This window comes from Marmota marmota, unplaced genomic scaffold, assembly GCF_001458135.2.
Source record: "Marmota marmota marmota unplaced genomic scaffold, marMar, whole genome shotgun sequence".
In the NCBI taxonomy this organism is placed as follows: domain Eukaryota; kingdom Metazoa; phylum Chordata; class Mammalia; order Rodentia; family Sciuridae; genus Marmota; species Marmota marmota.
Window position 1 is genome coordinate 6,219,452 of NW_025999869.1, and position 63,731 is coordinate 6,283,182.

At 40.6% G+C, this 63,731-nt stretch overlaps 1 protein-coding gene and 1 non-coding gene across 3 annotated transcripts; one reads left to right on the forward strand and one right to left on the reverse strand.

Moving 5' to 3' along the window:
- The first annotated feature begins 30,492 nt into the window (after positions 1–30,492).
- On the forward strand, positions 30,493–56,990 carry Pank3 (pantothenate kinase 3). 2 transcript variants are annotated; one of them, XM_048815819.1, is made up of 7 exons: positions 30,493–30,555; positions 40,970–41,322; positions 42,197–42,450; positions 44,701–44,877; positions 47,372–47,495; positions 49,692–49,817; positions 50,630–56,990. In XM_048815819.1, the coding sequence occupies exons 1-7, from the start codon at positions 30,510–30,512 to the stop codon at positions 50,678–50,680; spliced, it is 1,131 nt and encodes a 376-aa protein (XP_048671776.1). In that variant the 5' UTR covers positions 30,493–30,509; the 3' UTR covers positions 50,681–56,990. The 2 variants fall into 2 exon arrangements, with proteins under 2 accessions (XP_048671776.1, XP_015348125.1); XM_015492639.2 differs by lacking the exon at positions 30,493–30,555 and adding an exon at positions 30,709–30,964.
- Trnas-uga lies at positions 38,142–38,214 on the reverse strand. Its single transcript has one exon. It is a non-coding gene; the product is annotated as a tRNA-Ser (tRNA).
- Positions 56,991–63,731: the final 6,741 nt, after the last annotated feature.

A 63,731-nucleotide genomic window follows, 5' to 3' on the forward strand; every position in this document is an offset into this window, starting at 1 on the left:
TCCCTCTCCCCCTCCCTCTCCCTGGTTGCCACATCCTGAGCTGCCCTTCCTCTGCTGAGTTCCCCCACCATGATGTTCTGCCTCATCCCAGGCCAGTGGCTATGGGGTCAGCAGACCAAGGACGGAACCTCGGAAACCATGAGACAAAATAAACTTTTCTTCCTCTAACTTCCTCTAAGTTGTACTTGTCAGGTCTTTTGGTAACAGATGTCAAAGCTGACTAAAACAGAGAGCAGCACCATTTAAAAAAGAAAAAGAAAAAAAAAAGCCAAAAGGGTGAACAATGAGCATTTGACAAAGCAGGTCTGATGGTCCAGAAGAGACCATTCAAAATAAGTCCACCAAATATCTTCAAAGACATCAAAGAGGACTGCAGTTTATAAAACTATTCAAGTGTAAGCATCTAGACTGAAAAACAATAAGCAATATTGGGTTAAGGGAAATACGTATGAAAATACATATATTTGAAAAACATCCTGGTAATAAAAAGAGAACTCAGGAGTCTGATTGAATAGTGGAATGAGTAAATCTGAAGAATGAATGAAGGGATGGGGGCTCACATCAGGATAATCACCCAGAGAATGTGGGGAAGAGATTAAAGAGTGATGGAAAAAGAAAGAGAAGTTAAGAGATATGGAGAGTTGCCAGCATTTAGAATTTTTAAAAATCCTAGAAGGGTATAAAATAAATATAGGTAACAAACTATTTGAAGAAACAGTAACCAAAAATTTCTTCAAGATGAGAAAAAAAATGAAAGACTTTAGGTCAAAAGACTTTCTAGAGTCATAAAACAGGTAAAATTAATCCATTTTTACTCATATTTTCATTATATTTCAAATTATCAAAAACAAAAAGAAAATGCAAATGCTTTCAGAGAGAAAGAGGAGGTCACCTGTCAAAATCAGACAATGGAGGTTAGACAAACACTTCTTCAAGTGTTTTATATACATGATGGACATTTCTATAGTTTCCAACTTGTTGCTATTACAAAGAGAGACAGTATTTTCATGTTATAAAGGAAAATAACATCAAATCTAGAATTTTAATCTGCTTTTAAAGCCTTGGTTTTATCATGTGAAGATCTCCCTTAAAGAATACTTTTGTGGGTAAAATTCTAGCAAAAAGAGAAATAACTTCAAAGGAACACAGAAAGTCATATGGAAACAAAAACTGGTAAGTAGCACAACAAAGCATAGTGTTTTCTAAAATAATCTGGACAAAGAACTTTCACTTCCAGGTAAGATGTAGGAGGTTGGAACAGGCCAACCTTGACCCTGACAGTAACCATTAAGACCTGTTACAAAAATTGCATTTGAAAGATGTCAGAGTTGCTGTGGAGGCAGGATGGTCTGAAAATCCCAGAAAGGAGGGAAGAGTTCAGAGAACTCTCAGATTGGCAGCTGGTACTGTCCCCTGGGGCATTTGACAAATCTCATCATGGCCTGAGGATTACAACTTGACCTAGGCAGACAGGCACTAATGGGGGAAAGAGAAACCATCAAAGCTTTCTGCTATTGCACAGGGTGGGAGTGAAAACATTAGGAAACTGAGAAGGGTTAGACACACTGATTTTTCTCAGTAGACATTTGCTGATAATGCAGGACACCAAAGAGCTGAACTGGAAGAGTTTCAGAGTCAAAGTCTAATGCAGACATTAGGCCATAAAACAATGTCTTTTTGGTGTGCAGAAATTTATTAAAACTAGTAAGATGTTGAATCTTTCAGTTTATGAACATCCGTCCAGCTGTTTTTCAAAGATTAATCCCAATAAATGTAGCAGGACTGAAATCATAAAAAGAATGCTCTCAAGCACAAAGGAATTAAATTAGAAACCAATAGCGTAAAGTAATGTAGGAATTCCTCAAATGTCTAGAAATTAAATGACATGTTTTAAAATAGCCTATGGGTCAAAGAAATTATAAGAGAAATCAGACAACATTTTGCACTTAAACAAAAACAAAAAAAGAGACAAGAACGTGGCTAAAGCAGTGCTGAGAGGGAAATGTATATCTTTAAATTACTGTATCAATAAAAAGAAAGACCTCAAATAATAGCCTTTGAAATAGCCTTTTCTCAACTCTTTGAAAATATGTTGGAGACATCATGTCCTTTACTCCACAATACTTTAGAGTGCTTTTCTTAAGAACTAGAGCATGCTCTTACATAATCAAGTACAATGGTCAAAAAGAAGCCATTTAACACCAATATCACACTACTTATTAGCTAATCTGCAGTCTACGTTTAAATTTTATCAATTGTCCTAAAAATATCGTTTTTGTCCTAAACACGCCTTTTAAAAATGTTCAGGGTTTTCATTATAGAGGTCTTTCATCTTTTTCACTAGATTGATTCCCAAATATATATTTTTTGAGGCTATTGTAAATGGGATAGTTTTCCTAATTTTGCTTTCAGTAGATTCATGTACAGGAATGCAATTGATTTATGGGTGTTGATTTTATACTCTGTTCCTTTCCTGAATTCATTTATAAGTTCCAGAAGTTTTCTGGTATAATTTTTTGGGTCTTCCAAATATAGAAGCATGTTGTTGGCAAATAGGGATTGATTTCTTCTTTTCCTATTCATGTATACCATTTTAATTTCTTTCTTCTGTCTAATTGCTCTGGCTAGAGTGTCAAGGACATGTTGAATAAAAGTGGTGAAAGAGGGCATCCTTGTCTTGTTTCAGTTTTTAGAGGGAATGCTTTCAATTTTTCTCCATTTAGAATGGTATTGGCCTTGGGTTTAGCATAGGTAGCTTTTATAATGTTGAGGTATGTTCCTACTATCCCTAGTTTTTGTAGTGTTTTGAACATGAAGTGGTGCTGTATTTTGTCAAATGTTTTTTCTGTATCTATTGAGATAATCATATGATTCTTGTCTTTAAGTCTATTATGTTATGAAGTACAATTATTGATTTCCATGTTGAACCAACCTTGCGTTCTTGGGATGAACCCCACTTGATCGTGGTGCACTATCTTTTTAAATGTTTTTTGCGTGCAATTTGCCAGAATTTTACTGAGAATTTTTGTGTCTATGTTCATCAGGGATATTGGTCTGAAGTTTTCTTTCCTTAATGTGTTTTTGTCTGGTTTTAGTATCAGGGTGATACTAGCCTCGTAGAATTATTTTGGAAGGGTTCCCTCCTTTTCTATTTTATGGAATAATTTGAGGAGTATTGTTGTTAATTCTTCTTTGAATGTCTTGTAGAACTTGGCTGAGAATCTGTCTGGTTCTGGGCTTTTCTTGACAGGATTTTGATGGCATATTCTATTTCATTGCTTGAAATTGATCTGTTTAAATTGTGTATGTCCTCCTGATTCAGTTTGGGTAGGTCATATATCTCTATAAATTTGTCAATGTCTTCAAGATTTTCTACTTTATTGGAGAATAAATTGTCAAAATAGTTTCTGATTATTGTCTGTATTTCAGTAGGGTCTGTCATTATAGAAATTGAAGAAAACCTTAGAAGAGGGTCTGGAGATATAGCTCAGTTGGTACAGTGCTTGCCTCACATGCACAAGGCCCTGGGTTCAATCCCCAGCACAACAAAAGAGAAGAAAAAAAAAAGAAGATGGGAAGATCTCCCATGATCTTGGATAGGCAGAATTAACATTGTCAAAATGGCCATACTACCAAAAGTGCTATAGAGATTTAATGCAATTCCTGTTAAAATCCCAAATACATTCTTCATAGAAATAGAAAAAGCAATCATGAAATTCATTTGGAAAAATAAGAGACCCAGAATAGCCAAAGCAAACCTTAGCAAGAAAAAAGGCCGCAGTGAAGCAGGATACTTCATAATACCAGACCCAAAATTATACTACAAGCTATAGTAACAAAAACAGTGTGGTACTGGTGCCAAAACAAACACGTAGACCAATGGTACAGAATGGAATGGTACAGAATGGAAGACACAGAGACACACCCACATAAATGCAGTTATCTCATCTAGACAAAGGCACTAAAACAGATAGCCTCTTCAACAAATGGAATCAATATGTAGAGAAATCGATATATAGAAAAATGAAATTGCACCCTTATCTCTCACCCTGCACAAAACTCAACTCAAAGTGAATCAAAGACTTAAGCACTAGAATGGAGACCCTGTGCCTAATAGAAGAAAAGTAGACCCAATCCTACATCATGTTGGCTCAGGAACTAACTTCCTAACAAGACTCCTAAAGCACAAGAAGTAAAATTAAGAATCAATAAATGAAATGGATTCAAACTAAAAAGCTTCTTCACAGCAAAGGAAATAATCAAGAACATGAGAAGACAGCCTACAGAATGGGAGAAAATCTTCACCATGTGCACCTCAGATAGAGCATTAATCTTCAGGATATATAAAGAACTCAAAAACTTAACACCAAATGAACAAATAACCCAATCAATAAATGGGCCAAGGAACTAACAGACACTTCACAGAAGAAGAAATACAATTAATCAACAAATATATGGAAAAAGGTCCAACATCTCTAGAAATTAGAGAAATGCAAATTAAAACTACACTGAGATTTCATCTCACTCCAGTCAGAATGGCAAATCAAGAATACAAGCAACAATCAATGTTGGCAAGGATGTGGCGGGGGGAGGTACAATCATATATTGCTGGTGGGATTGAGAAGTAGTGCAACCACTCTAGAAAGTTCTATGGAGATCCTCAGAAAACTTGGAATGGAACCAACATTCGATCCAGTTATCCCACTCTTTAGTTTATAACCAAAGGACTCAAAATCAGCATACTACAGTAACACAGCCACAGCAATGTTTATAGTTTCTCAATTCACGATAGCTAAACTATGGACCAACCTAGATGCCCTTCAACAGATGAATGGATAAAGAAAATGTACTATATATACAGAATGGAAAATCACTCAGTCCTAAAGAAGAGTGAAATTATGGCATTTTCTGGTAAATGAATGGAACTGGAGAATATCATGCTAAGTGAAATAAGCCAATCCCCCCAAAAAACAAAGGCTGAATGTTTTCTCTGTATGTGTTGCTCATCATATTGGTGGGGGGGGGGGATCAAAGGAGAATAGAAGTACTTTGGATTAGACAAAGAGGAGTGAAGGTAAGGGAGGAGAAATGGGAATAGGAAAGACAGTAGAATGAATTGGGCATTACTATCCTATATGCATATATGATTACACAACCAGTGTAATTCTACAAAACGTACAACCAGAAGAATGAGAACTTACACTCAATTTAAGTTTAATATGTCAAAATCCATTCTACTATCATGTATAACTAATAAGAACAAATTAAAAAATGTCCAGGGTTACATATTACATTTAGTTACTGTGTCTCTTTAGTCTCCTTTAATCAATTTTTCACTGTCTTTATGCAGACCAATTATTTTGTGGAATGTCCCTTGAATTTCCCTGTGTTTATCTCATGTGTCTTTGTGGCTGGATTGAAGTTGTGCCTTTTGGGCAAGAGTAACATAACATGCTTCCATATGGGCCCCTTTGGGGGGGCTCATGATGTCATTTGACTGGTACTGATCACTTGGCTCAGGTGGCATCTGCAAGATTTTTCCAATTAAGATAGTATTTTAGTAAACCACATAAACATATATTCATTCACCAATCTTTCAATTCAGGGTCAACTGGGTCTAACTGGGTCTTCAAGCCATTTCTAAGTCATTTCCTGTGCTGCATTAAGATTGTTTTGTTGTTTGTTGCTTTTTTAATTCTGGTACTATGGGTTGAAACCAGGGTTTCTCTACCACTGAGCTACATCCCCAACCCTTATTTTTTATTTTGATACAGGGTCTCACTAAGTTGCCCAGGCTGGCCTTAAACTTTTGATCCCCTTGCCTCAGCCTCCTAAGTCACTGGGATTACAGGCATGTGCCACACATCCAGTGTTTAAGATTTTCAATTACAATATATTTAAAGAAATACAAGAATTTGAATACACTTTCAAAACAATCTGTTGAATTATTTCAGAAATTTTTATTTTCTCAATGTTCTACCTAAGCAATCTGCTTTTTATCAACTTTTCCCCAAAGTTTCCAACTTTGTTTTCATGATAACTTGCTTTTCATACTCATATTCATTGGTAGATATAACTTTTAACTGATTTATATAATTCCTTATAATAGGTGCAACTAACTGCTATTAGTAAACAGAACTTAATTGATAAGAACTAAAGCTGTGGGGACTCCTACTAGGCATGAGTGTTTAGGATGCTGTGGGCATTTGATTTAGTCAGCTCTTTTGCCGCTGCGAATGAAAGATCTGACCCGCACAACTGTAGAGGAGGAAAAGTTAATATGGGGGCTCACAGAGAGGTCTCAATCCATAGACTGCAGGCTCCATTCCTCGGGGCTCAAGGTGAGGCAGGACATCATGGCAGAAGTGTGTGGCAGAGGGAAGCAGCTCACATGATGATCAGGAAGCGGAGACTCCACTCTCCAGATACAAAATATATACCCCAAAGATATGCCCCCAGTGCCCACCTCCTCCAGCCTCACCCCACAACTTCAGTTACTGCTTGGCTAATCCCTGTCAGGGGTTAATTCACTAAATGGGTTAAGACTATAACCCAATCGTTTCTCCTCTGAACCTTTTTGCATTGTCTCACATGTGAGCTTTTGGGGGATGCCTCACATCCTAACCACAACAGCATTAGTCAACATATTTTTTTTAATAGAATAGAAGGTATAGGTTAGTCTATCAAGGACATTACATAGAGGTCACTTAACAGTTTTTGCTGTAAATTAAGTTTAGAATTGAAGGACATGAGTTTTCAGAATAAAAACCCCTCCAAAACAGATTTCAAAGACTCATCACTGAGAAATATCACTTTATTAGGTAAAGAGAAAAATCCTTAAAGAACCCGGACGGGGAAAAAAATCCATGTGCAAAGCAGAGAGAATCATAATTGTATCTGATTTTCAACTGGCTTCAAAATCTGATGGAAAATTCTTTTCAATCAAGATGTTTATGCATAGCCAAGCTAACAATCAAGTGTGAGGGAAGCTGAGCCACACACTCAGCTAGGCGAGTATCCTGACCAGTCTTGCATGAAGAACAAACAAGGAATACAAAAACACAGCAGGAAGACTCCAGATCCAAGACATGTAGGGTCGACCCAGGCTGTGGCAAGGCATCCACTGTCCTGAGTGGGGAAGGAAGATGCAGGGAAGAAAGAGAGGTCTCCAAGGTGAAGGGGGAAAAATAGATGGAATTGATTATCTGACGTCTTTGGACATTTAGAAATATTTTCAATAGGCATTTGACAGCTGTGTAGGAACACCGGGTATAAAGAGCAATATGTCCCTCAAAAACTAAGTAAATGGCAAAAATTGAAGCAACTTATTAACTAGGAATGAGCACCTCTCTTAAAAAGAGAGAGAAAGGGACCATCGTGCACCCTTGACTGAACAAAGGACAATATATAATTAAGAGTCACGAAATCCCTAGCCACTGACTAAGTAAAAACTGATGTGGAATTAGAACGTAAGCTTCATGAGAGCCGAGACCTGACCCCATCCTGCTCAATCCCAGTATCTTTTTTCTTTTAATTTGAGCCCAGCATTCCAATAGCATAGTGTGTGTGTTTCAGATCTCCAACAGGAAAAGAACTCCGGGGTCATCCCGAGAGCTAATGGAAGCAGCCTGCCATTCTCCGGGGCATCACATCTATATGAGAACATGTCACTCCTATAGACTGTCCCCGACATCTATCTCCTCCTGTGGCACCCAGCCTGGTCACTTTGCACTCAAACTAAATAAATATTTCTCTGCCCATTAAAAGTAACTCAGGAGGCTGAAGGGGCAGCTCAGAGTTGAACTTGTGCTTAGCATGTGCAAGGCACTGGGTTCAAGCCCCAGCACCAAAAGTAAATAATAAAGTGATAACTCTTAGGAACAATTTGAAAGATGGCTTCAGATTATTCCTTGTAAGAGAATTGAATCTCCTGGGTACACCCCCTTTTCCTACAGGTGTTTCCTGGAGTGAAGTCTCTCAGGATAGAATGGGTTTCTGTGCCTGACCTGGGGCTCTGCTCTCTGTGGATTTTTATTCTAATACCAGCACCTCTTACCAACTAGTGATCTTGGAAGCTTCCTCCTCTGTGACTCACTTTCTTCATCTGTAAAACAGGGACAATAATATCACCCTCATCGGGTTACTAAGAAGATCACAAGAATCACAGCAAGTCAAGTTGGGTGCTCAGCCCTGGGTGTGGGGAAGGGTGTGAGCTGTATCCTCCTCCCTCTCACTGACAGGGAGACCAAGGGTTAAGAAAGCAGCCAGGGCTGGGTGTAGCTAGGTGGAAGAGCACATGCCTAGCATGCATGAAACATAAAAACAAGGAAAAAAAAAAAAGCAGCCACTCCAAAGGGTTGATGGCGTTTCCTCTGTTGAAACAGCAGCTCTGAGCGTTCCCTCTTTGCTATTTGATCCTGCATGTTTCTGTTCCACTGAACACTTAGCTCCTTGGAATGCAGGAGTGTTCTAAAGTGAACATGTAATTAATGCTTCCGCCCTCTGTGTCCCACCTTCCTATCGTTGAGAAATTTTAAAAGGCTAATTGCCAGCTTGGACTTCAAGCCACAAGTGAGACAACAAAGGCGTAGGCTAAATATTATGTTGTAAAATGAGAAGAAAGAGCACTGGCATTCCCTGGGTGCCAACTGGGAGCCCTAATGTGGGCTAGATGTTTTTTAATTAAAGTTCTGCAGTGCAGGTATATGACTCCTCCTTGGCAGAGGAGGACAGCTGGGCTCAGAGAGGCAAAGTAAGTTGCCCAGAGTCACAGAGCTAGGAAACAAAGGCAAAAATTACGCCAACTCTCTCAGACTTCAAAGTCCTGGCTTCTTCTACTCTCTCATGCCACCTCCAGAATATCTACTGCCCCCCAACTCACATCCCCTAGATGCTTAGGATGACACTAAGTCTATTCCATGTATGCTCATTTAATCCTCAGATCAACCCTAGGGTGTAAATTCAGATGTATCCCCATTTAACAGAGCACGGCTCAGAGAAGTTCTCACTTCCCAAGGTCCCACTGCCATCAAGAGCCATTGCTGGGATGCCACCCCAGGTCTGCCTGATTCCAAAGAAAGGCTCTGAACCAGCACCTGTTCCTCCCATCAGCCCTGCCTCCTGGCACAGCCTGGGCAGCAGATCAGTTCTGTACCCTGAGTTCTTCAGGCTTCGCCGCCAAGGCTCCTTAACTAGGTCAATAGTTGCTAATGCTCGGTGAAGGCTCCAGGAATCCAGAGACACAACTCCCTGGTGTCCCTGTCGTCCAATAATAGGACCCCGCAGGGTAAATCTGTCTCCATGGTCACATGTGCCCAGGCCTCTTCGCCCCCATGCCAACAGCCACAGTGACATGGCATCCAATGAATTAAAATGACTTCAAGCCTGAAATCGTTTGGGTTTTTTTCCAGATAAATTGGGCCCGAGGCCAGGCCTCTTCTGGGAGCCTCCCTCCCAAGAGGCTTGGATCTCCTTTCCCCTGAGGCAGACCTCTCAGAAGGAAGAACTGCCCAGCCCTGGCCCCATGCTAGGAAGGAGGCCAGTGACTGACGGTGAACTTGCAGGTGCACTTGCCCTCATGGGGCCCTCCTCTGGGTTCCATTTGTGTTCCAGAGCATCCCAGTAAGATGGGGCTCAAACTAGACTTCTGCTGAGAGCACTTTCTCACTTGGACTTTTGCAGCCCTGTCTTGCTGTCTTCATTCCCCGCCTCTTTTGTTCCCTCAACAAACAAACAAACAAAAAACCTCACTGGAACAACAATCCCCATCTCAAGCTCCACCTGTGGGCAACTAACACAGATGTGGGCACCAGGAGCGGCCTTGGGAAATGAGCTCCGCTGACCTGCAGCTCCTGACAAGACAGCAGCAAGCGCCACGGCAAGAGGGGACATAGTCTGTGTGTGCGGCAGCAGCGCAACTGCTCTGGTACACAGGATGGGGGAAGCTGGCGGGGAGGTGAGCTCTCCCAGTGTCTCTGGTGTTTGGAAAGTGGGGAAACCATGACCCATAGACAGTGGAGCTGGGTGGCTCTTTGCTAAGCACCACTGATTCGTTTGGAGGGTTGCGGGGCTGAAGACAGACGGCAAGAGCAGCAGAACTTCAAAGGATGCCAAATATCAGCTAGGCACACATCTCTTTACCCCAAACACAAGGCTCCGACAGGGAGAGGAGCCCTGAGTCTAGGAAGGAGTTATCTAAGAGATAAACGTGAGAATCTTGAATACCCAGACTCCTGAACTCTGCAGGACTGCAGAAGTGTCCTGTTCCCACCATCAGAAGATAAGGCCCCCACTCCGCCATCTTGCTGGACACTATGCAGTGGCTTCAGGCAAGGCTGGCACCTCATAAAGCAACACTTGCCCACCCTGGGGAATGTCCCTACCTCTTCTCCTGGCCACCACACTGAGAACCCAGTTGAGAAAAGTCTCAGCATGGAGCCATTCAGAAGTACTGGGCCTGCTGTGGAAATAAAAGGATTACACGCCACACCAGGCCAACATGCCAAGCCCATGCTGAGGAATGCCTGCGGAGGCTTCTGGGTGTGACAGATCATGGGAGCCAAGGATAAACAGGTAAGGCAGACTTTGTGCACATGGAGGGACTCTCTCCAGCGTCACGGGATTTAATACCAGGAATGGTCCTAATATGCTGGTGGAATGATTCTTGATAGAAAGAGAAAGGGCCCCAAATGAGCAATGCAGAGCTCCCAGGGCTACCCTGCAAGCTGGAGGGAAGGAGGGAAGGCTCAGAGACATGGGCGTGCCAGCGTGTAAAACAGGAAGCCACCAGTTGACCATGTCCCTAGGGGAGTTGGAGGGCCCTCCATTTACCAAGTAGACAAGAAATGTATGGGTGAGGGGAAGTCGGTAGCATGAGAAGTTAGGGTGGGGGCGGTATTCAGCAGGGGATAGTTACAGAACTGGGCTCTCTAGAAGAATTGGGTGATAAAATTCCAAACCAGCAAAGACCAATATAAAAGCACTTAACCATAGGGCTGGGGATGTAGCTCAGTTGTGCAGTGCTTGCCCTCTATGCACGGGCCCTGGGTTTGCCCCAGTTTAAAACCAAAAACAAAATACTTAACCATAGGAAACAAGATGGTTGAGGACTGGGGATGTAGCTCACTAGCAGAGCACACACTTAGCATATGTGAGGCCCTGGGTTCCATCCGCAGCCTGCAAAGAAAGAAAGAAAAAGATATCATTCTTTGTGGACTGTGATATCTAGGCCGATGACTCATAGAACACAGTAAACTTAGCAGCAAATAAGAAAGACAGCCAACAAAGGTACAGCTTACTAAACAGAATCAATCAAAAGAGATTAAGAATGGATGAGCAGCTGGGTGCAGGGCTGCATACCTGTAACCCAGCGGCTCTGGAGGATGAAGCAGGAGGATCATGAATTCAAAGCCAGCCTCAGCCCTAGCAACTCAGTGAGACCCTATCTCTAAATAAAATACAAAATAGGGCTGGAGATGTGACTCAATGGCTGAGTGCCCCTGAGTTCAATACCTGGTACTAAAAAAAAAAAAAAAAAAAAAAAAATGGATGAGCAGAAGAATGAGGCTGGCTTTCCAAAGAAAAATCAAAATCCTTGGTTCAGTTCCCAGATCTGAGTGAATTCCTATAGGTACAGCTTATCAATTGAAGGACAAACTGAGTCTCCATGAGGAAGAATTCTGCAAACCCACAATATGTGATCATGATTTTCCCAAGGAACCAGGGCCATTAACCTGGATAGCCACCTTCAAGGGAATGGGGATATCCAGGTGTACATGTTAGGATCAGGGTCCAATCTGAGGACAGGACCAGACAGACACAAAGTGCCACCATGATCCTTTCACAATAGGACCAGAAGTCATGTGATAATTGAGGTCTTCACCTCATATCTGTCCCATTCTAGCTCTCCTGGACCTGTGAACTCCAAGAAGGGGTTCACCTTTTGCTCCCGCAGTGCCTCGGCCAGCACAGTGGCATATGGATTCATAGACTTTCTGATATACTGACACGAGACCTTGAATAATGTTGCTTCACAACAAGACTGTGTGGGCCTCACGTGTGCTAGGTGAGTGCTTACCCCTGAGCTACACTCCCAACCTGCATAAGAGGAGGCTCTTAAGGCAGGATCACCACTGCACAACGAGAGCAGGGAGGAGCAGATTGGCACTTAGATGCTCCACTACCCTGTGTATGGCCAAGCCGTGATGTGGCTGCGAGCAGACCTGCGCAGCAACACAGCCCGAGGGTGGCATGGTCCAGGAGCTTCCTCCCAACAGGAAAGCCACCAGATGAGCAGATGTGCCGGCTGGAGGAGTGGTGGAGGGGGAAAGCCATGCGTACCAGGATGCCTGGAGTGAGGGCTGTGATGTGTCCCTCTCACCCTTCTCTTCATGGTTCATGAGGGCAGTCGGGGCTGGGCAGGTATGCTCAGTGCAGGACATGATGGTGGCTGGCCTGCCCCTGGTAGGCAGCACAAGGACCCCGGAGAAGCTGCACCTGCAGGAAGGAAACGTGATGTGAGAAGCAAGTGGATTGGAACTGACGTGGCCTGCAGCAGTGTCTCCCGGTATCCCACCCAGACACCCTTCCTGGGCCTGAGTACTTACTCTGTATCAGTTGACACCTAGTCACCGCCCCCTTTCCTGGAGATTTGACCTCAGCCAATGGGGAGCCACTCTCTAAGAAAGCTGCAGCCCACACGTGCCACCTGCAGAGCGCACAGTGGGACTGCGGTGGGAGAGGCCAGCACCTTTCCTGGAGGTGAGACCAGCACCATGACGGACCTCGTGCCAGCTTCCCTATGGGACCGGACCAAAGCTTCCCCAGGCAAGACAGTGCTCTGTCCTAGCCGTTTCTCCCTGCTGTACCACCTCGTACCCCTCCCTCAGCAGGATTTAGGAGCACAGGCAATAAGGTCACATGGGGCCAGGTGCTCAGAGGTGTGGGGCTGGGGTGTGGGGCTCTCCATTTGATTTCCCCCTAAAAAACTTTTTTTGTTTTTGTGTTTGATTTGTTTTTGTTTTTGTTTTTTAGATAGGATCTCACTACATTGCCCAGGCTGGCCTCAAACTCCTGGGCTCAAACCTACTTCAGTCTCTCTAGCTGGGACTGCAGGTACACATCCCTGTACCCAGGGACATCTTTTTTAAAAAAACTGGGGATTGAACCCAGGGGCACTTAACCGCTGAGCCACATCCCCAGCCCTTTTTATATTTTATTTAGAGACAGCATCTTGCTGAGTTGCTTAGGGCCTCTCTCAATTGCTAAGGCTGGCTTTGAACTCATGATCCTCCTTCTTCAGCCTCCCAAGCCGCTGTGATTACAGGTGTGAGCCACTGTGCCAGACCCCACCTCGAAATGTAAATACTTTTATCTTTGAATCTGTGTAGGGACATTCAATATAAATTATGGTAAGATGGTAGAGATGTGTAGAAGCTCAGCCTCAGCTCACAGGAGATGCCACCTCCCACCACCTCCCCACTTTCTCTGCCCCCTGACACCCCATATTCTGCCCAGCCTGTCCCTCCCTGCCCTGTTCAGTGACCGCAGTCCTCCACCCTGCAGAGGCCTGCATGAAGAACAAGGTAGTTGGGGCTGGGCAGGTGTGCTCAGTGCAGGACATGATGGTGGCTGGCCTGCCCCTGGCAGGCAGCACAAGGGCTCATTTGGCAGGCACCTTGGGGACAGGCCTTTCCCCTACCCACAATCCAGGTGCCTAGTGACTGGGCACAGGGGTTGCAGTAACCCTAGGGCTGCCTTCCTATGGGCTGGAGCAGCTGGTCGGCAAGGAGGGGGGTCACCTGCTGCCTGTGCTCAGCCGGACTCTGCATGCTGGGCGTTTAGCATTTCCTCCCGCCCAGGGGACCCGCCCTTCCAACCATCTGCTGCCTGGCTTGTGTCCATCTCTCTTGGCTAGCTGGAGTCACCTTCTGGGGACAAGACACAAAAATGCAAATTGTGTGATTTTGGTAAATCCACATCCGAGTTAAACGCTTTAATATTTGCATTTAAAACTGGCGTGGCACAAGATCAAGATGAACAGTGAAATTCACACCAATAATTTAAAATTAAAATTTTCTTTTATTTAGAAGTACATTAAATAGCAAATAAACACCATGGCAACTTGAGAGAGAGACTGTGGAAGGAAGAAAAAGATCTTATATCTTAGTATCTTTAACAGTACCTTTTTCCTCCTTTTTTTTTTTTTAAGAGTTCAGCTTTCTTTAAACACATTACAAAAGAGGTTTAATCAAAAAAAAAAAAAAAAAAAAAACCAAAGCCCAGGTCATCACCAGACTCTCTGGATTCTTCTTTCTTTGTCCCCCCTTTCTCCTCAGCTGGGCAGCAGAGGGGCGGGGCGGGGTCTGGCCTCCTGCAGGTGCAGAGCTGCTGGGGTGGGTCCGCTGGACCTCCCCATTGCAGACGGGGCTCCCCACGTGGACACTGGCCAGGTCTTTTTTTTTTTTTTTTTTCAAATAAGTCAAGTCAGAAAGGGTCAACATTCACATGAGTGCTCTAAGGAGGACATTGATCCTACTCCCCATGATGGCCACCTCGTGTCCTGCGAGAGGAGGGTCTTTCCTCTCTTCTTGAACGTGGAGCCTCTCATTTTCCTTTTACTCTGGACCCCACATGTTATGTAGCTAGTCCTCTAAACACCCCTTCTTCTGAGAACACTGCCCCATAAATCCCCTGGACATGAGGCTCCATCTCAGACTCTGCCTTAGGGAACCCTAACCAGGTCCAACTTAGCAAGGAAAGGACACACTACAATTTCCAAAGGAAAAGTCACTGAAGCAGCAAGGAACAGGGCATTGAGTCCTCCCAACCTGGGCGGGGTCCAGGTCCTCTTCCTCCCAGCTCCCCCTGAGCTCCCCCTGAAGCCGGCTGTCGGGAGGACTCTCTCGGGCGCTTCCTTCTCTGGCGCCACCATCCATCAGGGCTTGAGTGGATGTTGAGCACCTCAGAACATCAGCTCGTTGCTGGGCACGACCTGCCGGTCAGGCAGGAGCCTCCTGGGTGTCATTTTCTGTGGATTAAGGAAAGAGGTTTACTTCATTCATGGCTCAGAAAACTGGGAAGTCCAAAAACATGGCACCAGCATCTGGTGAGGGCCTCTTGCTGCTCCACCTCACAGTGGGAAACAGAAGGGCAGGAGAGAGCCTGCAGAAGGGGGCACCAGGAGCTGCCTTGCTCTGTAACATCTGTCTCAAGGTAACTAACCCACCCCACGAGAAAAGCATTTATCTCTCTTAAAGAAGTAAGTGCCTCTTAAAGGCCACACCTCCCAACACCACCACATTGGCACCCAGATTTTGCATGAGTTTTTGAGGGGACAAACCAGATGCAAGCCACAGCATCGTGTCTTATGGCCAATCCACAGGTCAACGCTAAGCATAGGTATGAGGATCCCCCTGTCACAGAGAGGACACTCAGACTCATTGGGGTGAAGTCACTTGCTTACAGTCACTCATCTAGAAAGGGACAGTTCAGGATTAGACTCTATGGCCTTTGCTTTTAATCACCAGACCATCTGTCCTCTCCCTACCCTAGGCAGGCACCAGAACTAGAGGGGAGCCCAAGACACATTTCTCCCCAAGGCTTCTCTTATTAGTGAAATGTTGGCTTATTTGCACAGAGCCCAGCCTCAGTGATATTTTCAAATATTTCACATTCAACCAGAAACTTCCAAAATAGAAAAAGAGCTCAAAGTCAGTCCAAACTTGCCTTCTCCCTAGAGCTACAACATTTCTGTCTGGGTGCGTCCAGCTTCCCCCAGACAGCTCTAGCGATGGGCTCTCTTTCCCAGACTAGGAATTCTCACCTCTTCCCTCCAGCAATTACTATTGGAAGTCATCTCCCTAGCATCTCCTCCTCTCTCTGGACTATTTTGCCTTCCGGGAGCTCACCTAACCAGACAAGACAGGCTGCCTGGTGAAGCCCCTCCAGACAGGAGATCTTTCTCAGACCTAATACCCCTAGACCCCTGGGAGGTCCTGAAAGAGCACAGCCTGAGACCCCATCCCATCCTGGCTGCCTGTTCCACTTACTCTACTTTCAAAAGGGCAGACCTATGCCTGTCTGTCCTCTCTTGATTCCTGGTGTCAAAAACTAAAATCAAAGTGAATAAAGGAAAAAAAAAAAAAACTGGGAATAGGTTAAATTGGACCAAGTAACTGCAAACTAGATGGAATTACTCAGGTATTATGAGTGTAGGTCTCTAATTTATTTGGTCTTGCTTTGATCTTATTGGTGCCTCTCCAAAGTAAGCTTCTTCTAAAGGCACAAAGCAAAAGGCAGCTTACATCCTCTGAACTTAGCCTGACTAGGGGGAAAAAAAAAAGAGACCACTACAAGCATCAAAATTGAGCCCTATTGGCCCACCTTTAGCTCACATCACAATCCCCGAACCAATCACCATAGTCAGGGCTGGTTCCATGCTTACCAGGACCTAGGAACAGGAATTGTGAGCAGAAGGTTGTCATATGAGTCCATTTTTCACTACTACCCCAAAATACCTGAGGCAAGCTACTTTACAAAGAAAAGAGGTTCTTTAGGGGCTCACAGTTATGGAGGTACGTACGAAGGCCTCAAGTGATGACAGCCTTCTTATTGGCAGAGTCCAGAGGTGATGGAGAACATCACATGGAAAGAGATGAAGAACATGCGTGGTATGTGTCTACATCTGTGTGTGCTGGTCTCACTCGCTCTTCTTATAAAGCAACCAGGATCCAATCATAGGGCTCCACCCTAATGACCTTATGTAATTCTAATCACCTCCCAGACACCCCACAATAACACCATAATCGGATTAGATTTCTACCCTCTTAATACCATTAACATATGACTCTAGGATTAAACTCCTGCATGAGTTTGAGGACAAACCACACTCAAACCATAACAGTTGGTTTCACAAAGAAAAAAAAAAAAGTTACTTTTCCAAGAAGTGAGAATGGATATTGGGCCAGCAAAACCCACAGACGCCTTCCAATACTCACAGCCAAGAGCACTGCGCCACGCAGTCTGCCAAGCCCAGGGATTCTGAGACTAATTCTTTTTGCTCTGCCCAGAGGAGGTGGTTTGGGGGGCTCCAGTGGTAACTGGGAGTGACTTGGAGTTAAATTCAAATTTTTATGATTTCACTTTTCTGTACCTAACCCACTCACAGTGACCTGGCGTACCTCCTATTGAAGCCAGAGCAGAGTGCAGCCCAAGAAGACTAACACAGGGTGTGTTCTAGGAAAAGGGACAACCACACAAAGGCCCGGAGGAGCTCAGTGTTGAGGAATAACAAGAAGGCTAGCAGGTGAAAAGGGCTGGAGACCCCATGGGGCAAATAGAAGGGCCCAGGTGAGATCATTAGCACCACCACAAGATTTAAAGCCAGAATTGAGTGGATTCAGGGCCCTCTGCCTGCATCCCAGCTTCTCAGGAGGCTGAGGCAGGAGGATCGTTTGAGACCAGAAATTCGAGGCCAGTCTGGACAACATAGCAAGACCCCATCTCAAAAACTAAACAATTAACTTTTTCTCATTCTTAGATAAAGTGAAAATAAAGGTCCTTTTAGGGCTGGGGTCGTGCCTCAGTGGTAGAGTACTCGCCTAACACATGTTAGATTCTCAGCACCACATAAAAGATAAATAAATAAAGGTATTGGGTCCAACTGCAACTAAAAATAAATAAATATTTTGAAAAAAAAGGTCTTTTTAGAGAAGTAAGATATTTTCGTATTTCTGTAACACCATCTAAGGACAAATCATGTTCTTGCTATGCCAACTCAGGTTCTGTCAAGTGAGATTGCCACCCCTCTTTGTGCCACAGTGTGCCAAATTCTGGAGCGGCCTCTGGAGACTGGACTCCTTCCTCCCCCTCAGGCAATGGCTAGCACCACACAGTAAAGTGCTATTGAAACCTAGACCTTCGGCCCACAGCCAGGCCTGGGTGGAAGGGGCTGGGGAAACGTGTTTCTGCACTATCAGATCTAGCCAAGCCTGTTGGTTCTGAATCCAGGGTGGGTCAGTCAACTTGGTCTGCTAAAATCACTGGAGATAATTAAAAGGGCAGGGCTGAACTTTGCTTCCAGAAGGAAGGAGGGAGGGAGCTGTACAGATTTTCCTTCCTGCAATGCCAGCATTAAACATTGGCATTAGTATCTTTTCTCTTTATGGCATCTAGTTTGGAGGTAAAAACCCAGTGGGAGTCAAATGAACTGGAAGTGTAGCAGTGGGCGCTGGGGACTACAGGTTGGGACACAAATTCCAAGCAGTGTTCTGCAACCATCCCACCACCCAGGGTCCATTTCACAATATGGAGAAACATTTTTTTTTGTCAAAACTGGGGTGGGGGAGGGCAGTGCTGCTGCCATCTGGTGGGTGAAATACCCTTCCCCTGCATCAGATGGCCCCTCCTGACAAAGAACAGTCCAGCCCAAATGCCAATCCTGATTTAAGAAAACAGGAACAAGAAAAACTCAAATATTTAAGAGCATTTCATGTGCCATATGATCTTCACATACACATACACATACGTATGTCACGTCATATCTTGTTGTCACACCAACTCCATACAGTGTATTGCCCAGACGAGAAAATGGATTCCCCAATGAAGTGGGGATTTCAACAAGCTAGTGACTGAGAGGAGGAATTCGGATTTGGCTCTGGGTTACTCTCATAGACCGTCAGCTCCATGAGGACAGGGACCTTGTGGATCTTGTTGAACTCACAAGTCCAGGGCCTAGCAGCAATTAGTGCCTAACAGAAGCTCAATAGCTACTTACTTGAATTAACAGTGAATAAGCAAATTAACGCATAAGTCAATGGCCCCAAAGACCATGCTTGTTCCTTCCCAACACTCCTCAAAAATAATAAAGATCCTCAAAACATCCTTCCAGGAGGAAGGAACAGAAACCTTCCCAGGCCCACTCAAGTCAAAATGGGAGTTTGTGTCAAGAATGCAGAGGTATGACGGGGACCAATCACAGCTATAGGCCACCAGAAACCAGAGTGACCTGTGGTCTTCGTCATCTTTATATCTTAGTTTTCTCTCCCAACATATGACTTCCTTTGTTGGACCTTCTTGCACTTGGCCCAGGATGACAGCCCCAGATTTAACCCTGATAATCCATGGGGTCTCCCAGGGTGGCTCTCCTCAGCGAATGGGTTAGTCTGTGTCTCAGTGCGTGTTCTATTACTATAACAGAGTAACCAAGCCTGGGTGATTTACAGAGAACAGATTTGTTTAACTCATAGTTTCAGAAGCTTGAGGTTCAAGAAGGGGTGACCACACTTACAAGAGCCTTGTGCTGCATCAAAATGTGATGGGAGAGAAGAGGGACAAGTTGGGGTCTTATGGAAAAGGCGAATCCTGAGGAGTATCCTTGCTTTATGACAACTAGCTCTCAGCTCTGCAGTAACTGATCCAGTCCTGGGAGAAAGACCTCCCCTCTTAAGGACTTAATCCCCTCTTGAAAGCCCTGCCATCTCTCAACAGTTACACTGGGGGCCAAATTTCAACATAAGTCTCAGAGGAGCCAAACCATATTCAAATCATAGCAGGGGGTCAATATCCCAGTTGTAATTCTCTTGGACTAAAGAAGGAAGGAACATCTAAAAAGAGGGTTTTAGATCCCAAAACCTATGTGAGTGGAAAAGAGGCTGAAGAAAGTTCTCAGTAGTAAAAGAGTTTACATCTCATGGAAAAGGAAGGTAAAATTCATAAAGTGGGACTGGGAGCACAGATGACAGGGCTACAGTCATTGAGGAGATGTGGACCCTAATCAAGGCAACATGTGCTTGACTGGATTTCAGATTTGCAATAAACCAGAGACTGCTATGGATCTCCTGCTTTTTCCTTTTTAAGTGGAAATGTTTATTGCAATTTTCTGAAATCTAACCCCGACCCCATTTTACATGCATTGGGTATGAAGATCAGATAACTTGCATTAGTTGGATTTTCATAATTGTGACAAAGTACCTGAGACAACTTAAAAAGAGGAAAGGTTTGTTTTGCTCTGAGCTCTGTGGCAAAGCAGAGCATCATGGAGGGAGTGTATGGTGAAGGACGTTGCTCACCTAATGGCAGCTGGGAAGCAAAAAGGAAGTCAAAAAGGGGCTGGCCTCAATATCCCCTTCAAGGACATAACTTCCTCCCACTAGGCTCCACTTCCTAAGGGTTCCACCACCTCCCAAGGCTGTGCTAAAGGCTGATGATCAATCCTTGAGTATATAGCCCTTAACGGACTCTTACCCAAACTATAGCACTTATGTACCGAGTTCGCAGGCCTTCAGATCAAGACTCATACTTAAGATCTGGAACAAGGAACACACAATACCTCTTTCACAGCTGGAAGTGACATGGGGGACAAGTTCCTGACCTGCAGGCCTGAACCTAGTGGCATGAGATGTTTGGGAGAGTCTTCCACTGAGAATTTGCAGTTTGTGCAAATGATCTCTAAATCCTCAGACATTCGTACTGTTGAAAACTAGAGTCTGTGCTTTTTTCCCTTAAGCTTTGGCTCTTTAACTCTTCATCAATAGAAAATAGCCAAAGTGGCAGTGTGCAGCTTTCAGGGCTGGGCCTTAAGAAATGGAGAGCCTGGGCTGGGCCTGAATGGTTATACAGTATATTCTCAATCAACAACTCATTGTTGTCAGTGCATCACTGATACTGGTTGACTGAGAGCTCTATTAATAGGCTGCTAGAATGCCAGCTTGCCTTGTGCAATGGGCTCTGTGGCTGCAAACTCTGGAAGCAGAAATCCCAAAAAGGGCTTAGCCATTTGCTTGGTTCCAGATAGAAATCACTCCAGCTGCTGTTGGAAACTGGCTCCTTCTCTCCGCTCGGGCTTCAGTAGAGGCAGAGGTAAACAGGCACAAAGCAAACCTGATAAAGGAGGCAGACTTCCCCACAGGGGGAAGAGCGGTGCTGCGCTCAGGACTCAGCTCCTTAGAATGATCCGAGGACCTGGTCTGTTTCTCAACTAGTTAAATATTAACTTTAAATGAACTTGCACAGATGTTGTTTGTGCTGAAGAACCTCCAGAGCTAGAGGTGATGAGGTGCCTGCCCTAAGAAGCTGGAGATGTGGTTAACAATGTCATTGGATCATTCCCACATGTTTTTCCTCCACCAGAACGCCTTCCCCTAGCTCATCTCTGACTCCGGGTCTGTCTCCAGGCCTGCCTTTACACAGCTAGACTAAACTCTCCAAAATATGGCTCCCATCATGACACTACCCTGAGTTGCTATTGCTCTTTGGAGAAAGTCTGAACCCTTTTAAACAAGTTTACAGTCTGGCTTAAAACCCTCTAATGGCTTTGAATTGCTTTGAAATGGAATCCAAACTCTGCCCTGTGTCTCACTATGCCCTAAATGAGCTGGATCCTGACAGTCTTTCTGATTCACCTTCCCTTGCTCACGCTATTCAAGACATGGACAGCTTTTTATTTCCACAACATACTTCAGGGCCTTTGCACTTGCTCTTTCTTCTGCTTGAAGCACTCGTCCTTGAATACTTTGCACACCTGTCTTCTCAAATGTTCAACCTTCTTAAGAACAGACTTCCTTGATTGTCCAGTCAGCTCTACACACATCAAAGAGTCTCCCTCCCGCTCTCTGACTTTGCCCACAACAACTTTCTTAACATTTCACCCTTCATCACAAGATTCACTTCTGCTGCAGTCTGGCTGGGCACAAAATCACGAGCCACTCAAGCAGGAACAAACTTCACTTCCAAAACTCCCGCGAACACCACGCACGCAGCCTTCTCCCAGGACACACCACACCAACAGGAGATCCCTCCTCCGGAAATCCCTCCTACCGCACTTCCCCAACCAATGGGAACTCTCTGGGAGTCCCTCGAGAGCTCCAAAATAGCAGGCCCAGGCGGACAGCAGGGGTCTAATATCCAATTGAATGCACATCTTAACATAATCATTATCATCTCAATGGCTTGCTGGCATCACCTTTCAACCAAAAATGCCATGCGTCATTCCTACTCCGCCATGGCCCTCAGCACACTTCTTTAACTGTAGGCCCCTGAAAGCAGGAATCCTATCTGCTGCAATATCCTAAGCTCCTAGAACACAGCCTGGCATATAGTAGGCACTCAGATTTTTTATTGAGCTTAGGAATCTCTTTTTTCCAGATTTGGGATCCACGGCTCAAAGAGTTGAGAGCACTTGCTAAGCAATGCAACTAAGTCTGACTGATTTCAAAGCCCCTGCTGTAGATCAGTGCTGCTCAAAGGAGCTCTTCAGCGTGCCATTTGTTACTGTGCAGTCCTAGGGCAGTGACATCTTAGGGCAAAATATAAATCAATGCAATGCTACCTTCCTCAGAAAGCCTTGCTATGAACAAAATATCAGCTGGACTAAAACCAGAGAGTTTATGGACGTCTACCCAGCTGCACCTCCTGTTTGGCCAATACTGTTTGAGTATGCCACCTGCCATGCACCTCGCTCTGAAGAGCACTGCCCTGGTCTGACCACCAGGCTGCACCTCTTCCTCTTCTTATTCCTTAGCCGATGACTTCATACAAAGCACCGGGTTATTTCTGGCTCCTTCCTTTCTGCCATCTTTGGGCTTCTGCACAGGAAGAGTCAGATGATCTTTATGGTAGATGAAAAGAATATTGAGAAGGTGTTTGTTTAAAAAATACCCTGCTTTTCGAAGCCAGCAATAAAATCTTTTATTGGATTATCACCAGTTTGGGAATTTTCACAAGGCTCTAAGCTGCAGAAAGCTATTCTTGCTGGCTAGTCGGCTAAGCTTTTGATTTCCAAAGCTCTGCTTTTCAAAGTAGAAGTGTGCAAGTCTTCTTATTATACACTCTGGCCTCCCAGCCTAAGGCAGTGACAGGCTTGAACACCCTGCAGGGGCCTGTCCTCATGTGCTCTCAGCCCCTTATTCTACCAACTTAGAGCTCCCTACCTGCCTCTGATCTCCATCACCACGGGCTTTCTACCATCTTTTTTTTTTTTTTTTTTTACTTCTGGCCTCACCAAACAGCCCCCCCACACACATGCCCAGGCGTGTGCACACCCTCACAATGCCACGCACACACAAATACACCATGCCAACATCTTCAGTGTCAGCAGCCAGCAGGAAAGCTTTGTTATTCTTTCCTTAATTCATTCACTCATCTATTCAGTCCGAGCTGAAGTGTGCCAGGAAGTGTGTTAAGAGTTGAGGCTAATGGTGAATCTCTAGGAGCTCTCTGAGCTAAATAGGAAGTCAGACTAAAGAGTGTCTAATGAATGCTATGAACAAGAGAATTCCTGTTCCAGGAAAGGTCAGGAGGCACTGTAATCTGATCTGCTTGTGTGTGGTTATGGGGGCAGAAGAGATATTCACACAAGATTGGCATGCTTAGCATCCTGTGGTCCTACACTGGAAGTGATATTTAAATTGAGATGACTATCAGCATGAGTGCTTTGTCTCTCTCTGAGTACCACTCCTTTGTTCCCAATAAGTGAAGCATTTTAGGCACAAGAAGTCATTTTATGTTCACAATGATAAGTAGTAGTGGAAAACCGATTATATCACCCTTTTTTTAGATAAGGAAACTGAGACACAGAGAAGCAAAATTACCCTCCAAAGCTGTACAACCAACCAATCAGGGATTGAGGTCTAATTCTGGCCAGTTCTTAACCACTCCACTTTATGCTAACCTGGTCAAAGCCTTGATAAATACACTAGCAGGCATCCTAGGCCTAGGGAGACTGTGGATCATAATTAGAGTCATCCCTGATTAAGCATAATGAGGAAGAACATTATGAATGGCTCCCAGACCAAACTTCTTTCAGTTCCAGCCCTGTAAAGGACAGTGATTCATTCCTACCAGAGGTGTTAAACTGCTTTCATTCTCATTAATTATTGGTTGCTAGAAGTTTCTTCAAGGATGAGTTTCCAGGTTATATCTGAGGAACCTAAGCCCAAAACCACCCAATTTAAAGTTTACCAGCCCCCATTCTGAGCTAGACCCCATGCTAGGCTTGGGACATCAAGCAGAAAAAGTACAATTCCAACCTTTAAAGAGCCCACCAGGTAGCAAAGGAGACAGGCAAGAAAATGGATTCCTATATTTTTAGGCAGTGAGTGGTAAAGGGAGGATCATCGACAGGGACAAAAAGAGCATGGAAGAGAGAAAGTTTTGCTAGAAAAGGGGGATTTCTAGGTTGTGCTTTTAGTTCTAGTGTGTGTTTACTTAGGTGTTCAAAGGGAACTTAAAAAGAGAGTCCTCTACAGCACATGGGGTATGGGCATTATAACATTCACCAAGTCTGCTATGAGTGACTTCTGTCTTATTGGGGCATATGGTGAGGGGAAATAAAAGCAAGAAAAGCAGCCACAGATATCCACAGACTGCTCTTACATCCTAGGGGGCTGGGATTTTAAGTTGAAGACAATGTGGCAGGGAAAGACATGGTCCTCAGCCCAGGAAATGGTAGCCTGGTGTGTTTTTGGGAAAACGAGCATTTGTATGGAGGGTGGATGAGATAAAGCTCGTCAAGGGCAGGAAGGACCTTGAAGGGTAGAAATAAGGAACACGCGGAAGCTGGTGCTCAGGTGAGAGCAACGAGGTTGGACAGGAAAGAACTGAGAAATGGACGAAGCAAGGGGACTTGGCAGCTCCTGGGAGGTGCTGAGGGGGCAGGAGGAGTGAAGGATAACTCCCAGCTTCCTGTCTCGGGTGAGTGGGTGGTAATTGGTCCCACCAGCTGAGACAGGACCTTTATGAAGGAGAAGAGCAAGAGCAGGTGGGTGGATGATGTGGCTGAACTTGCTGAAGTTAAGTGCCAGGAGATGGGAATCAGCAAGCAGAGGAAAGCTCCAGAGAGAGGCTCTTCCCTGCCCTCTAAGAAAATGCCCAGAAGGACTCAATCCTGGACAGGAGTGTGTCACCCAAGACAGGGGCCTAGCATTGCAAATCAGTAACTGCTGGAACAAGCTGGCTTCTATGACCAAACACCAAGAAAGGAGTGGCCCTGGAGGATCAACAAGGCCAAGGAGAACCCTGGATTTCCCACTCATGTATTCTCCAGCTTTCTCTTCTGTCACTCTCTGTCGCAGTATTCTGGTTTCCTATCATCATAGAATGTACACAATTTATTTTTTGTTGTTTTTATGGTGCTGGGGATTGAACTTGGGGCCTGTGCATGCAAGGCAAGCGCTCTACCAACTGAGCTATATCCCCAGCCCCCTGCACACAATTTAAAACAATATTCTACACCTGGATACTTATTTGCTGTCTATATCTCCTCTGGAGCAAAGGCTCCAGGAGGACAGGAGCTTTGTCCCTAATCCCTAGAACACTGGCTGGGACACTGCAGAATTCAGTATGCATTTGTGAAGACAAGTCCTTGACCTGTACACTTGTCCTCGTCTCTGCTGCTGCCACACTGAGGCAAGCCCCTGCAGTTTCTGATATGCTCCTGGTGTCCCCCAGCCTTGGCGATTGACTGTATGTGGGCTGGGGAGGTGAGGTGGGAGTCTGAGTTGACTAGTCTTCCCATTTCCAAGTCAAGGCTCCTCTCCAGATGTTTCACACACAGCAGCCAGGTAGGCCTCTAAAATCGTACAGCATGTCGCTTTCACGCTTAAAGTCTTCCAGTGGCCCTCAGGATCACCTTTCCCGTTAAACCTCCTAGGACTTTACCCCTTGTCCTTGACTCCATGTACATTGCTGCTTCTACAGCTCAAACCAGCAATGTGCAGGGTTCCAATTTAAAAGCCACCTCAGAGGTGGCTTCCCTGACCATCTGATCCAAGGTGAAGCCTGCCTCCTTGCCCACAGCCCCAAGCCCTCATTAGCACATCAGCCTGATGCCCTGCGCACCATTCATCACAGCCTATTCTTGCTTATTGATTTGTTAACTTGATTACTCTTTCTCTGTTTTTTTTTTTTTTTGTTTGTTTTTTTTTTAATTCTCTCTCTCTGCCCCCAGCACATACTCTAGTGCTGGAACATAGTTAAAACTTAATTAATTTTGTTGAATAAACTGTACTTTCATGATCATGATGGTGATAATGATGATGATTGATAGCACTGATATTGGTGATGCTTTCCCACAGTGGGATACTGATTTGGGTTTGTAACTCCAAAGACTGGATTATTTTCTAATTAGAGACAGGCTGCATCCGGGCTTTGAAGGGTGTGTGTATGTGTGTATGAGTGTGTATTTATTTCATACCACAAGTCCTACTAGTCAGTTAGTACAAACCATCACCTGTCTCTATGAATGTCCACACAACAAAAGCAACATGAGGATATGTCAGGCTTCTTCTCACTTTACAAGATGGACTAAATTTATTATGGTTCATAGACAATAATTATTGAGGCCAGAAAATGGTCTCCTGGCCCCTTTAGATGCTCATTCCAGCTCCCCACTCACTTTGCCAGGAATGGTTTTGAGGACATGTTAGAAAAGAGAGAAAATGCATTTAATTCAACTGTTATTGGGAGGGTTGTGGGCTTAGAGCCACCAGGGGCTGAAGAAAGACTGGTCAGATGAAGTTTTGCCCAAAAGCCTTACTGTTCAGTGTGTTCATCTCACGGATGAAAAATTAGGGAAAAACCTGACTGAACACATCTCCCATTGCTTTTGAAAAAAGGAACCTCAAAGAGCAGACACGAACACAATCTCAATCATTTTATTTTGCACATGGGTAATTTGAAGCCCAGAGAGGAGACATTCCATGCCTGATCTAAGACTAGAATTCTCACTATTTGAAGTTCAGTATTTTCCTGGCATAGAATAGACCAAATGATTGCACCATATTTGAGCAATCAGTGAACAGGTTATATTAACTCCAGCAACAATGCAGGTGTCACTTAGCTTAAACCTAACTTTATAGTTGTTTCTGTGGCTAACGAAACTAGCGACAGCCTATGTCCAAAATTTATCCAAATTCCTATGGTTTTTAATTTCTAGCTCCCCTTCCTCTCAGATCATGACTGTATGTTTGATACAAGGCCATGTATGTAATGCTTCCCCTGCGACTTCCAAACTGATACCATTAACAAGACTCAGGAAACAACTAAAAGATATATGATGATAGAAAACCAGATATGGGGAGCTGGGGTCATGGCTCAGCAGTAGAGTGCTTGCCTAGCATGTGAGAGACACTGGGTTCGATCCTCAGCACCACATAAAAATAAATAGAAAATAAAGGTATTGTGTCCAACTACAACTAAATATATATATAATTTAATATTAATTTTTGTTGAATAAAACTGTACTTTCATGATCATGATGGTGGTGATGATGATGATTGATAGTACTGATATTGATGATGCTTTCCCACAGTGGGATACTGACTTGGGTTTGTGACTCCAAAGACTGGATTATATTCTTAACCACCTAATTAGAGATGATAGAAAACCAGAAATGGGGGCTGGGTTGAGGGTGTTAAGGCTTTGGGGTGTATATTTTGTATCTGGAGAAACAATCTCTGTTACAATCTTCTTCTATGATGTTCTGCCTCACCTGGAGCCCCAAGGAATGGAGCCAGCCTTCTACAGACTAAGACCTCTGAAACAGTGAGACCTCAAATAAATTTTCCTTCTCTACAATTGTTCTGGTTGGGTCTTTTAGTCACAGCAGCAAAAAAAAACTGACTAAAACAATCACTTAGGATTTTCAGTTGCCAAGTCACATATCTGAGAGCTTTGAAGGACGTTTCCATAAAAAAATAAAATAAATAAAAATATATATTCCTTTTTTTCTTTTTGGTACAGGGGATTGTGCTCAGAGGCAAACACTGAGCCACATCCCCAGCCCTATCTCATATTTTATTTAGAGACAGGGTCTCACTGAGTTGCCTAGTGCCTCACTTTTGCTGAGGCTGGCTTTAAACTTGCAATCTTCCTGCCTCAGCCTCCCAAACTGCTGGGATTACAGAGGTGTGCCACCACACCCTGGCTTAAAAGTATATATACTAAACAACTAATGTGAAATCTGAGATCAAAATAATAAAAAGATATGGAACCAAAAGTACTTAACAGAACTGGGGTCCAAACTCAAATAAATATCTTGGGCAAACAGTCTAGACATTTAATCTTTCTTCTTATTGTTAGAATAACAATAGAAAGAATAAACATAATAATCACTATTTACATTGTAACAGGGGTTCATTTTATAACCCTTGCTGCTCTGCCACTGCAACTTATTTTTAAAATGGACAGGTTTCCTTCTCTTCCTTTGTCTCTGCTCCTCCCTAACCTCTCCCTCTCCCTAATCTCTGGGGAAACAGGGTTACCTTTCTTCCTCATCGTAGGCAGAGTTATCTGTCTCTGAGTGATTTACCAAAAGTGCTCAGCCCAGTGCCTTAGCCATGGTAAGCATGCCATAAATGTTAACATTGTTACTGCCATTATTCCAATCCCAAATTGAAGGAAGGAAGTAATCCAGACTTTGAGAATGGTACCAGAAGATCTCAGAAATTACTGTCTCCCAAATTAACAAGTGAATCACAACTCCAGACAGAGAACACGAGAAATGAAGCCTTTGAGTCTTCAAAATCCCCTGTTCCTGCTGATGGACAGAATCACAGCCTTTGGGACCTTGTGTTTCTCCTTTGCTAGCAAAACAATAAACCTTTCTTTTTTCTCAAAACCGTGTTCTTGTTATTAGATTGGCACAGGGACAAGGACAGAGCTTTTAGCAAATATGACAGGCAGGTGCTGAGCACTTTTTTTGCATTCTTAATTCCCATCTCAATTCCATAAAATGTATGTATCATTGTCCCAACTGAGAATCAGAGATGAAGAATCAAATGATAGGAATGTGATTTGAATTCAAGTTTGAGGGGTTTTAGTTGTTTTGTTTGCAGTGCTGGGGATTGCTGGGGATTGAACTCAGAGCCTGGCACATGCTAGGCAAGAGCTATACCACTAAGCTACATCCTCAACCCTCAGGGTTCTTAATCATTATGCTTCGAAGGGTAGTTGTGAATACTAAGGTTAAATTTAAAACAATAAATAAAGCACCTTACAAAGTTCCAGCATTTTATAGATGCTCCATAAATAATAATTTATGTCCTATTGGTCCTTCTTCACATCCCTTGTTTTATTACCTATGTCTTACTCTGTTTTGTGTTGTTCTGACAAAATACCTGAGGCTGGGTTATTAAGAAAAAGAGATTCATTTAGCCTTTAGTTCTGGAAACAGAAGTTCTGGTGAAGACCTCATAATGCTCTATAACATGGTGGATGGCATCACACAGTAGAAGGCTCTGGGAGAGTGGCAAGTGGGCGAATGTGGAAGAGACCAGAACACTAGGGTAATCTTGCTTTATAACAACCAGCTCTCAGGTAACTAATCAAGTCCTACCAGATCCAACACACTTCCATACCATCTTATCCAGTCCCTGGAGAAAGACGTTAATCCTCTCAGGAGGCATGAGCCACAGCCTAATCTCCAAAAGGCCCCACCTTCTGTTACTGAGTTGAGAAATTAAGACTGGGGCACACCACTTCCAAACCATAACAATCCACAAGGAAGGGACAGTAAGGCTCTTTGACAAAAGGGCTTCTTTGCCCTGACATGCTCAATCTTCTGTTGTCAACTCTCAAACCATCTATTGTCAAAGTCGCTGAATTCCTGGCTATCTGAGAGACAAAGTGCAAAGGAAGCTGGAAGAATCCCAATATCTTCTCTTCCCTTTCCAGCGGGTGGCTTAAACACTAGGAGGCATAGGGAAAGGGTGTCCTGACTTGGCTGTAATTACTAGAGCACCTTTTTTTTTTTTTTTCTGGGAGTCAGTTTCCCCTTTGTAACAAGGAGCTGGGCTGGAGAGCCCCTTCAGGAAACATGCAACAATGGCAAAAAACCTGCAGGTGCTTTAACTTCCCAGATCTGGACCCATCTAAAAAAGGGAATATAAAATTTATAACTATGATACGTGGTTCAAAGGCTGCTGAATGGCACAGTAAGTAATTTACCAAAAGTGGTCAGCCAAGTGCCTTAGCCATGGTAAGCATGCCATAAATGTTAACATTGTTACTGCCATTATTTCAATCCCAACACTCAAGGTCTCTATTAAGCCAGTGGATTTCTTTGGGAATAACTTTAACTCACGAACGTACGCAAGGGCATGGAGCCCTGAATTTAGCGATTTCCAGGGCTCGGGGGCCAGCTTTCCTGGCCAAAGGGGAAGCCTGCGACGGGCAGAACTGCCACCGCGGTGGCCGCAGACTTCCCTTTCCGTACTGTGCTCGCAGCAGCTGCCCGGAGAGGTCGGAGCCGGGGCTTTCCCGCCGGCCCACCTCGAGCCCCATTGGCGGCCTCCTAGCTGGCGTGACCAAGGCTCCGCCCACTTCTGGCTGGGACCACTCTGAGGCGATCTCCGGAAGCGGCGGGGGCCGGGGAGAAGAGGCCGCGATGCATCCTGGGCTTTGTAGTCCGTCCGCGCCGCTGAGGCTGGGAAGCGGTGCCTCTCGACGCGGAGAACTACAACTCCCAGCAGCCCCATGAACACGGGGGCAAAAGGGGGGCTAGCGTCACGTGAATGCTCTGCCTGGGCGGGCTANAGATCAAGGATGCCAAGAAACCCTGTAAGAACAGCTCTGGGGCCCGCCGGGTGGGGAGGGTGCCCCTGGGCCGCATCTGGAAGCCTCTCGACGGAGCGGCCTGCTTGCGAGCCCGGCGCTGCGAGCCCGCGCCCAGGCGGGAGCGCGGCGGAGTGACCACTGCAGCCCGGGCTTCGAGGCGGCGGCCCCCTGCTCCCCTGTGCATGCTTGGCGAGCGCCAGCCGGCTCAGCCCTTTCCGCCACTTGCTCCTCGACGTCTGAGAGCGTGCAGGAGGGAGTTTTTGATTCGGGTTTTGTCATACGAACTGCCGTCCCCTGTTGCAGCTTGAAGTCCGGTTGGAACGAGGTGGCCGTGGATATCAGCGAGGAGCAATTACCAACCTCTCCCCCAACCCCCTCTGGCTTCCGGGCTTCTTGTGTCCTTGAAATCCGGGTGGGTTTCTGGGAGTTGTTAACTGTTGCAATTGGATCTTTTAACCATTCGAGCATGTTAGCTGCCAGTGGGCAAATTGTCTCTTGGCTCTTTTTTATTTAGAATACCAACTAGTTAATGTTTGTTTTAGAAAACCTTGGTAAGCAAAAAAGAAGATTAAAAACACCCAAATTTCCACCACCTGGAGCAAACCACTATTAATGTTATGGTGAATGACCGCGGGGATTTTTCGTTAATTGTGTATGCATGTACTTTTACAAAACAATTCTTAACTATGCTGTTAAATAAAAGCCAGTCAGGGCTGGGGTTGTGGCTCAGAGGTAGAGTGCTCGCCTGGCATGTGTGAGGCGCTGGGTTCAATCCTCAGCAACACATAAAAATAAAATAAAGATTAAAAAAAATACAAACTTTGGGATCATTGGTTTATAAAAAAAGCCAATCAACTTTCAATTTCTTTCATTTGTTTTTTATCTTTTTAAAATCCTTTTATTTATATATTTGGCTATTTAATCTCTCAGCCATTATGATTCTCACATTTTCATTCTCCCAGAACAAGTAGGAATGTTGGGATTCATGCTTTTACCTTAGAATTGTATTGCCATTTTGTAATTTTTAGTTTCGTGTGATCCTCCCAAATGTTTTAAGAAATATCCATCTGTAAAAAAAAAAAGGGGGGGGGGTGGACATTACTAATTTTCCTGCCTTCATTGTCCCCAGGGTTCTTGTAAACCTCACAGGACAATCGGTCTGTCAATGCACCCTGAAAATTAATTGTTATTCAAATGAGAGATGATTTGGTCTTAATGTTACAGATGCATGAACTTATTTAGCCTCCAGAGTAACTTTTCCAAGGCTCCTCCAACCAACCTTGTGCTAATGAGGTCCAGAATCGTTGCTGGCTCAAAGTTCAGTGTTCTTTCTCCAGCACCCATAGGGCCATAGTCTGAATATTTGAGACAATACAATTCTTATCTGATAGCTTTTATGCTAATAAATTTCTTTTTTCATGATGATTTCTGATAATAGCTGAATTCTTGTGTATTGTTCAAGGAGTCTAGTGATTTGAAGGCTCAAATGACAATGTAGAAACACTGGTAGTTTACAGTTGCTGAATTAAACTAAGACATCCAACAGATGCAGTAACTTGGACGGACATCTTCCCTTAACGTACACTTTTTCTCTCTTAGAATTTCCATTTAGTGAAGAGTTATGACATTCATATTCTGAGTTGTCATCTTTGCCTTTGTTATGATAGTGATTTGATTGTGTAGATTTAGGCAAACTAATCAGATACGAATATCATCTCTTTCAAAGTTGTTTCAGAAAAGATTGTAATGATTATTAAAAATTTAAATTTTAGGTTAAGAAATAATACCTATTTTAAAATTAGGTCAATTATTACTACATGATATACCGAGATTGTTAATTTTTAAAAATAGAGATATGATGAAAAACTGATCAGTTAATGTGTTTAAATGTTGAAAATAACATTTGCAGTTTTTATATGGGTAAGAAGGTGCCTACTAAGTTCTTCAGAGTAAAAAGTAGAGCATCTAGTTTTAGGATGTGTGGGAAATAAAATACCTCAAACCCTTAACTGTCCTGAAAATATTTATAACCTAAGAGGTGTTATTCCTATTTTTTAAAAACAAGTGAATCATTGTTTTTTATCTTTTGAATACTTTTTTTTGTAATAAGATTTACTAACAGTCTGTGGAAGGCATTATTTTTCTTTGTATGCGTTAAGACCTTTTAAAGTGGTTAAACAAATGGCATCACATACTTTCTTATATCAATCACTTAAGTATTAGAAAACATTACTTTTAGATATGTCACCAGTCTACTACCAGGTTGTAAACCAGATGCATATCTTAACCAGATATTTTTTAAGGAAATTGGTTCATCATTTGGATTGTATAACTAAAAGAGTAGCATTTGAAATTATGCGTTACTTCAATCCCAGAAGAAGGAGAGTCAGTCAGTTGTGTTCTTTTGTACCTTGACTGACATGATTTCTTTTTTTAAAAAAAAATTACTTTTTTTAGTTGATGATGGACCTTTATTTATTTATTTTTATTTATATGTAGTGCTGAGAATCTAACCCAGTGCCTCACACATGCCAAGCAGGTGGCTCTACCACTGAGCTACAACCCCAGCCCTTGATATGATTTCTTAAGATATAGATTTTTCAATGTTTTACTTGTGTAGCTGGATTAACAAGGTGATAGATAGTAAAAAGGTGATGAATATATTTAAAGGCCATATAGTGTGGGTTTCAAATTGGTGCTCTGCTAACCCAGATGATAAGGGCTTTGAAGTTTTTGTTAAGCACAAAAGAATTGTACAACATATATATGCAGTCTGCTTCTATATAATTTCACTTGTTTGTAAGTTTGGTTAAGAATTGTTATTTCCAGTAGAATAAAATCATTTGGAGTTAATAGGTTCCAATATGGCTATCTTAGAAATAAGTAATTTACTTAAAAAAAATTACTCAAAGTTTTACTAAGGAATCTTAATACTGAAGGTTTGAGAAATTGGGTGTTTTCTTAGTCTCTCACAAAACGCTACAGTTTTTATCAGCAGTGATTGTTAAGTGTAAAACATCTTTGGGGTTGTGGCTCAGCAGTAGAGCGCTCCCCTAGCACATGCAAGGCCCTGGGTTCCAGATCTCAGCACCACATAAAAATAAATCAATATATTGTGTCCAACTAAAAATAAATATTAAAGAGTGAAACATCTTTTATCTTAAGAACTCAAAGCATATCTGAAATTTACTAGATATGTCCATTTTAGATTTTTGTTCCTTAAAACACCCCATAATGATTTGAATATTTTTAGTATTTAGGTTCTCCTTATGTCTAAGTTTAAATTCTTTTTTGATACAGGATCCCTTTGGGCTGGAATCTGCATGGAATCAATAGTAGTTAAACAGCTCTTCAGTGCCTTTCCCCTACCTCCTTAATAAGATATCAAACTTGACTTGTTAGAAATTTACTGTCTGTCCTTCTGGAGATATCTTCTGTTTAATCATTTGAAAGGGTAATTGGGCATGCAAGTTTTTCCATTTGTGGACATGACCTACCTGGTAAGGAAGATGATAATTCTTGGTAGCACTCTGTACTTGTGGTGGTGGGATATTTTTGTTGTGTGTGAGGATCTAATGGCAGCTCTCTGTTGCGACCAGTTGAGACATAGAATAAAAGCCGTTACTTGTTTTGAAGGCTGAATAACAGTGCTTATTTATATTTATGGACTGTGTTTTGCTTGCTTTGTAAATATATTTTTTTAATATTTTTTAGTTGTTGATGAACTTTATTTTATTCATTTATTTATATGCGGTGTTGAGAATCGAACCCAGTGCCTCACATGTGAAGCAAGCGCTCTACCACTGAGTCACAACCCCAGCCCTGTAGATAGGTATTTTTTCTCACTTGTTTTCTCTAAAAAGAAGAAATGTTTAGATTATATGCAGTAATTAGGCTACTTATGCACTGATCACCTTCAAACTGTCCTTTCTGTCTGTTAGCCTGAAGTGGCAAAGCTGTAGATGTACTTCCTTGATTTCTTAGGAAATTGTTATTTTTCTTAGTTCATGGAGCTCTTATTAGTTGGGCCGATGGTTGTACTTAATGCCCTTATGTTTACCTTATTTTCATTATAACTGACAAAGCTTTGAGTTTCATTTCCCTCCCTTAAATCCGCCCCACACACACACACACAAAATGGTAAGGTAAGGATTTTCATAATATATTGGAAAGGTGTACTGATACACATGACTGGAGGCTGAGGCAGGAGAATCACATAAGGTCAGCCTGGAGGTTAGCTGAGAATCTGTCTCAAAATAAAAAGGATTGGAGATGTATCTGAGCAGTAAAGTACTGCTTTAATCTCTGGTTCAATCCCCAATACCACGTACTAAAATCCACTAGAAAATACAGAAGTTGCTAAATGTTGGGTATCGCCCCCTCACGACAAGGGTACATGGGAGACGAGCCTATCATCTCCGAGGCACCAGCTGTCGGAACCGCCCTCTGACAGGGGTAGTGAAGCTCACTAAACCAGCTAGTGTCTCCTGGGCTGAGCAAGAGGGTTAAATGTCTCGACCCAGCCCGCCATCCAACCTGGCCCACAATCACATCGGGAGATGCCGTGAAGGTGCAATAATCTCAACTTTATTGTGTAAGGGACAAGGTTATATAGTGATAGGAGGGAGTAAGAAAAGACAGTAACAAGAATCAATAAGGGGCAGTTACGTCACTATCACTAAGGGGCCTAGGCAGATTTCAGATTAAACCATTAGGTGGGACTAAGGTTAAAAGCCCATGCGGGCTTTTAGCCCGCGAACACCAATCCAGCCAGGTCACATATACGGAAATGCTAACCCATGAGTCAGCCTCAGCCAACACCCAATAATGGCCGCGGTCCCAAGGGAGGTAAAAGGTCCCAACAGTTGGGAGTGGATCATGTTTGAGATTTTGTCTTTTGTGTCCTTGTTACCTTCCTCTTGAGACTTTTTTTGGGGAGGTGAGGGGTACTGGAGATTGAACTCCAGGGCACTCAACCACATGGCTTTTTCTTTTTGTATTTTATTTAGAGGCAGGGTCTCACTGAGTTGCTTAGCTCCTTGCTCTTGCTGAGGCTGGCCTTAAGCCCGTGATCCTCCTGCCTTGACCTCCTGAGCCACCTTGCCCAACTATGATTATTTCTCTGGCATAAGGAAACGAATTCCAGAATTTGCTAAGTTGAAAGAATCTATGTAAAAGGTAGCTCTTACCAACTTTTTTTTTTTTAATTGAAGCTAGTGGCAGGGATGAGTTCTGTTTTCAGTCCCTACCTTCCTGATTTTAAAAAAGAAAGTTATCATAAATCTGAACAACAGATTTAACATGCTGTAATAACATAACTTTATTCTTATTTTTAGTCCCCCCCCCCCCCCAACACACACAACACAGTGGAGATCAAACCCAGGGCTTGTGTATGGTAGGCAAGCACGCTACCCCTGAACTACATCCTGGACCCTTTTTTTAAAATTTGGGACCAGGTCATGCTATTTTAATGATAATTGAACCTAAGCAGTGGTTTTCTTTCTCTGTGAAAGAGTAAGCAGATTAACACTTAAAAAACAGACTTTAAAAAACAGGATTGTTGTCAATAGGGAGACAGAGGGAGGGACCAATCACATATACAAATGAGACTTTCTGCTGCCTGTTTCAGAGAGTGTTTTTAATCACCTTTTCTACCACCACAAGAATTATAGAGTGGTCACCATCATGCACTGAAATAACACTCTCCTGAACATTTTCCAGTAGTTCTCTAGAGTCATCTTCTGTACATGTGTCTTTATAAACACTTCACTGCATGCATGATGGGGTGGGTAGTCAGTATAAGTCAGAAACCTGGCTACCCATTCATAGCCATAGAAAAGTAGATTATTTCTTGTTCCCTAGTATTTATTAAACTTGAAATATTTGTCTAGACAGTTTCCTTTGAACTTTAGTTCATGGTTTTGTATAAGAATTAAAAGTTCTTCATGGAACTGTTGAGCTGGAGGGTTGCTTTCAAAAACATGCATATTGGGGCCTAACGCTTCTGGCTGAGAATAAAAATGGCATGAACTTTGAACCTACTAGGTCTTTGTAGTTGATACCCTCGGTGACATTTTTCTATTTGTATGGTATACAGAATATATCTGACACTTTTGTTTGACATTAGGCACAGAGAAAAAATCCATAATTATTGGTTTTAAATGTGCTTTGAATTTTGAAAAACAGGTATTTGGCTTTATGGTATCTTACCAGGTAGAAAATATCTTATTACAAAATGTTTTTTTATGTGGCAATAGTGATTTCCACCCCTCCAGTGAAATTTTATAGAATCAAGTGTCAATCAGAATTCATTTTTTCAGGGTGGGGGGTGTGCCGGGGATTGAACTCAAGGGCTCTTGACCACTGAGCCACACCTCCAGCCTTATTTATTTATTTGTTTTATTTAGAGACAAGGTCTCACTGAGTTCCTTAGCACCTCGCTAAATTATTGAGGCTGGCTTTGAACTCTCAATCCTCCTGCTTCAACCTCCTGAGCCACCGGGATTATAGGCATGGGCCACTGCGCACGGATAGAATTCATTTTGTTAGGTGATTTCAGAAAGATTCTGTTGTTTTACCCAGTGCTTATTGGAAAGTGTCCTTATTACATCTATTTTCAACAGATTTGGGTCAATTCTGAAGGAATCTTCTCTGATTTATTGTATCAGTGTATCCGCTCTTGTTTTCTTTTGAGTGTGTTTCACAGCAAATTGATGTAGATTTCCCCTTCTGTTAGTATTACTGTTTCCCACTACTGGTTATTGGAACAAAGGGTAGGGGCTAGGGTCAGGGAAGTGATCTGTAACTTCTTAAGTTAATTTTTTTTCTACCTCTGAGCTACACCTCTACTCTTTTAACATTTTTGAATATTGAGACAGGGTCTCACTCAGTTGCCCAGTTGGGGACATCCAATGTGCAATTCTTCTGTCTTGTCCTCCCAAGTCACTGGTTTTGCCGCAGTCCAGCTGCAGCAAAGTAACTGGGGGGTGACGAACAACTTGTGTACATTGATACAGCAGGAGTGGGAGCCGTTTATTGTAGGACAGGATGGGTATATATACATTCCACACAGCTTATCTTAATTAACATAAACTAGATACAGCAGTCAACCAATAAGAAATCTCCACACTTAATGGCTCCCTGGCGCCACCTCACAAACCACTCCCCCTGTCAAAATGCCAGGCGCCATCCTGACTTGTTTACAAACTCTAACATGGTTTCATAGATTTGACCACTGCCACAGCACCCAACCTACATGACTTTCTTAAAGTAGAAATTCTAGATTTCATGAATAAACTGAAAACAAAACTTAGTGATACCACCTTTCTTTATACCTGTGGATACATTACTATATGGTTTCTGTAAATGCCTGCTGTTTGTTTCCAGAGTGTGTTATTCATTTAAGATAGATTCCATCTCTAGCAACTTTACAAAATTGAGGAAATTCAGTCAAATTCTTCTGCATATGTTGCTTATCTACACCAGTCTATATAGGTGATGTAAAACTGCTTGTTTAGAATTTTGCTCCTCCATGCTTCCCAAGCATGTAAAGTCATTTTATTTTTAAAAAGCCTTTTCTGTGTGTGTGGTGGTGGTAGTGGGGCTCGAACCCAGGGCCTTGTGCATTCAAGGCAAGCACTCTACCAACTGAGCTATATCCCCAGACAAAAAGACTTTCGTTTTTTGATTGTTTTTAATGTAGCTCTCAATTTTCAGTTTGGATTTCAAACAAAAAAAAAAACCAAGCTTTTTCTCCAGAAGATAATGGGAATTATTTCTCACATTCAAAATCACTAATTTATTTGTTTTAATTAATTATACATGATAGTGTAATGCATTTGTGTACTTCGATATACATAGATGGGATATAATTTCTCATTTTTCTGAGTGTACATGTTGTAGAATCACATTGGTTATGCAGTCACATATATACATAAAATAATAATGTCTATTTTGTTATACTATCCTTCCTATCCCTACATGCAAAAACATTAAAAAGATAGTGCACCATGATCAAGGGAAGGGTTTTCATCCCAGGGATGCAGGTTGGTTCAACATACAGAAATCAATAAGTGTAATCCATCATATTAATAGACTTAAAAACAAGAATCATGATTATCTCAATAGATGCAGAAAAAGCATTTGAAAAAAGATAGTACACCTTCATGTTCAAAACTCTAGAAAACTAGAGATAGTAGCAACATACCTCAACATTGTAAAAGCTCTCTATTCTAAACCCAAGGATAGCATCATTCTAAATGGAGAAAAATTCAAACCGTTTCCTCTAAAAACTGGAACAAGACATGGATGTTCTCTTTCACCGCTTCTATTCAACACCATTCTTGAAACTCTAGCCAAAGCAATTAGACTAATTTTAATAAATGTATAAATTTTGGAATACAGAAATGTGTAAAATCCTCTAGTTAATAATTTTTCCTGTTTTCTAATGTTACACATGTATCAAGTAAGTAAAATGTATTTTTATTTTTTATTTTTTTTTAAGAGAGGAAGAGAAGAGAGAATTTTTAAAATATTTTTCAGTTTTTGATGGACACAACATCTTTTATTTTTATGTGGTGCTGAGGATCGATCCCAGCACCCCCGCACCTGCCAGGCGAACGCGTTACCGCTTGAGCCACATCCCCAGCCCAGTAAAATGTATTTTAGAAACAATAGAATTTTAGAATTTTCTTTGACGATTTTCACATAAAAACTGTTTAATATTTTGTTGTCAAGCATTTTGTGATCCATATATCTTAGTTATTACATTATTTTTGATTCTCTATCATAGTGGTTGAGATACTAGAGAAAGCAGAAATAGACTTTTCTAGGGTGAAATCCTGTCATTTTTTTTTCATTACAATGTCTCTGTCACTTTATAAGTTTGACTTTAAGCAAGATTGTGATGTGTATCATCCGTGATGTGAACACACTAGAACAACTTTATAATAGGGATGTTGAAGGTTGAATGAGCCCATACATACATTAGCATATTTATGACATATAATGAATACTCAGTAAAGTCAACTCTAGTTTTTTATGGAAACTTAAAACAGTTGTGCTTTAAACAAAATATTACCTTGTACCTACATAAGGATCATGACTGATAAATGTGAGAAAATCACATTATAGAACTGAATGTCATAGCATGAGGGATGAGGTGACCAAAACCAGTGATTCTCAAATGCTGTGTAGATCCAGCATCTTAAGTACCTCTTGTCTTTGCTACCCCCTGCCACTAAATAAGCTTTCTAATTTGTAGCCAGACAGTACTACTTTCCTGCTGAGAATTCATGTACAGTGCCCTGAATTGTCCAGATTCAAGTTCAAGCTCCTTTGCCTAACCTGAGATGCCCTTTGTGATTGGGCCCTGTCTGTTGAACTTCAGTGTTCCTGATTACCTAACCATAAGGATATTTGTGTGTGTGTGTGTGTGTGTGTGTGTGTGTGTGTGTGTTTTGCTGGGGATTGAACCCAGGGCTTTATGCATGCAAAACAAGCACTGTACCAACTGAGCTGTATCCCCAACCCTGATTACCTAACCATATTGAATTATTCCTATTTGCCTTTGGATAGACTGTTGTTATTGTTTTCATTCCTTTACATTTAAATAGAGGCATAGAATTTAGAATTCCTTCTGTTGGCCAGTACTGTATATGTAACTTTATTTTGACTCTCTTGTGTGTTTGTATTTATATTCCTCTGCTAGATTAAACTCTCCTGGAGGGCAGAAAATTTTTCTTACTCATTTTACTTTTTTATTACCAGAGGTAGTGTAGCTACTTAATAATTATTTACTGAAGGGAATTAAGGAAAGTAATATTCAGAGATGTTAATAAATGGCTTTTCAGTGTTATATAGCCCAGTTAGTGAGAGCTCAGTTCCAGACCTGAATGATACTGTCTTAATGTACTTGTCCCTGAGTAGACTTGCCTTCAGCATTATTAACCACATGTACCAGGGAAATTTAGTAACGCTCAACAAGCAAAGAAAAAGGTTTCTTTTTAAGAGAGCATATTTCCCATGAGTTACTTGACATGCTTATGGACCAATTTTATTATACTAAAGTCTTTTAGAAACAGAAAGCTGTTCCAGCCTGAGGTGAGATGACCTATTTATTGAAACAAAATTAGTTCAGATTCTTCCTGTTTCCTGGGGCATGTGGAGAGTATTTAATAAATGAAAAGGAGTGCCTATCAGAGCAGGAATGAAAAGGCCCTGGGCCATCTCTAAGTATAAGATTTTAGAAAATGTACAAATAAAACTGAAGTTGAAAAGTGAGTTATATGTGGTAGCATCATTTTTGACTGAATGCATGATTCAGGATAAATGAATTTTGTGACTGATTACTCTTTCCTAATTTGCATTTTTTGGTATCAAGGTATATATTTATTTTTATTATTTTTTTAATTCACAGCTTTCCCATGGTTTGGAATGGACATTGGGGGAACTCTAGTAAAGCTCTCATATTTTGAACCTATTGATATCACAGCAGAGGAAGAACAAGAGGAAGTTGAGAGCTTAAAAAGTATTCGGAAATATTTGACTTCTAATGTAGCATATGGATCCACTGGCATTCGGGATGTACACCTTGAACTGAAGAATTTAACACTTTTTGGCCGAAGAGGGAACTTGCACTTTATCAGATTTCCAACCCATGACCTGCCTACTTTTATCCAAATGGGAAGAGACAAAAACTTCTCAACATTACAAACGGTGCTATGTGCTACAGGAGGTGGTGCTTACAAGTTTGAAGAAGATTTTCGCACAGTAAGTATCTATTACTCAAGAATATGATATTCTAGACCATACAGACAAGTAAATTCTAAGTAAAAGTTCCATACATTGTAGTACTTTCTTTCCTAACCTTAAATGAATTTCAAAGACAAACTCAAACTATAATATAAAGACAGAAAATTATGGTGTTTTCATATCAGTACGAGATTAGGTGATATGATCATACCAGGGGACAAATGAAGTAGTTAGTGCTTGCATCTATATGTAGATTCATCATGAACAATACCAAAGATACAAATGCCAGATAGTTATGGTATGTTTATTGGAGAATCAACTCCATAAGTGGCATTGATTTTGATGACATCATATTCCAATATGCTGAATGACATTAAAATTCCAAACAGCAGAGGCACAGTTGAGCCTAGTGAATATTCCTTACCGTGTGAAGAATTCTTTGGGTTTATACATATTAGGTAGGGAGGTAAGTGGATATACTCTTTGTGCTTACATAGACCCAGGTAATCATAAATAGATTTTCCTACTGCCACCACAAAAAATGTCTGGCAAAACAGTTAAAGAAAGTGCAGCAATGGGATGATGCTTTGTTTTTCTGCAGAACTGTTCTATCATTGCAATGTCTGGCTAAATATCAGTTTGGTGCCTGCCTTCTCCTCATCTTTTGAAAACTAAAATGCCCCCAGAGGTAATACTGCTCTCAACTGAGAGTCAAAGGATAAAAATCTGAGGAATTTTCACACTAAACTAACAAAAATAAATGAAAATATGGGAGTAATGGTAATGAAATTTTGTAGAGTATGTGAAAATTATACAGTATAGTCAAGTCGGGTATTTTGAATGTTGTTCTTTTTTTTTTTTTTTTTCAAATTTTTGTTAATTTTTTTCACAGATTGGAAACCTCCACCTGCACAAACTGGATGAACTTGACTGCCTTGTAAAGGGCTTGTTGTATATAGATTCTGTCAGTTTCAATGGACAAGCAGAGTGCTATTATTTTGCTAATGCCTCAGAACCTGAGCGATGCCAAAAGATGCCTTTTAACCTGGATGATCCCTATCCATTGCTGGTGGTAAACATTGGTTCAGGAGTCAGTATTTTAGCAGTCCACTCCAAAGATAACTATAAACGAGTGACTGGGACAAGGTAGCAACCTTTTTGGTCTTATTAAAGCAGCATTCATATATTCATATTGTTTTAGTGTGTGTGTGTGTTGAGGATCAAACCTAGGTTCTTGCACATGCTAATAATAAGCAAATGCACCGTCACTGAGCTGTGCCCTTGATTGTGAAATCAGTATATTGATACTAGTTTCACCAGGGAAATTACATGTATTTGGGCAATAGCAAAACAAGATATGACATAAGTTAAAATGTTGGAGATAATATATTTTTATAAGGCTCAGTTAAAATTAAAATTTTTTAAATGTTTATATTATTGGTCAGCATCAGTTAGCATCAAAATTTCCATAATGGTGACTGATTATTTTTTTCTTGTAATGATTCCAATAATGTTTTTTCCAGAGTTTAAAAGAAGCGCATTTGCTGGAAGTGACAATATATTTATATTTTGGTTTTTTTCCAGAGCATTTTTTTCCCTATTTTCAGTTTTCTGTAGATACAGTGTTAAGTCTAAACCTTGCTATGTGCTAAATAGATTTGCATTTAAACTACAGCATTGGGTAACCTTGTAAGTATTTTTATAGGATGAATTTAATGTGAGCTTCTTAAGGAATAAAATTAATGTTCCCAAATAGTCTTCAAAAGCTTCTGTAATACCTGAAATGTGAATGTGAAGAGATTTAAAAATTTTTCCTTATGATTCTCTTATATATTTTGTCAACTTTTAAAGAAAGGTGGAAACTCCCATTTATTCAATCAGAGAAGAAAGATTTGGAGGTATTTTAGATTGGTTTGTGGAAAAAGCTCATGTTTTAAAAGTGATACTCCTGTTTGATTGATAACTTAAATGTAATTAGTACTTTGTTTGTTTGTTTGTTTTTGTACTTGGGATTGATCTCAAGGCCACTTGACCACTGAGCCACATCCCCAACCCTTTTTTGTATATTTAGAGACAGGGTCTCACTGAGTTGCTTAGTGCCTCACCATTGCTGAGGCTGGCTTTGAACTTTCGGTCCTCCTCCCAAGCCACTGGGATTACAGGCGTGCACCGCGCTGCGCCCAGCTAGTACTTTATTTTTTATGGTGGTTGAGGTTCAGCTCCAATGAAACTCTGCCAAAGTATCACAAGTATTTCCTATTTTGGGGGTTACTCTGAAAGATAGAAATTCAATGTTTTAACTAACTTCAGTAGGATTCGGGTAGAACTTGCTAGAAATTTAGGTGAAATTCAGGAGCAAAGATTTTGAGTTTAGAGAATAGGTATGACTTAATTTTGTGAGCATTTCCAAAAAATAGTAGTACCAAGTAAATTTCTGTCATTAACATAATGACAAGCTAGACATAAATTTCCTCATGGTATTTGTGTTGGGGTCATGTTAGATGTTAATATGTCTCACAGCATACTGTATATATTCTTTTTTTTTTTTCATTGTAGATGGACAAATATCTTTATTTTGTTTATTTTTATGTGGTGCTAAGGATTGAACCCAGGGCCCTGTACATTCTTTTTTTTTTTTTTTTTCTTTAAGGAGCTCCGGGTGACGATGNTTTTTTTTTTTTTTTTTCCTCTTTTTTTTTTTTTTTTTTTTCATTTTTTATTGTGGGTTGTTCAAAACATTACAAATTTCTTGACATATCATATTCCACACTTTGATTCAAGTGGGTCCCTGTACATTCTAATCAAGCACTCTACCACTGAGCCACAACCCCAGCCCCTGTATATATTCTTAAGTAGCCAGATATCCTAGAAATCTTTCTGTATTGTGTCAGAGTCTTATTTTATACATGTGTAGGCTTTATCTATAAGATAAATTTCCAAAAATAGGATTGGAAATGCTTTTTTGCAATATGGAGTATATCCTCTGAATGAGTAGGACTGTTTTTCACCCTCACCAGCAATAGATCAAAGTGCCTTTGTATTGATTTCAACCCTATCTGGTAAGTAAATTTGCCTTCCACAAAATCATTTCTTGGAAACAATTTAAAACCAGTTTTTCTCTTTTAATTCATGTAGTACTTTTTTTTTTTTTTTTAACATTTATCTTTCAGTGCACACACAAATATATTTTTGGCAACTACAAAGTATTGAATGGCAAGAGATTTTTCCCTCTTTGGTTTGTTTTTTGATTTGACAAGTTTGATTTATCAGTTTTTCTTGCTTTTATTCATTATGTTGATATTTCAGTACTTCAGTAAATGAATACTGTACTCTTTCACTTTGGAGAAAGAAACAGTATATAAATGCAACTTAGCAAATTTTCTTTATTCTCTCTAGCCTTGGAGGGGGTACCTTTCTGGGTTTATGCAGTTTACTGACTGGCTGTGAAAGTTTTGAAGAGGCCCTTGAAATGGCATCCAAAGGCGACAGCACCCAAGCTGACAAACTGGTCCGTGATATTTATGGAGGAGATTATGAAAGATTTGGTCTACCAGGTTGGACTGTCGCGTCTAGGTAAGTTTAATGCTTATGTTCTTCAAGTTGCTTATTTAGCTTTTGGAAAGCAGTAGTTTAAGGGAGTTGTAAGGGTGCTTTTTCTTACCCTGTTTAGGTTCCAAACTTTGAACATTGATGTAGTTTAAGAATTATACGTACATTAAGAACTTTACCCTGAGTGCACCTAGTAAGAAATCACTTGTGTTTATTCTGAAGAATCCTTCCAGTATTGCTCTGTGCAAATACAAATATATATCCTCATCATCCTTTTCTTATTCAAAAGGTTGCACTATTATGGCTTGTTGCATAAACTCTAAAGTAGCCAGAGGTCCTAGAAAACTCCCCATATCATATTGTCATGTTGTATACATGTAGGCTTATCTGTAAGATAAGTTCCTAAAAGTAGGAATGCAGATGCTTTTTTGCAGTCTGCAGAGTGCCCTCCACAGAAGCAGTACTGTTTCACTCTGACCCACAAGAGATCATAGTGCCTATTCATTTTCCTTGTAGATTCCCCAGTAGTCTGTTGTCAAACTTCTGAATTTTTGCTAATCTAGTAAGAGAATTGGCACCTTAGAAAAATTTTTACTTTGCATTTCTCTTAGAGTAAGTGAGGTTAAGAATCTTACATGTTCTTTTCTGTGAGTGATTGTTCTTGTTCTGTTTTTCTGTTGGATTGTTACACAGTTGAATTTATCAGTCTTTTCTTTCATGGCTTCTGGATATTGATTCATAGTAAGTAAGTCTTCCACATTCCAAATATATAAAGGAATAAACCCTTGTTTTCTTCTGGTACCTTAGTGGTATTATTTTTATATTTTGATTTTTTAATTAATATAAATTTTTACTTATAATTTATAGTTTTACATGCAGTACAGATCCATTTTGCTTTTTTTCAGAAGGCCCTGACACCTAATAGTCCTTCTATTTATTCTGTTAATGTCAGAATATCATATACTGGCTTTTTTTTTTTTCCATTAAACCAGCACTATACTCTTAGATTCATAGAAACATAAAAATGGCTTTAATATCCAGAATGGCTGGTCGTCCACATTCCTTATTTAATTTTCCATATGAACTTTATAATCATTCTCTTTAGAAAAAAATAAGAAAGCTTATTTTCTTATTTTTCTGGAATTTCATTACAGCTTATATATTATTAAGTTTGGGAAAAGTCTTATTTATGTATATAAGTTGCATTTTAAATTTATTCCTAAATAATTTTTGTTTTCTCATCTGCCATTCTCATTTCCCATTATATTTTTTAACTGGTTATTGCTTATACACTCCAAGTTTTTTGTCAGGGCATCCAGTGCCCTTTAGTGGTAGTCCTTAGTGGCTTCTATTACCTTGCACAAGTGCCCATCACTTTTGATTTCATAGATGTTTTTCAGATCTCATTTCTGTGTGCCTGTAACCTTTAATTGCCTCTGCCTAGGATTTTCCTTCTCCTTTTTTTCTGGTTAATTTACTGTTCCTTTTACAATGGAAAATCTTCCCTCATGCCTTCTCAATTCTTTCTTCTTACCACAGTGATATAGGATCTTTTTTCCTTTGTGTTCCCAAGGTAGCCTGTGGTTTGGTTTTGCATATTTGTATTTTTCCTGTTAAAGTTAGTGCTTCTGTTGCTCTCTCGTCCTCTGTCTAGGCCTGCATTGTCCATAAGATAACCTCTAACTTCACGTATATCAAACCTTGGAGTGCGGTTAGTGAGTGCCTCATGGTGAAATGACTATATATTTGGGTATATTGACTTAAATAAAATATACCATCAAGATTAATTTCACCTGTTTGTTTTTACCTTTTTAAATATCGCTAATAGAAAATATGAAGTTACATATGGCTCGTATTTTATTTTATTGGATGTTGCTTGCACTAGAACCAGACTACTTCCTTTGTGTCCCTAGCACAATGCTTGGTATGTCATAAATACTTATTGTGATTAAATGAAATGGAATTTGACATTAAAGCTGAGATATTTTTGAAAACACTTTGTATTTTTAAAAGTAAGTCAGAATGTACTTTCCTATTTTTTATTGGCTTCCTAAAACAATAGCCATTTAATTTCACTGTTACGCATTAAGTTTAAATGTAAATGATTTGGTAATCTTTGCTTCTTTGTAATAACTGTGTTTTTGTTTGTTTTTTCTTTTTTTAGACTTAATTTTAACCTTAAAAGATACTACTTTGGTTTGTTTGGGTGGGTGGGCGTTTGTTTGGGTTTTTTTGTGGAGTTGGGGATTTGGGGGTTAGGAGCATACTGGGGGTTGGATTTAGGGCCTCACACAGGCTACGCTAGTAGTATAGTATTTACTACTGAGCTACACCCCTAACCTCCTTATGTAGATTTTTGTTAGTTTTTATCTTATCCCATCCCCCGTTAGTTTTTATCTTATTTCTATGTATTTTTACTCATTAGGTTCTAATGTTACAAAATTATGGAGATTATAGATACATATACTAATGTTGCTTGTTGGCAGTGGATTTAACCTTGTTTTTCATTTCTCTGCAGTTTTGGAAATATGATTTATAAGGAGAAGCGAGAATCTGTTAGTAAAGAAGATCTGGCAAGAGCTACTTTAGTTACTATCACCAATAATATTGGCTCTGTGGCACGAATGTGTGCTGTTAATGAGGTAAAAAAGAAGAAATTTTAAGTTTACGAAAAACATAAATTTGAGTTTTTTGTGCATCTAACAGATCTTCCTTTGTTTTCCTTCACAAGGCCTCTAGAATTGAGATATGTATTAAATCCCTAAACTCTAAATTAAATAATGTTATTTGCCCGATTGTTTTATTAACTTGAAAGACAGTTAATTGACAGATAATTCAAAATGAAGTAGAACAAGTAAACAAATTACGTTTTATATTTACCCAAAAACCTTTTCAGAAATACACAGCCTAAATCTCCTGAGGATGAAAAAAAAAATCTAATAATCCTTGGACCTTTTGAGGTAGCTAATTATTGATAGCATTTTTCTGCTGTTAACGTAGCATTCACCTAGAGAAGTCCTTGGATGCGTTCTTGCTGCCCTCGGCTTCTTTACAGTGCTGCCTTGTTGCATATGGATCAAGCAGCATTGTACAGGGCTATGAAGGCACCAAGACTTGTTCTTCATGTGGGAATGAGTGATGTGAACTGCTCGCTCTGTGACAAGGATATGCTGATAGGGCAGCCACATGGCTGGGGTGTTTTTATTTGGAAGAGAATAAGTGTAATTCCACCATCTACAACATATATTTGCCCATTTAAGTTTTACAAATGTCAGGTACTTCAAATGGATTGGAAACTTCTTCTTGAAGGAACCCTTCATTTGTTCATTCACCTATTTATTAATTGATTAAATACTTATAAAATACCATGTGCCAGGCATTGTTCTAGGCACTCGGAATTTGCTATATTTGTGAAGCAAACAAAGATGACTGACTTTGGAACTTACAGTTAGTGACATATTCAGTAAATTGTTTAGTGTGTATTGAGTGATAAATGCTATTTTTTAAAAAAAAAGAGGATAAGAATTCAGTAGGGCAGAGAGTGGCTAAGGACAAGTTGCTGAGTAATTGAGTGAAGGATTTCTAGAAAGTGTAATCATTATATAAAGTTTTTTAAGAACAAAAAAAAAATCTTTTTTGACCCTAAGGCAAATTTAGCCGTGCATACTGATATTTGGGGGAGAGAGGCTCTAGCAGAGAAAACAAGTGTGTAAACTCTCTGAATAATTTAAATCCAGACTTTTGGTCAGGTGCAGTGGTGCATGCTTGTACTCTCAGCAGCAAAGGAGACTGAGGCAGAAGGATCACAATTTGAGGCCAGCCTTATCAACTTGCAAGACTGTCTTTAAAAGGTGTGGGAATGTGGCTCAGTGGTAGATCACCCCCTGAGTTAAACCCCAGTGCCATCAGGGGGAAAAAAAAGTTCAGACTCTTACTTTAAATGTCCTAATTACAGTGTAGTGCGTGGTTAATGAGATTTGGGGAATATTTCACTTTGAGGGCTGACAATAGTCTGGGACCTTTATGAGTAGGAACATTCTGGACATTCCAATACAAGTTTCCTCAATAGCGGCACCTAAAAAAACTAAATTAACGATTATGGAATCTTAACAGAATGAGTTGATGGGTCAGTCTGGGAACAGAGAATGGGATTGATGGTGTGCATGTTGCACATGCTTTGCAGCATACTGGCCATGTTTGCAGTTGACCTTAAATACTTTTAAAAATACTGTCCGTTTGGGCTGCGTCATAACTCAACAGATCACAGGCTTGGCACACTCCAGGGCCTGGGTTCAATACCCAGCACCAGTTAAAAAACAAGCCACTTTTCCTTCATTTGATTCAGTTTATCTCATTAGTAAGAGATCTCCAGATTACTTGTATTGAATTATTTGTTGGCCACTTTTAGTAATAGGTCATTTTTGTTGTTGTTGTTGTTGTTGTTGTTTTGAGTAGACTTAGAGCAGCTTTTCAGTAAAACTCAGTGTGGAAAATACACAGCTCCCACACTTACCCCCTTCTATATCTCCCCCACTATCAGCATCCCCCAACAGAGTGGTGCGTTTGCTTGTAGTCCATGAATTTGCATTAACATTTCATCATCACTTGAGTCCATTCTTTACATTAGGTGTTGTACATTCTTTGGGTTTTGACAAATTTATAATGACCTGTCCAACACTAACTGAATATTGAGGATTATAGAGCTTTATGCAGGACTATACTGGGTATTAATTCAAGGTAGTTTAGAGTTTTTAAATAACAATTTTGTAAACCCTTTGTGTTATAAAATCTATTTAATAATTCTTTTACAAGTCACTATGTTTGTTGTTTTCTTTTAGAAAATAAACAGAGTTGTCTTTGTTGGAAACTTTTTACGTGTCAATACTCTGTCAATGAAACTTTTGGCATATGCACTGGATTATTGGTCCAAAGGTCAATTGAAAGCATTGTTTCTAGAACATGAGGTATGGCAAAATGTTTTGTGCTTTCATAGTGTGCTTTGAGGTGTAAATTTGATATGTTGCTTTTTACCTTGCTATTTATAATTGTTACTGCAGTAGAAGACTGACTCCTTTACTTCAGTTTTAACTGAGGGATGGGAGTCTGCTTGTAGAATTCGTGGGTGTTTTGTTTTGTTAAATTGTTTGTTTCTTGATCCCCCATTAACAAATGTTAGGTGTGTGTAATACAAAAATAAACAGTTTCCAGGCTAGGATATAGCTTAATGGAGAGCACTTTCCTAGCATGCAAGAGGCCCTGGGTTTGATCCCCAACACTGTAATCTGAGCAGTTAGCAGTCCACATCATATTTTGAGTTCAGTGAACTTCTATCTTTTTATAGTAATCAAAGACAAATATTGTATTATTATAAATTAACAATTAACAATATAGGTTCAAAGTATTATGTGCTTATAAGCATCCATGTCTCATCAGTGCTCTCACTGTACAGGTCAGAATGATATGATACACTCTTGTGCAATTCCATGTGTCGTGTCAGGTCCACGGGAACTTTGTTCATTGAGTAGAAAGGGCACAGAATTGCTTTATGGTGTTAGAAACTTGAATGTCTAAAAGCCACACTTATTTCAGAAGTGTGTGTGTGTATGTATATGAAAATGCACTCTAAGAAGCTTGTATAACAATATGGCAATTGGAAATGCAGTTTATGGAACAGATATATGATACATAAATATGGTTTTTAGTAAGTGGTTAGCATTGTATGGTAATTTTAAAGCTGCACTGTGTGTTTAAACAGTTTTTTTAAAAAATCATACAGGGATACTTTGGAGCAGTTGGTGCACTTCTTGGGCTGCCAAACTTCAGCTGAAACATCAGAAATTTCTCTGCTAATGAATGTCATCCAAGAGGAACTAAAACCAGAGGCATTGTAATTGCATTATTTGTCCTTGGGAACCAAAGGATAAAAGAGTTTCACTATTCCTGTTAATTTTTAAAATGTCAGAATGGAAAGCTCATGAATGCCATATTAAAAGAGAGAGCTCTGTAACATGAAGTATTGTCGAAGAGTTTTCCCTTCTGTATATAGCCAGTGTTCTTTAAATGCAATATAGCCTGATTATTGAGCTTCCTCTCAGAAAGATTTTCTATTTGTTTTATGTAGCCAGCATTGTAGTACTATATGCTCAAGACACGAATCTTAAAGTCTCAGAAATGTTTCACTTATGAAAAATAATTGATTTTGAATATTTGTTTTGAATCCGTTTTATGCATTTTGATTACTAGTGAGCAGACAGTAATATACCCAGTATGAAAATTTATTGTAATGGCAATTAGAGATGATGATTTTATGTGATTTTAGAAATGTTAAGGCAATATTAATTATTGTAGTTTTTCTAACACATCCTCCTCAAAAAAAGCATGTTCTATGTGATCTTTGCCCAGAAGTATAACTTTCCTCAAATGCCATTTATTTAACTAAAATACTATTATTACATATTACCCTGAATTTCAGAATGAATCTAGGAAAATGCACCTGTCTGGTGACATTACGCTTTCTGTATTTTTAATTTAATCAATACGTTGAAATGTTTGTATCTTTAAATTGAAAGTTTACTTATTTTGTAATCTGATGAAGTCCTTAGACTATTCAAATGGGATATGATTTGAGTGAATCAATAGTTCTGTGCTGTTTTTACCACTAAATTATCATGCCCAAAGTTAACACATTGCTTATTCAATATGAACAATGAAAGCTAAAGATTCTATTCTATTACAAACAACAACAGAATCATATTTATTCTAAATGGGTGTTTTCAAATGTTGAGAGTCTGAGGCAGTATTGCAGAATTATAAAATAATCAGTGTTTCCTACATTTGGTAATAAAAGCAATTGTAGTTTAAATTTTTAAAATTATTTTGCCTGGAATTTATTCTCTATTTTGAATTCATTTTTTTTAATGTTATAAAAATTATCAGCTTTTACATTGGCAGTAACATTTTGGTGGCTCAGTAGTTCAGTGATGTTGTTAAAGTCTGTTGCTATCAGTTTGGAAAGTGGAAAGACCTGGGGGGATGATTCACCTCTGTACATTACCAGCAAATCTGGATATACTTAGAAGACTTTAGATGTTAAATATCAGAGTGTTACCATGTGTTTTTACAGATCCCAGAGTTGTTCAGTAGACTGTCAAGAGATACTTCATGAGGATATTTTTCCATGTGCTTTTCACATTTTGTACTCAAACATTTAAAATTCAGTTTACCTAAAGACACAAACATATGAATAATAATAGTATTTGTGGGGTGGGCATGGGAAAGATCTTGTTGTAATTTTGACTTTTCAGAGCTTTGAATTCAGATTGCTCAGTAGCCATTCTAAAGATGTTCTGACCACATTTCTTGCTTTAATGTTTCCCTTGGCGTGACTGGCTGTTTCAGCTGAAATGCCATTAAGTTCATTTTAAATGTTTCTAATTTGGGTGTTTGTACAGATAACAATATTCCCAAATGACAGTTACTACATTTTATACCTGTAGGTTTAGTGCAGCCTTTAAGAAAAAATGGGATGGTCATAGTGTTTAAGTTAATTTGATCACTGTACTTTGGTTAGTATAGGACCATGATTCATAACATTTTATCCTTTGAAACTGAAATTACCTGCTAAAATGCATGTGAAGTGAGCTACCATCTCACCACTATTGATCTTTGGCTTTTTCCATATGTAATATAGAATAACTGGATTGATAAGGGGGAATGCACAAAAGTTTCTGAAGCTGGCCTCAAACTTGTAATCCTACCACTTCAGCCTCCAATCACTGGGATTGTAGGCATTATAACACCATGCCTGACTTAAACCTTATTTTCTAGTGATTTTAAAAGGTAAGAAGCAAATGAAAATAATTTTGTGTTTTTATTTAACAGTATATCCAGTATGTTATTTCAACATGTACTCAATTAAAAATATATTGGGTTTTTTTTTAATCTTCAGTGTTCAAAGTCTGTGTGTATTTTACACTTAAGCAAAGCTCAGTTCAGACTGACCACATTCCAAATGTTTAGTAGCCACACATGGGTAGTGGCCACTTTAATGGATGTGCATTTCTAGAACTACCTCTTAAAACTGAATACTATCGTATGTCTTTGTATGTGGGCATTTTAAGAATGTTTGAGGAGGAGAATTTTTTTAAATAGATAGGGATTAAAAATAACTTGTTTGGGCTAGATTGTGTAAGATGAGCTGTTTCTGACCACCCCAGAAATATCTTACATTTGATATCCTGTTATCTCAGTTTAGTATGATTTTCCTAATGGTACTGATAAAGCAAAATTTATGATTAGGTGACTTAATAAACTATTTCATGGTTGACCTGCTACATACAGAAGGTATAACTTTTTGAGTTTAAATTTCATCTTTAAAAATTCTAGATCCAGGTACGGTTGCTTGTGCCTATAATCCCAGTTACTCTGAAAACTGATGGGGAATTCAGCAACTTCCTATCTCGGAAAAACAAAAAGCTGATAACTTTTTCAAATGCAGAGCACACTGTCAGTTTGTTTTGGGCCTTGGTAAAGAATAGCAGATCTAGGTCTAGAAATTTTGTCTTCTACCAGTCCCCCAGAAAGCATTTCCTTTTCTCTAGAAACTAGTTAGAATTAATGGCTTTCAGTTTTATACCTAGACATCTCCAAAGACAAAGTATTAGTAGACTTGCCACAGGTAAATTAACTTGGCAGTTCTTTGCTCGGCCTTTCTAATTTAAATAGGAAAATAGGTCGGCTCTTGTTTGGGTAAAGTCAGTGACCTTGCCAGTGATACACATGATTATTGAAGACCTGTCGAGAGGTTCCAGTAATTTGCTAAAGAGACTAAAAAATCCTGAGTTATAAATTTTTATCTTTGAAAAGTGCGTATGTAATTGCTGTATTTTAAGTGCCAGTTCCTGGAAGACCAGTCCCATGGGTGGAATGCTGGCAGTTCATGGGAAGCTTTTCTTTTTCCAGTAGTCCATTACTTATAAGGTTGCATTCTTGGGTGGCCGGATTTCCTAAATGTCCTTTACAACCACTCTGTTAGAAACAAATGTTTTCATATTTAGTGTTATTGATCTTAATTCTGTTGAGCATTTTATGCTTTTTTGGTGTATTGCTTTGGAGAACTTAATGTAGAAAACTTTTAAGCCATTGTAAAACCTGGTAAAGGGATAATGAAAATGAGTGTATATCATTTTGCGTTTAACTATTGTCTTGTGGTGTATGTAAACAAAATATTAGAAATACATTGCCTTTTTGTAATCATACTTTTTGACCTTTTTAACATGATTGCCATGAAATGTCAGTGGTGTCTTATTTCCAGCTAAGTTTGTTTATTCTGGCATGTTTTATTCTGTCACTGAAGAAGTTAGCCAACTTTCTGTCATCAGATAATCTTAGTCTATATTAACTGCCAGTGTTCAATATTTAAGAGAATAATTGTCTTAAATACTCTACTGAGCCTAATAATAATCAGTAAAGAGCCTAAATAATTTTTTTCTTTTAAGTATTTTAATAGCCCATTCAAAATACTGAGGAGGTGAAAAGTGAAAAGCTTTTCTGCTAGGATGATTTCTACTTCTAAAAAGTTCAGCTGTCTTCTTAAAGTGGTCCTGTTGCTTGCAGCATTTGCATTATGTATTTAGTGGATGTGGAATCAAAATTTGTTATGATTGCAAAAAACTGTTCTAGTCACTGGTCTAACCTCTTGCAATTTGTCAAATTAGAGAATTGGGTTGTTGACAATGGGAAATGCCTCATTATCAGGATCCTGAGAAGATACTTGCTTCCTTCATGGCAGTATTGGGGATGACTAAAACAATATTTTCAGATATTTGGTATTATGTTTTTGAGTTAATTTTTAGTGCTTACATAATATTTTTGTAATTGGTACATAATTTTTATTGGTACGTGTTGACAGGTATTAGGTTTGGGATTCTCGCCAAACCAATGAAATGATACTCTCATAATGTTATGTAACTGCCTATAATGGCTAGGTAGATATTACCTTAAAGTATGTGAAGGGTTTATATATGTTAAAGTATGTGTATACACTTCAAAATTATATGGGCATTATTATTCACTATATGAAAAGAAAAACATACCATTACTATTCATAGGACAGAGGATGTACACCCATAGTACACATGCCTGGCATGTATGAGACCCTGGATTCAGTCCCCAGTACTGAATTGGGAGGAGGCTTCCATGCCGTTAAACTCATAGATGTTGAAATATTAGATATAATTGGGAAGATTTGTTTAATGATCCTCTTGAGCTTTTTGTAGTTGGTTGGTGGATTTTGGTTTTGGTTGTTTTCTTTAGTGGGAACAAATGTGGATGAATATGAACCCTTCTGGATTCATCACTTTTGTCCAACACAATTCAGAGCAAAAATTATAAATCAGGTTTGATTGTTGGCAAGTAAGTTGAAATGAATTACAATCTTCTCTATAGCAAATATGTTGAAGACCTAAAATACTTTGTCTGTAGAATTGTCTTGAGAATGACTAGATAAGACATGACTGTGACATTCCTACTTTTCTAGTTTAGAATAAAAGTGGCAGTGAGCTGACACTGGAGTTTCAGGTACTTCCGTTAGTTCTGAATGATATGTTTAGCTAAAAGTTGATTTCTTTTTTCTCATAAGAAGATTTAAGATATCTTGATTTACTTTCTAGCTCCTTTTGTAGTCAAAGGTTATTTTTTCTTACAGATCTTACAGTAGCAACTGTCATTAATTTTGTGTTTAAAAGAAGTAATGAGGAATGTATATTTCAACAAAGTAAGGTTAAAAATAAAATTTTTGAATTGTTTATGCAAATAATTCAATTCTAGGATATTTCCTTTTTTTTTTCTTTTTGCTATTTCTAAGCATCTTTCGTATGTTGCAGTACAAAAAGTTCCAGTAGCTTTCAAAGGAAACATTTTAGCTCTTACATGATTTGTAAGGTATATCCAAGAAATGTAAAATAGATTGAGGTTATTTTAGCTTTACATCATGTCAGAATTTTGTCTAGATAGCCTAGCAACTCAGTAGTTACCACAGATATTAAGCCATTTTGAAGTTTGCCACTTTTTTCCTGAGTGGCCCCTTATAGTTTATAACATTTAGAAGGGAAAGCTAACTTTACAGACCTAACATCAATATTCTAATCTCCTTGTTCCAAATATGATTAATGCCATTAGGCTGTAAGTAATATTAAGATGGTTTTATCATTTTTATACATTGTGTGCATTTACTTTTTTTATTTGAACTACAGTGAACTCTGACATTTTAACTGAAGTTGAACGGCATTTGTCTTAATTCTGCTCAGTTAATGACCACATTGTTATCTAGAAGACGTTTTGGGGACTGGAAATGTAGCTCAGTTGCAGAGCACTTGCATAGCATTCAAAAGGACCCAGATTCAATCCCTGGTACCAAAAATTAAAAGCAGATGCTTTTATATTCCAGTTTAGGAAATGTTTAGTTTGGGGATTAATTGTACTTAAGCATACCATTTCAACTTGAGTTGCCTTATTCTGTCTCTTGCATTATTCTTGTCAGATCTAAGCTTTTTCATGTCTAAATTCTTTTAACATTGAATCTGTGATGTAAAAAATGTATGATGTGCTACAAATTTTATGCATAATAAACTAAGTTATAACCTACTGTAACCTGTAAAACATTTCTTGTAAATTATGTAACTTATTTTTCCATTTATGTACAGTTTCTTATGTAAATTTAAAAAATATTTGTTGTGGCCTGTTCTGTAAACATTCCCATACTCTTCCTTAATGCTTCTTTGCATGAAATATTGAATTTTGCTTATTTATTTGATAATAGCCATTAAACCAACTTAAATGTTTCTCCCTTTTCTGTAGTTTCTTTTTCTAATTTTGTTAAATTCTAAATTGTACCTTTTATGTCCTACTTTCCAAATAAATTCTCTTAAGTTGTTTACTATATGTATCTCTTTATTATTTGTCTTATTATATGTACTCCCATATTTCCTCTGTGATTAAATGTAAGGTGGTGGTTTTCACTGAAATTAACCATATTAGAATGTAAACTGAGAGCAAGGACTTTTACAGACTTGTTCACCTCTGTATGTCCAGTACCTGGTGCAGAGAAGCATTCAATAAATAAACACCTATTGAACAAATTATAGTGTCCATGACTTTCTGGTCTGCCCACAAGAGGTAGAAGCAATATAGTTTGTCACACCTTTTTCTGGCATTAGAAAGCATAAAGCTTAGTCCCTCAGAGAGTCATACCTTTGTGAAATTTTAAGATATTTTTAAGATGTAAATGCTTTTGTTTTTTCTTGAAGTGAGACCACATTGTCCTATAGCAGAAGTGAAGGTCTGCAGGAGTGGTTCTCAGGAAGTCTTGGATGGGCTCTTGCTGAGATGCCCCGACACATGGCCGTAGTTTGGTCTCAGAGCTTGGGAAAGCATTTCCTCTAAACCAGAACTCTGTTGCTTTAAACAGTCACTGCCTGTCAAATGTGAAAAAGGAAAGACTAATTTTTCTTAATATGTGAAGTTGGAAGTTTGTCCACTGTGTTTTCAAATTCAAGGGCTTTCTTGACTCCAGGCATACAAGAATGGTTAGGAACGTGGCATGTGAAATACATACCCTTTTTGTTAAAATCGTATAAGCAGAAATTAGGAAGCAAAAAAAAAAAAAAGTTGGGTTGGGTTTGGTTTTGTTTCTTGTGTGTGTATTTTGGTCTTTTTGTGCCTGGGGATCAAACCCAGGTAAAGGGTCCTGGAGATCTTGTCTAAGGGAGAGGATGCTGTGACTAGATTTGAGGTGTCATTTAACTCCAAGTATCAAGTACTGCAGTCAGTTGAAGGTAAACTACTAAAGAGCAAAAGTGTGCCACTACATGCCTAAGTGTAAGTGTTTCAAAATAGACATTGAATGTGGGAAGAAAAGTTTGGAATCTATCACAGACATTACTTTGAAAGGGAGCTGTTGTCATTGTCATTCCTCAATTGTGAGTGTATTGTGTAAATAAATATTTCTGCATCTAAAATCTTGATCATTTCCTGTGCTACAAGTTTTATAATTTTTTTCTTTTGTAAGCTATTGCTATGTTTCTGGTTTGGGAGAGTTTGATTTTCCTTGAACTTTGAAAATCTGATGTCCCTGAGACTTATTTCTGTTAAAAATATACTTTTCACCGGGCGCAGTGGCACATGCCTATAATCCCAGTGGCTTCATAAGGCTGAGACAGGAGAATCACGAGTTTAAAGCCAGCACCAGCAATTTTAGCGAGGTGCAAAGCAACTCAATGAGACCCTGTCTCTAAATAAAATACAAAACAAGGCTAGGAATGTGGCTCAGTGGTTGAGCACCCCTGAGTTCAATCCCTGGTATCAAATACACACACACATGCACGCACGCACGCACGCACACACACAATATACCCTAAAAGTGCAGGTAACTACATTCAGGCAAATTATTCATTCCCATTCAGGGTTGCAAACATCACCTTCAGAGTTTCTGGAAACTATAACAAAGATTAATCAAAACTAGGAAGAAACATTGTTTGGAAAAATATTGAGGCCAACTATCCTAGGTCTCTGGAAAAATACATTTAAATGATACCATTGAGATAAGGCATGGTAGTGTATACCTGTAATCCTACCAACTCGTGAGGCTGATGCAGGAGGATTGCAGTTTGAGGTCAGTCTCAGCAACTTAGTAAGACCCTGTCTTGAAAAGGGCTATAGATGAAGCTCAGTCGGAGAGTCCTTGCCTGGAATGCTCCTGGCCCTGGGCTCTATCCCTGGTACCTCAATAAAAAATTCAAGCATCTGGGCTTGAAAGTTAAGTGAATACATGTAATAGTTATTTTTTTAGGTGTCTTTTTTTTTTTTTAACAATTTGAATGAAATATTCTGATGCTTTGTGTTCTTAGTTTTCCTAAAACACCTTTTCAGTTTTTCAAGGCAACTATTCAGTACTGAAAAAAAAAAAATATTCTGTGAATTTGTAAAAATTCTTATTTTTTTTTATTGTTTTGAAATGTTAATAATTAACCATAGAGCCTTGTGCCATGGCACACACCTGTAATCCCAGCTACTTGAGAGACAGGCAGAAGGATCATGAGTTCAAGGCCAGTCTCAGCAACATAGCAAGATCTGTTGCAGAAAAGAAAAATCAAAATTTAGGCATGGCTTATATACTGTATTTTGATTGCAAAATTTTTAAAGTTTAGTAAATACACATGTAACCATCACTCCAAAAATAAAGGTCCCTTGACTTCTGTCCTATTCAGTCTCCTCTCATTTCCTTTTTCTGAAATGAGATCATATTATCCTACATCAGAAATGAATGTATACAAGGGTTTTATTTATTTATTTATTTATTTTTTGTGGTACTGGGGATCAAACCCCGGTTCTTGCACATGCTAGGCAAGCACTCTACTACTGAGCTACATCCCCAGAGGTTTTGGAGACAGGGTCTTGCTAAATTGCTGAGGCTGGCCTCAATCTTGTGATCTTGCCTCGGCCTCCCCAAGTAGCTGGAATTACAGATGTGTGCCACAACACCCAGACTACTGAATTCTGCCTCTGGCAACAAAAGAATACACATTATCAGACACGCATGGAACAATTAGAAAAACTAATGTTGTGTGGGTCATAAAGTTTTTTTTTTTTTAAGTTTTTTTTTTTTAATATTTATTTTCTAGTTTTCGGCGGACACAACATCTTTGTTGGTATGTGGTGCTGAGGATCGAACCTGGGCCGCACGCATGCCAGGCGAGCGTGCTACCGCTTGAGCCACATCCCCAGCCCGGTCATAAAGTCTTAATAAGATCACATTCTCTGAGCACTTCACAAGTTACACAACATTTAAATCTGCATACTCTTGAGAAGCGGTTAAAAGCAAGAACCCTGGAGAATGGGAATCAAGCAAATTTCCTAATCTATGCCCTACCAGGTGCAGAAGGGCCAAGTCTTACCCAATGGTCGTTACTGAGCAGCAGAATGTTCCAACATACCACTTTTCACACAATCGGTAGGTTCGTGCCTGTTTCCCTTGTGATTGGATAGGTTCCTCTGGTTAGTGCTGGCCAACTAGTGGGTAAGAGTCGTGATTGCAAATGGTGTGTGCCACTTTTTGACTCGAGCACTTAATACTTAAGTTTAAGACCTTCCCCAGATCCCCTTCTCCCCTCTGGTAGGACAGCCAGCAGCATTCAAGATAGTGGCCGCCATCACTCTGGATCCCTAAGTGATTAAAATCAGCAAAGCCCCTTCCTCCTCACTGCCTACCACATAATAAAGACACTAGCTCGAGGACAACAAACTCTTCTATGAAGCCACTGATATTGGGGGTATTATTAACACAGCACATGCTGGCCTTTCCCAATTAAGTTATTATCAGAGATGGAAAGCCACCATATAACAAACCACTAAAATGGGGGCATTGGACCAGGAACTGGCAGCAGGTGGCAAAGAAACAAGGGCTGTCAGGGTGATGAGTGGCGTAAATGAGAAGGAGCCATGAGGTAACCTGGAAGTTAGGTAACTGACCAAGAAACAGTGGCCTTCAGAGAAGATGGAGGGTGAGGCGTTGGTAACAGGCACTGGTGCCTCGGTTGACACTCAATGCTGTACTCTGTTTCAGCCAGCTGAGAAGTGACATGGGAGAAGGGAGTTGCAGAGATGGTGAAAAGATGGTGGATTAGTGGGCTAAAGTACTCATGGTAATTGCTGGATTTAGGGCTCCCAGAGGCAGTGAGGTGGGTGGATGAATAGTGGGGAGGAAGGAGGTTTGGGGCTGGAGAAGATTAAAATCACCTGAGGTAATGTGGAGATAATGTTCTCCATGGCAGACATCCTCGGATCTCCCCTCAGCTCTTCCTGTCCAGTATTTCTGGAGTCTTCCTCGTGGCAGACATAGAAAACTACCAAGCACTGTGGCTATTGCAAGCAGCCAAGAAACTTACATGATGTGCTCAGTCACTTGAGTCCCCCAGGCTGGGAGCAGAGGCTCAGCTACAGGCAATGGATCATCAGGTAGCTCATGAACAGTAGACCTACAGCTATAGGTGACGTGGGGCTTGGTGGCCATAAGGAGATGGAAATGGCAGACATGAGAAGTGAAATGCAAACTTTTGGAGAAAAGTCTATAAATATTTTTGCTCAAGAGTCCAAAAGTTCCATTCAAGCCAATGTAAGTATTAGGAACCCATAGGTAGAGGCTTGGATAGAGAGGTCAACACTGCAGAGTCTGGCTCCTGGTTAAAGTCCCGAGTGTGACTTGTGTATGGCCCAATTATTAGCGATTCAAAGGCAAATGTCATGGGGACTGCTTTCAGCTGGTCTATTCTAGTGTAGGGGGGCAGGGCTGTGCTGTTCAGGACTCAGCCCCTGGGCAGTTGGCTCTTAGGGGCTGAGTCCTTGGTAACTCACTCCTCGATCCCTTTATCTGAGGTCTTGAGCACAGACATCAAAAGTGGAAAAAGCTTGAAGACGCTCTCTCCTCTCCACTAAGTCAGTATTTTTCCACTCCTGTTGCCCCTCTCTTCCCTTCCCTGACTCAGGGTCCAAGAAACTGCTGGAGCTTCTTTTGGGGGGCTTTTTCAGCACAGAGTACCCCAACCACAGCACTGATCCATTGGTCCTTGGATAGGACCATTCCACCAGGGAGAGGGAGCTAGGGGCATTTTCACTTGCTCTGGTTTGAGCATCGTATGCCATGAGAGTGATTAAAGATGTCCTCTTTCATTTGGGGCTTGTTTGCGGGGCTGCTCCACCATCTATCAGCTCAGTGCTCTTTTGCTGGTGAAATGAACAGCATGCCATGCTCAGCCAGGCCTCCAGGAAACGGGAGGATCCAAGACTGTGCATTCAGACACCAACTCCAACTCCACTCTTGCCGGACTCCTGGGGAGCATCCTGTGTTGTCCTACAGGCCCCAAGCACTGCAAAAATGCCCACCTGTTATCTCCCAGTGACTCAAAATACTCTCCTAAATTTGTCTTTCCCAATCAATGACAAAAGTGATGCGGTGTTTTAAATATAGGCTTCAGCTCTGCTGTGCTTTAGAATCTCCAGATGCCAGTCCTTCCCCTAGAGTCCGATTTCAGTTTCACGGACGTAGAGAAAGGAATGATTTTGGTACAGAAACCCCAGATCCCCCGCTTTCTATCCTATATCGCTTTGACTGAGTCACATCCCCTCCCTGAGCCTCAGTTTCCTCATCTGCCATACGGGAGAGGTGACACTGCCTCCCAGGGATGCTGTGAATGATAAGTGAACCAGGTTCAAGGAAGCACCTGAGATGTACAGAGTCAACACGGCCTTAATCAGAATATGAGCCCAGAGCTCCCTGTGAGCCAGTGAGGATTAGATGGAGGGGTTGGACTTTCCTCTTGGTGGAGAGGCAAAGGGAAAACCCTTAGACACGGGCAACTTGGCTCCCACACCTAGAGGACTGCACTCTGTCTGCTCCTTGGCCCATGGGGCAAGAAACACAAGGGACCAAGTGTTGTGCCTGCCAGGTCATGCGTAGGTCATGCACCAGGTGCCAGGAAGCATGTCTTGACCTTCTGAGCATGTCTCCAGGCTGCCTTCCCAGGAAGGTCCTCAGGAGAGGAGACCATGCTCCCAGGTCACAGGCCTGGTCAGAAAGGGTAGCTAACGGACGCTGTGGGGTGAGTATCGGAACAGATCCTGGGCTTGAGGACAGGGTGTCCACAGACTTGCTGTAAAGCCCCACACAAGCCAGAACTGGGAAGAGAAAAGGGCCATGGGCCAGCAGCCCTTTTTAATAGTCTCTCGCTTCTGGCCACACAAACAGGAGGAGCAGCTCTCCTCCGCACCCCTGTTCATTTCGCAGCAATCCATAAACTGAATGTGAAGGTTTGTTTTCATACTTTGGGGAATGTTTGTTCTTATTATTCATTTAAAAATTATACTTTAAAATCAAATAAATGCTTAGCTTTAGGCCTGGGAGATAGCAAGGCTCAATAAATATTAGCAGAGCTATATTCTAATGTATTCACTACACTCAACAGCAGAGTCGAGACTTGCTGGAACTCGGTTTCTTCCAGTTTAAAACAGCCTCTTTTCAAAAAGGTCTTCTTCTATGGCCTGTTTTTTTCTTCATCTCAGGAGGCTCTGAGCAAGGGACAGCTGAAGGACCTCAGGTTGTGGGGAGGACTGTGGCGAGGGCTAGCCTGTCTGTTGTCCCCCTGACTTCTTCAGAGTATGCACATCTTCCCTGGCCTTTTAGTTCCAACCTCCAGCCTTGCTGCCTCCAACCTCACTGCTTCTGCCACTGAGGTGACCGTAGTTGGACACCCTCTGGTACCTGGACTGGGTTCTCTACTGTGGCTCTTGATGGAAATTCTGATTCTCTGAGACTTAACAGCAAGCTCAGACCAGCTCCCAGCTCAGACAGCAGTCTCAGAAACCCCAAGGCAACCCTTAGCTCTGTGTGAACTCGATTCTCAGCCACCTTGTTATCTTCTATTGACAGTAAGAGGAAAACAGGAAGAGGGTGTGACATGCAGGACACTTACTCTGTGCCCAGCTCCACGCAGGTTTTTTCACATTGCAAGTGTCTCCTTGGCCCATTCCCACAATCCAGTGAGGCAGACATTTCAGGTGAAGGTTCTCATGCAGCTCTGGTGTTATGAACTGAAATGTATTCTCCAAAATTCACAAGCTGAGGCTCTAACCCTCAGCGTGACTCTATATGGTGACAGGGCCTTAAGGAGGCAATAGAAGTTAGAAGAGGTCACATGGGTAGGGCCCTTATCCAAAAGGATCAGTGTCCTTTTAAGTGGAAGAGGCACCCAAGACTACCCACTCCCCCACCTCTCTCTCTCTCTCTCTATCTCTCTCTCTCTCTCTCTCTCTCTCTCTCTCTCTCTCAC